At 44.9% G+C, this 70,970-nt stretch overlaps 1 protein-coding gene and 1 long non-coding RNA gene across 4 annotated transcripts; both read left to right on the top strand.

Annotated features, from left to right (window-relative positions):
• The first annotated feature begins 10,466 nt into the window (after positions 1–10,466).
• Positions 10,467–11,493, top strand: LOC139080607 (uncharacterized). The gene is made up of 3 exons (XR_011535228.1): positions 10,467–10,624; positions 10,953–11,054; positions 11,250–11,493. It is a non-coding gene; the product is annotated as an uncharacterized lncRNA (long non-coding RNA).
• Positions 11,494–16,756: 5,263 nt separating this feature from the next.
• On the top strand, positions 16,757–69,581 carry KIF14 (kinesin family member 14). 3 transcript variants are annotated; one of them, XM_070602019.1, is made up of 31 exons: positions 16,757–16,933; positions 17,215–17,271; positions 20,975–22,172; positions 23,471–23,725; positions 24,418–24,505; positions 28,995–29,093; positions 30,086–30,138; positions 30,976–31,006; positions 31,668–31,775; positions 32,818–32,934; positions 33,255–33,370; positions 34,800–34,972; positions 36,018–36,165; positions 36,399–36,462; positions 38,659–38,843; positions 42,300–42,402; positions 43,222–43,382; positions 45,171–45,318; positions 45,803–45,955; positions 47,350–47,476; positions 49,572–49,665; positions 50,191–50,323; positions 51,330–51,430; positions 56,706–56,800; positions 59,425–59,649; positions 59,838–60,022; positions 63,019–63,177; positions 63,770–63,892; positions 67,221–67,295; positions 68,082–68,220; positions 68,536–69,581. In XM_070602019.1, exons 3-31 carry the CDS (start codon positions 21,091–21,093, stop codon positions 68,892–68,894), a joined length of 4,899 nt encoding a protein of 1,632 aa, XP_070458120.1. In that variant the 5' UTR covers positions 16,757–16,933; positions 17,215–17,271; positions 20,975–21,090; the 3' UTR covers positions 68,895–69,581. The 3 variants fall into 3 exon arrangements, with proteins under 3 accessions (XP_070458120.1, XP_070458122.1, XP_070458121.1); XM_070602021.1 differs by lacking the exon at positions 67,221–67,295; XM_070602020.1 differs by lacking the exon at positions 16,757–16,933 and having other exon boundaries at positions 17,145–17,271.
• Positions 69,582–70,970: the final 1,389 nt, after the last annotated feature.

Here is a 70,970-nt window from a genome sequence, read left to right as displayed (position 1 = left end):
ACTTCCTTTAAAGAAATCTATAGGGGCCGGCCCGGTGGCGCAGCGGTTAAGTTTGCACGTTCTGCTTTGGCAGCCCGGGCTTCGCCAGTTCAGATCCCGGATGCAGACATGGCACCACTTGGCAAGCCATGCTGTGGTAGATGCCCCACATGTAAAGTAGAGGAAGATGGGCACGGATGTCAGCTCAGGGCCAGTCTTCCTCAGCAAAGAGAGGAGGATTGGGAGCAGATATTAGCTCAGGGCTAATCTTTCTCAAAAAAAAAAAATCTATAAAATGGGATTTCAGTTTCCTTTATGTGTAACTGAAGCTTCCATAGCTTTTCTTGATTCATTTTTGAGTGTGATTTCAATCTTCAATATGTGAGTATTCTCAAAGAACGAATTGTTGTTAATGTCCATTCAGTTTTGCAAAAATATTGCTTTTTCCATTTTCATTCAGTAACTAAAGGCCTAGACAACCTTTGTGAGATGAATGAACTCAATAGATTCATGTTTTTTAAAAAGTGCAAACAGAATCAGTTAGATAAATGCTTATGATAACCACTTTTTCCCATACCAAAAACGGACATGATCTTACCGAAGACTTTTTCCTTCTATAGAAATGCACCTATATGGTCGGTCTTGCACAGGTTTGAAATCAATCATATTAGTTATACGTTTATTTAATTACCAGAAATCCAGGCCATATCGCTGCTGCCCAGGACTTTACGCTGTGATGGTGACATCCTTTGCTATTCCAGACCTTATGATCCTCCGTGGCCAGGATTAACAGATGCAAAGTTCTTTTAAAAAAGCCAAGTTTCTTCAGAGATGCTAAAGCTTCAAACCAACAGCATTTTTGAAAGCAGAGCCACGTCCCTGAGGCTTGCCTGAGCTTTCTTTATCAGCTTTTCTAATCTGGAGAAAATGCTAGTACTTGGAGGGTTTTTAGTTAATTGCATTCACTTTTTTTTTTTTTTTTTTTTTGGTCTCTACAAAAGCCAGCCAGGATGAGAGGAAGTTCGTAGAGCTGCGGGGCAGCATAGTTACGTAAATAGAGCCCCCTTGAGCTGTGCGGCAAGGTGACAGCCAGTTTTAGGGTGTTTGTGAGAATCAGTGAGGTGGATGTTGTGGGGGCCGTTAACCCCTCACAACGTTTGGCATCTTTGGAAGCAATGTCCCGGAAGCTAGCGCAACTGTGATTCGGCCCCTCGCCTCCTGGTGGCCTCTCTGAGCTCCTTGGTTACGGGGCTGCACACGCTCACCATTCAGTATCCCGGTGTGTCCGGGTGCTGCCGGCATACGGAACACCAGTGACCGCCTGTGGGCGGTGATGGGCACGGGCATGCATGAGCAGAAAGGACTCTATTTGACGGTAACTAAGGAGAAAATGATTTCACGGGCATCAAGCTTTGACTGTGTGCTCATTATGTTTCTACTTTACGAGAAGGAGCAGAATCCTCGTAAGTAAATAGGAAGACAATGTTTTCTTTGGTTGAAAGAGCAATAAAGTAGCCACTTACTGTAAAATGTTCCACTGTCAGGGAGGAAGGCTATTTCATTACACTTTTGCCTTTAAAGTAAGCACGCTAAAAAAATAAAATGGTAATTATGAAAATGGATCTGTGAATTTCTTAAAACTGCTAATAATAACAAATAATCATCAATTAAGTATTTAGGCGACCAGTTTCTAAGTTTTTAATAATATGAAATGAAACCAATGCTATAATAATTTTTTTGAACACTGTAGTCACTGAAAGTAGAGGGTGTATAAAGAAATAATCAGCGATCAACAAATGGAAGACCATCTGGGGCGGGCCCCGTGGCTGAGTGGTTAAGTTCGTGCACTCTGCTTCAGTGGCCCGGGGTTTCGCCAGTTCGGATCCTGAGCACGAACATGGCATTGCTCATCAGGCCATACTGAGGCAGCGTCCCACACAGCACAACCAGAGGCACTCACAACTAGAATATACAACTATGTACTGGGGGTGCTTTGGGGAGAAAAAGAAGGGAAAAAAACAAAGATTGGCAAATTTGTTAGCTCAGGTGCCAATCTTTAAAAAAAAAATAAAGACAAAAAAACAAAAACAAATGGAAGACCATCAAGTGAGAAACAAACCAAAAGAGAATGATTGATATTCTTTTTGATTGGTTTTTCTTGCTTACACTAGGAGGGAAAAGCAAATATCCAAGGCCAGATGGAGCCGTAAATGCCCAACGGAGGTTGAGGATTGTCACTCTCATAAATAGACTCAGGTTATTACCCACAATTTAAAGCTACTGGAGATGCTAATGGTTAAATTACTTCTAAGGTAATAGAATTCCTTTCTTTTTTTTTTCTTTCTTTATTTTTTTTTTGAGGAAGATTAGCCCTGAGCTAACTGCTGCCAATCCTCCTCTTTTTGCTGAGGAAGCCTGGTCCTGAGCTAACATCCGTGCCCATCTTCCTCTGCTTTATATGTGGGACGCCTACCACAGCATGGCATGCCAAGTGGTGCCATGTCTGCACCCTGGATCCGAACTGGCGAACCCCGGGCTGCTGAAGCGGAACATGCGCACTTAACCGCTGTGCCACAGGGCTGACCCCTAGAATTCCTTTCTAATCAGATAACAGGCACTGTTTCTCTGAAAAATGAAAAGGAACTACTGTAGGTTAAAAATTATTTAGTGATTCTTTAAGGCACAAAATAACAGCACAAACTTTTTTTTTTTTGCTGAGGAAGATATGCCCTGAGCTAACATCTGTGCCAATCTTCCTCTATTTTGTATGTGGGTCACCACCACAGTATGGCTGCCAACGTGTGGTATAGGTCCATGTCCAGGAACAAAACCCAGGCTGCTGAAGCAGAACACACTGAACTTAACCACTAGGCCACGGGGCTGGCTCCCCAGCACAAACCTTCAAACTGTTTATCAGAGGCAATGAATAACTGCTTTAGCATTTCCTGGGGATCAGGCAGCGTTCTAACTGCTTTTGATGATTAACTCATTTAATCCTCACAAGTGCCTGATGAGGCGGGTACTATATTTACCATCATTTCACAGATGTTCAGAAGGGTTACCTAAGGTGCCCAAGGTAAGTGGTGGAGCCAGGAGTCAGCACAGACAGCCTGGCTCTGCCGTCTGTGTCCGGAACCACTGCCCTGTGCTGAGTTTTGGCACAGACGGGATGACGTACAAGTTCCTTCCTCTGTGCCGTGGGTATTCCCATTTCTTCTCAAAGCAGAGACCACATCCTCAGTTTAGAAACAAGACATTTGGAGCCGGAGAGACCACCTGGCTGACTGCTGCTTTTTTCCCTCTCAGCTCCCCCAGAGACAGAAAGCGTGAATGTCCACCGCCTGTTGGAGGGCCGGGACCAGAGCCCACGCCTCGGACTTCTCCATGACATCAGTCTGCTAGCTCTGAATGTTCCCAGAGCCCCGCAAACAGCTGTGCTGGACCCCCAGGGAGGCTTGGTCTTATCCAGTATATAATTTATAATAAAATAAAACATTATATAACATTTATATGTTATTAAAACTTGTAAAAAATAATGAATAATAGAAACACAATAAGTAACTCACAGTATTTCTACTCCTTTTTTAAAAATTATGGATTTATGGTCACTAAAAGGAATGCTGAATTCTGTAATGGTTGGCAATTTATAGAGAGCATCCATAAAACTGAATAATCGTCATGAGACAAATCAGATAGAAAAATAATCCCCTCGTATTCGTATTTTGCTTGGCAGTTTACAAAACTCTTGCTTATATATTTCTGCTTACAAACAGATTGAATTCTATTTTAATGCGTATTCTGAATTGATTTTTTTTTTCTCCTCAAATATGGGAACAAGCATAGTTCCGGAAACCTCATCTAGGTTCTCTAGTTCTCTTTACTTGTTGACATGCTATTCAGAAATTTATGAAAATTATATTCTCTGTTGTGGTAGAATAGATGGGTATTAAGCAAATAGTCACTTCCCTCCCCCTCCCCCTTGGGGATACACCTTCCTGCCACACTGGCTGTGAACTCAGCCCTGTGACTGACTTTGGCTGATGGAAGGAGAGCAGACTTGACAAGAGCAGAGGTTTGCAATGAGCTGGCATGGTTTGGCCTGCCTTCTTCTGATCCTGCCATTTGCCATGAGAGGGGCGTGCACCAGGTAGCCATTGTCCCCTCAACCCATTCCCAGAAAGAGAGACACAAGGAGTAGACCTGAGCCTCAGCAGCAGCCTGAGGTAGAGACGTCTCGGCCAACTTGCACACCTACGAGCAAGGGCATGGGTGGTTGTCGTAAGCCTCTGAAAATTGAGGGTTGCTTGTTACGCAGCATCATCACAGCAGAGAGCTGACCACTGTGGACATCGTTATGGTGGCAGAAAAAGGAAGTCACATTTACTAACAACCTACTATGTGCCACCTGTTTTATATTCATTAACCCATCTAATTCTGACAACAACCCTGCCTGGTGGGAACTCTCATCACCCCATTTTATACATGAGGAGAGGGAAGCACAGAGGGACTAAGTAACCTCTCCAAGATCACACAGCTCATATAGGGAAGCATGGATTTATGCCCAAGTATATATGATTATAAAACCTGTGCCCATTTGTCACTGTGCCACATATATTATTGTGTGGTTTTTAAAATCCTGGGGATAGACTGAGAATTTTAAAAATAAAAATATTAAAAATAATACACAGAACAGTATTATTATTCCAACAATAATAAAATGTTTTAAAAGGAAAACAACACCCAAGAGAAGATGGAACATTCGATTCTGTACATTTAGTATAAATAGTAAACATTAACTACAGCAACAGAGGCTCACGGCACACTGGGGACAAGCTGGAACTCAGACACCAGCAGCTATACCCACTGAGATAAAGTGTTTCTTAATGGACATTCTTCAAAACCAAATGAATCTGGAAGGACTGTTTCTGAGTTTCTAGGAGCATGGAGCTAGGGGTTTATTCTATTCTGTAATTATTGTGACAAACTGTACACACTTGTCTGGAGAGTTATTAATTCTTTCATTCATCCAAAGAGGCCTTGGGTCAGAGCCTGGTCCAGCAATGACTCTGCGGGATGCTGGGGTCAACAAAGTCCGTGACACACTGTTTCTGCCCTCAGTGACGTGCAAGTTCCCTGGGAGGCCCAGCAGTGGGCTGGGGCTTATCCTCAACCCGTTCCTATCTATTTGGGGGGAGGGGCGTGAAGTGGAAGGCAATTGGCCATCGCTATTGGAGATGCTGCCACATCGCTCCTCTACTTGCTTCTCCGTTGCTGATCTTTCTCTCTCTCCTGACACCCAGTGAGAGAAGTCTGGTAACGCTCCCCACTGCCCCATCCTACTGGGAGAGTAAAAGGAGGGGACAGAGGGCAGCAAGGCCCCTGGCTTCCAGGGGCTGGGACCATTTCTCCGCTCACCTCACTCCCCGGCTGGCGGGTGGGGAGCAGAGGTAACCTTGCACCCCTCCCTCTCCTCGCTCTGTGCCCCTCTCCCGTCACGCAGTGGCACCCTGTTCCCCCGTTGCCCAGCGAGGCTGCTGCTCTCCTGCTGTTGCCCCCTGCCCAGACCCCAAGCCCCTTCCTCCTGCCGGCTTCTGCTCATCAGCACCAGCGCCCCACACCCATCATCCCAGCTTCCTCACCATTGAAATTTGCTCCAGCTCGCATCAGAAGGACCCTGATGAGTCGATTCCTACTGTGATTTTGGGAAAATGCCTTACCTTATTTATTTTTTTTCTTCTGTTTACTTTTTTCCTCGAGGGACTGATGAAAGGTCCTATTTAGATGAATTGTAAATGGTAGGACTTCAGGGGCCAAGAAATATGAAATGATAACAGGTAAACGTATTGAATGCCATCTGCCAGGCAAATGTATGATCTCATTTAATTCTCCTAACAACCCAATATGGTAGGCACTATTATTATCTCCATTTTACAGATGAGAAAGCTGAGGTACAGAAAAGTTAGTTACGTTGCCCAAGTCCGCACAGCTAATAAGTGGCGAAGCTTAGACCTCATTCCTAGCATCTGCTGGGAAAGAGGCACGAGAGCTTCTACTGTGGGTGCTTTCCTAGGAGCTCGAAGAGCATTGCCTTTGAGATGACGCTCCCACCCCGGCGAAGATTGGCCAACGTCCTGAGAACCAAGCTTGAGGGACGGACACTGCTTAATGCCGTCTGCCTGTTGAGGGGCGTACAGACATACGGACACCCACTGAAGTCCAGGAGCCCTAGCTCTTGAAGGTTCCCTGAGAGATGACTTTGTTCAAGCCCCTCGGTTTACACACGAGGAGACAGAATCAAAGAGAGTTGACTGACTTTGCTACCACACTTCTTAATCTCAAGTTCTGGGCCTGTGCGATAGATAAAGCCATCACGGAGACGTCAGTGCTGGAAGGTGGGAAAGGCTTATTCTAACTGGCCAAAATGAGACGGTGAGAGGATCGGTTCTCTCAAATCTGCCTTAACAAAAGAAGAAACCCCGTTTCTTCTTACAGAACCAAGTCTCTTATAAAGCCTGTAAAGACTGTAGAGCTAAGAGGCTTGGCAGGAGGAGTTTCAGAGAAACAAAGGGGGAAATCTGTGTTTCTTTCACTCCAGATCAGCCCTTGGGTTTCTAACTTCCGGGCATCAAGGGCAGGTGGGGGCTGGTTACCTGGTGATCGTAACTTCCTTGAAGGCGTTCTTTCTCTTCTGCAAAGTAAGCTCATAAATCCTGCGATCCTTGAGTCAGTCCTCAGGTTAAACGAGAAAACAGCAAGTTGACAAGATCAACTTCTTTTTCATCTGCCTCTGTGTTGGGAACAAGGCTGAAGGGTAGCCATGTTCTTGAATGTCTACAGTAACCCTCAGGAGCCTGGCTTCAGTTTGGCTGGGTCTCCGGGCATCTCCTCACGACCCGTCCAGTGATCTTAAAGCGTCACCCATTCGCCCCCTCTTTCCCACCCCTCATCATATAATCGGTTACCAATTTATAGCGATCCTCAACCTCCACATGTCTGTCCCATTTATTGCCTGTTTCTGCCACTGGTGTCAACCAGGTTCCTCACGGCCTCACACTGGAACCAACACAAGGACCGTACCCGGCCCCCCTGCCTCAGTCTCCCCCTGCCCACTCTCTGTTTCTCACGAGCACACACAATTGTCTGCTGTTCTTCCTCAAACCCCAGTTTTTCATCTTGATCACAAATCTGGGGTCCAAAGGCCTGGATTTGAATTCTAGTTTTACCATTCTATCTCTAAACAGACTCAGCCATGTGGTTAAACCAAAAACAGGTGGGATGAGACCAGAGTGGGGTTACAGCTCAGCCCATGGCTGAGTGGGGCACAGCATGGAGCTGCAGCACTGGGCGCAGTGGGTGGCCGGGCTAAGGCAAGATCAGCACCGAGAGGGATGCAACTAGGGGCGGTTAAGAGCCAGCAGTTTTATGATGCTCTGAGCACAAGCAGGGATGGAGGCCGCGGAGGGAAGAACTGGGAGGCAGAGGCAGGGACGGTGAAGAGAAAGGGAACCCCAATCCACTGCCTATTGCATTTCTCAGTGAAACCTCTCCTCTCCCTAGAAATGGAAGCAGAAATGAAACTTTAGGAGAAGCTGAGGGTTACAGCCAGGCAGGAAGACTGGAACTGAGAGCGAGCCCTGTCTGTGAGTGTGAAAACCACGTCCCTCCTTACAACTCCAACATACAAGGCAGGGAGAGGAAGGGAGCACAGCTCAGGGTCCAGGACCAGGCGCCCACGTTCAGAGATATGTACTCCTGCCACCCTGGGGAAGCGGGACCCCAGCCGTGAGTGTGCCCTTCTAATGACCCCATGCTGGGTACTTTTAACACAAAGGGATCATTGAGTTCCTCGTGTCCTCAGGCAAGAAGGTACGTTTACAGATGGACCTGTGATGAAGGAGTATCAGTTCCTACGTTCCAGGAATGGGCCAGATTACTAAAGACTGAGACAGTTTAGGGAAACCGGGCTAATGGAATTCAGTCTCACAGAGCTGGAAGGTCAGGCGCTCAAGTAGAATCCGTAATACATTTCAACGGAGCCCTAAGGGGTGGAATTGCTGGAAATAATGAGGAAAGAGCCCTTGGGGTAGATAGTCGTGTCATCAGGAGGCCAGCTGCCAGCAGGGATTTCCTCATGGAGCGGAGGAAGCAGCGGTCCCCTCTGTGAATGAGTCTTTCTCATCTCCTTTAGATCCTGGGCGCCATCCTGGGCTTGGAGCTACTCAGAAGGGGAGCACTGTGCTAAGAGGGGGAGCAAGAGAAACAGAAGGAGAGGTTGATCGGGAGCTCAGGAATGGGCTGGAGAATCTTTTTAAGGCATTTTTCAGCCTCTTCCTGAGTTGAGTATAAGGAGAAGCTCCCATCTCTGGATCTGGGGTCATGAGTTTCAGATAAGGGTCCCCACATTTCTTTCCACGCTTTGTCCTCACTCTTTTGCTGACCTCTGTATTTTTGAGATAAGTTCTAAATTGATTAAGGAGAGAGCAGGGATCTGAGCTGAGAAAAAGGAAATGGAATAACCTGGAAGTTAGCATTAATTTGAGCAAAGTCAGGGACCTATGAGCTCAGAGTGGGCTACACCTTCCTGAAATGAGAAACAGCCTCAGAACACAGACCTGGCCCGTCAGCAGGGGCCAACAAGCCCAGAGAGATGAAGACAGAGGCCGTAGGTGTGTGGCCAGAGAGCGGGAGTGGGGAATTTCCTCCCTCTCTGTCCAGCTAGAAGGTAATTCTCTCATGATTGACTAAAGTTTGAACCCACATCCTAAAACCTTGCTCTCTCCTTCCCATGTGCCATGAGAGAGCGGAAGAGAGAGAGAGAAAGATCGCTTACACCTGCACTGGCCAATATGGTGGCTATTGGGGATTTAAAATGCCGCTGGTGCTGTATGTGTAAAATACACACAGGATCTGAGAAAAGAGTGTGAAATAGCTCATTAATAATTGTATGTTGAGTGTGTATTGAAACGATATTTCTGATATGTTAGATTAAATATGTTCTTTAAATGAATGACCCTTTTCTTTTCTTTTTTTTTTTTGAGGAAGATCAGCCCTGAGCTAACATCTGCTGCCAATCCTCCTCTTTTCTGCTGAGGAAGAGTGGCCCTGAGCTAACATCTGTGCCCATCTTCCTCTACTTTATATGTGGGACGCCTACCATAGCATGGCTTGCCCAGCGGTGCCATGTGCACACCCAGGATCTGAACTGGTGAACCCTGGGGTGCCAAAGCAGAACGTGCACAGTTAACCACTGCACCACCCAGCCAGCCCCTCTTTTTACTTTCTTAATATGGCTACTAGAAGTTTGAAAATTCACAGGTAGCTTCCATCCCAGTGGACCGCCCAGCTTTCTACTTTCAGATCACGGCCCAGATTTCCAGGGCAGCCGTCTGCATCCCTCTTGTTAAGTTTCAGGACAGGGGAACAAACTGATAAACCAGAAGTTTGTTTCATTTTCTCGTCTCAGGAATGTAAGCTCTTTAACTGCTCAGGCCCAGTTGTCAATTGGAGTGGATGTTTGGGGCCAATGAAAGCTTGTGGTACAGAAACTTAATTCCTAGTATTTAAGAAACGCAGCTGGGGGAAAGAAAGGACACAATGAACAAGATGAATTCTTCGATAGAATTTCATGTGAATTAAATTAAACCCATAAAGTCCATATAAACCTACACCATGGCTTGTGAAAACACTACTTATCACAGAAAAATGCCATCGTTTACTCATCTTTGTAAGCTAGGACAAACTGAGAAAATGTTCTTCCTAGGAGAACACTCAACTCTCTGTTGCGTCCCAGCCCGTTGCAGCTGAAAAAAAAAAAACAAACCAGAACCTTTTCTGATGGTGGATTTCTTTTTCTCCTGAGTGAGTCAGAGAACAGACTGTGGCCTCCACCAAGAAAAAAAGAAAAAACATTGAGCCTTACGCACACGGGTACGGACATGTGGATGGGCATGGAATTACTCATGAAGCTCCAAAGCTGGAGAAACGCTTCCTTATCTCCCGTCTCTGGAATGACTGAGAGATGCAGAGTCCTGGCAGCCCAGGTGCCTTCTCACTTGGCAGCTGCCCTTTTGAAAACCACAAATAGGAGAAGGAATGACCTGCAGGGCACAACGTTTTTTATATTGTTTTTTAAATGAGAAAACTGATTTCTCTAAACCCACAAACTAAAAAGTGATTGTAAAAATAACGAAATGCAGATCGTTCCAGACAATTCTAGCATTCTAGACACTACTAGTATTGAAATTTACCAGTAAAAGCAATGAGGTTATGAATTATTTGGGGGTTAAGACGGACAGCTGGGTAGTTTATACACATTCAACACCCTTACTGAGACCATCTAATGCCTCTGTTTAAACTTGTTGAAAGGTAGGTGACTCAAAACTTGCATTCACCACTTTGGGAAAACCGCTACAATTCTACATGAAAGAGCAACATTTTCACAGGATGTTGAGAATGACCTTGGGCTGTGCTGCCAAAGCACAGCAGGAAGGAGACGCCTGATTGAAGGTCAAACTCAGTCTTTTTTAAAAAACTGCTCTTCCTGAGTGAACCTAGAGGTTCCTTTAGGTCAAAATAGGCTAACCAGTAGGTTTTGGGGCTGAGAATGGTTTTTAAGTCTTACTAATCTTCTCTGGAATGAAACCAGGTGATTCAAAGAGAAAAGAGCGTCTGGAATATTTACTAATCCCTGAATTCTTTTCTTTTTCTTTTAAAAAAGGATTACTAGCTTGTGTAATTGCCTCGTTCTAAATTACTGGCAGTATTGCTAAACGTATTTCGATTATGTCGCTAAGGGATCAGCCCTGAATTGTAAAGATTTCGTCAACCCGCCCAAGAATTACCAGCGGATTATCGTCCTACTGCCAAGATGCTTGGTCTAACGTGTATTAGGATTCAGAAAGAAAATAGACAATATGACAGATTTCAAACTACCTTTAGGTTTGTTTAACTCTTGTGCTTATCATAATGTACAGAAATTTGGGAACCGGAAAGAACGTCTGTGAAAACAGCAGCACGGGGTCCAGGCAACGGCCCCCACTTTCCTGAGTTCTGAACCCGGCTCTGTGGCTTCTCAGGTGAGTAAGATCAGGCAAGTTATTTACCCTCCTGGACTCAGTTGCCCTCACCTGTGAAACAGTGAGCGTCACAGTAACAGTATCACCTCATGGGGTTATGGAGATTGAGTGAGGCCTGGTACGGATCTGCATAAAGAAGGGACACAACAATCGATGGCTGTCATAATTCCTTAATCTAGTCATTGTGCTTTCCAGGTGAGGAAACGCAGGAAAGAGACCTGCCTGTGGTCCCACCATCATGTCGCGACAGAGCCGCAGCTGGAATTCAGGTGTGGTCCTCTTCCCGCTTCTCCACAACTTCCACTTTGGACTTTAAACTTAATTCCCAGGATCCTAGGGCCCTTTTTTGTTATAGACCCCAAAGGCAACTGAATACAAACACCTATAAGGCCAGAAAATACCTCCCTCATTTTAATTATTAAAAACATTATGAAATTGACTAAATTGTGATAGATATGCATCCTAAGAGACCAGTAATTTGCACGAGTTCATCGTTTTTCTTTAAATCTTAACATGATCTGGAAGGCTTCAGAAGTGCCCTAATTCTGATCTTTCTCCGCGTTTTCTTTCGGTTTGTCTCCCTCTGGTGGATTTAAAAAAAAATACTTGTTTTTATTTTCAGAGTAACTATAGATTATTGGGGACAGGTTTTGCTCAAGGTCAGAGTTCATCTGTTGTCAGCCTGGTTCATGTTGTGGAACTCCTAGAAAACCATCTTTCCTGGGTGGGAGTCTTTGCAGAGGCTCGACTTCAGGGAGGGTAGAAACAGGCCCAGCACGTCTGCTCCTTCATACCTCCGTGAGCGCCAAGAAGCACATGCGCAGACACAAAGGTGCATTCAGAGAATAAGTGGTTTGAAATGATTCAGCATAAAGTGCAAGAGATTAGCGGTGAAAGGCTGTGGTAAGAGATGGAGTGGAAGGGTAAGCAGGGACCAAATCACAGGGCCTTTTAAGTTATGTTTGAATCTTATTTTGTAGGTAATGGGGATTGTATTAGTTAGGATTAGGCTGCAAAAACAGAAAACCTATATAAGTGGCTTTTAAAACAAAAAGTTTACTTCTGTCTGTGTAAAAGAAGTCAGGAAGTAGGCAGTCCAGGGTTTGATATGGAGCTCCCTGTCATCAGTGATCCAGGGTCCTTCCAGTCACGACTCCATCTCTAGAGTGTAGCCTTTGTCCTCATGGTCCAAAATAGCTGCCAGAGCTCCAGCCATCATATGCATTTATGCAATTGGATAGCTGCATTGGCAATTCAATCTCAATTTCCCAGAAAACAAACTGACTGATTTCTACTCTCAAACCAGCTCTTGCCTTTTGTTCTCTAGCTCCCCATTTTACTATAGGAAAGAGCAATGAAATGAGACTCAGGAAGTATGGGAGACTCTGGAGCTGAGGACAGAGAGTGAGTTCAGAAAACATACAAGAGAGATTTAAAAAGGAGTGGGGACCAGGCATGCTAAATGCTGCACAGAGGTCAAGCCACACAAGATCTGAAGGTCGGCGTTTACAGAGCTGGCAGTAAGGTTATCCGTGACCTTGGCAAGGGGGCGTCTACACTTTTTTTGTAGTGCAGAGCCCGATTCAATGTTGAAGCTCAGGGACGACAACTGCACCGTTCTTGCCTCTCACTGTCGTGTTGATGAGCGCCCTGTGCTTGTCCCAGCCGTGGCTGGGACTTACCACTTCCCTTGAGGTTAGCCTCCAGTGAGAAAGAGCTGAAGTCGTCGGAGCTGCGTTTGTGGAAAAAAGCCTGGGTTCTCTGACCCTGTTCGCACCTCAGTTCTGCTCCTCTAGCTCCACTCTGTGTTTCCTGGACAACTGCTTCTCTGGACCTTAATGGCCCCTGCTCCCTCCTTAGTTTTAACGGCCATCTTGACTTCTTAGCATCTTCTTTAGGACACAGTCTGGTGTTCTCCCGGCTTCTACCACTTACAGCTGCCCAGGCCCACAGCCCCGACGGATGCAGCCTCTACGACGTGAATCTGATGTACCTCACACCCTTCGACACCTGCTACCTCTCTCTCTAAGGGAGCCGGGAAATGAGGAAGGATGGAGAGAGAGAGCAGGAGCCAGAGGGCAAGGAGAGGGCTGGGGGCATCTTCTCGTTTTCAGATGAGAGAGATGCTGAAGAGAGAGTGAAGATGGGGATTTGATGTACAGAGGTCCCTGGGGAGGGGGAGAAGATGAATCCAGCACACAGGTGTGGGACTGGCCCTAAGTAGCAGGAGGGACCCCTATTTCTCTGACGCCAGAGCTAAACAAGAGCTTAAACGAAGGAGAGTTTGCAGCTACTGGTGAATGAGATCAAAACGAAGAAAAAAAACCATCAGTAGAGTTATCGTCAATGACTAGCGACAGTCGGTTCTGATTTAGCTCACGTACTTATGGAGTCCGTGTGTCCCAAGCGATGAGCTCGCAATTTTCATATACATTATCTTTTTAAATTCTCACAAATATTTGACAGTTCACTGTGTCTCGCCAAAACATATATCAATTTAAATTTGTATACACATGTCACATTTTTAAAATCGTTTCACATGTATTATTTAATTTGATTTTTCTAGCAATTGTTGACGTATTGTCTCCTCATTTTACAGGCAAGGAAGCCAGGGCTCAGAGATTTGAGTGATTTAAGTGTAAAGAGTAAAGAGTAAAGCGATTTGAGTGGCAAGCAGGTTTTATGACTTCAGATTCCCAAAGGAACTACTATCTTAGTGGGTCAAATTTGAAAACAAGTTTGAAACATAGGGCATTTTAGACGGCTGCTGTATCGGTGGTAACCAAGTGCTCCCTGTGCCTGAGCTGGCGAGCAGAGCCCGGATCCTGCCAGCTGCTCAGGGCTGTGGGGCGGGCGCCATCTCCCTAAGTCAGGCAGGATGCTGGCCGCTGACTGGGAGGAACTCAGGCTTCCAACGAAATGAGGTTCATTCAGCTTGCTCACCCTGTGAACGCTGTGCTGGCCCAATCTGCAATTTCTGCAATCCTTTTTCTTGTCTTCTTTTGAAAAGCATACAAGATTTGAAGTTCTAAAAAAAATGTATTCAAATTGTAGCAAAATGGAGATTAATTTTGCTCCCCCTTAGAGAGAGCTTTTCATTGCCCTCTCCTGATTTTTAATCGAGTACAGGGAGTCCATTACAAAAGGACTCACGGTTTCATCTGGCGGTTGTTTCTAGGGATTAAATCAGAATCCTCATCCTTCATAGAACAAGCTGTGTCATTATCATGAGAACAGAGAGCCCGTACAATGCATGGTGCCAGTTCCTCAGTCCTGGCCTTGAATGAGGCCTGTCAGTGTTCTGGAGAATCCTAACAGGCTATGCAATTTAGTATCTTAACAATTAGCAGCTTAATCCCACGCCAGGCTCCATGCTAAGCACTCGGCCCACATTATCTAATTTAATCCTCATGACAAGTCTGGAAGGCTGGTAGCATTAGCATCTGCAGTTTCCAGGTGAGGACTCGGAGGCACCAGAAGTGACTTTCTCTGCTGGCTGGCTGTGGACCTTTGAAGAGAGGAGCATGAAGAGAGAAACACCATCTCAATAATGTAATAAATAAAAACCCAAAATTTCTCTGTGTAACATGGAGATGCTCACAGGCGGCCCTTTATTCCATGGAGTATTATTCCTGTGGTTGGAACTAAATTGGGAGCTTCCAACAGAGAAAGAACAACAAGGGGGAAGTGTGGCTAGGGTTATAATAAGGTCCCCTGCCAGGTCCTGGGGAGACAGAATGAGACAGACACGTTCCTGCTCCGTCTTGGGCTCAGAGTCTAGGAGGCAGATTATGGTTTGGTCTATAGGCCATGCATTGCCTCGTCCTATTTAATTCATAATTATAACTTTAATGGGCACAATAGTTGTAATAGAATTTATTATTTTTTTCCCCATTTTTGACCATTTAAAGCATTCTCTCGTGGCTGTGCATTGAGACTTTTTCCAGTTTGGCGCCACTATGGATAGACTATTTTTCCTGCATACTTTTTGGTTTCTACTGAAATATTTTCTTAGAAGATATTTTTGTAGTGTAGTTATTGGGTCAAAGAGTACAAATATCTTTACGGTTCTTCTAATACGTTATTATATTGCTTTCTAGAAGGGTTTGTTATTTACCTAACAAATATTTATTAAGCATCTACATGTATCAGGCCTTATACTAATCATGAGGGATACACTGAAGCATACCAATTTACGTCTCTAGAAAGGTATACTTTTAATTTCATGTAAAATCATCACCACTAAAATTTAAAAAAATTCTTTTACTTATATCTAATTTTTTCTTAAAAAGCTTTCCATCTGTTCTTCTTCTTTTTTTTTTTCTGGAAGATTGGCCCTCATCTAACATCTGTTGCCAATCTTCCTCATTTTTTTGTTTTTTCTTTTCTCCCCAAAGCCCCAGTACACAGTTGCAGGTCATCCTAGTTCTTCTGTGTGGGACGCTGCCACAGCAAGGCCTGATGAGCAGTGTACAGGTCTGTACCCAGGATCCGAAGCGGTGAACCCTGGGCCACCAAAGTGGAGCATGGGAACTTAACCACTCAGCCACGGGGCCAGCCCCTCCTAATTTTTCTTAATGCTCGAATTTAATGGTTGGGTGTTTACCTTCTATTTTTATATGAATTATTGGGGTGTGTGTGTGACTTCTTTTTTGTGTGAAATTCCTTTGCCCATTTTTATATTCTCTTTATTTTATTTATAAACTTATTTTCCTTAGAAAATTGAAAGAGTTCTTTACATCTGCTGTCACAAAGTATTTTTTTAGTTAGCTTACATTTTATTATTTTGAATTAGACATAAGCTTAACATTTTTATGTATTTGAATTTGTGAGCGTTTTCCTTGGCCATATCTTCTTTTGCGTCTTAACTGAATGTCATTTTCCCATAGATCTGATAAGTATCTTATTGTTTTTTTCTGATGGTTTCTCTATCACTTAATGTTAACTACATTTTAGAATGATTTTTAGAGTGAGTTTTAGAATGACTACTTTATCATCCATTCAATTTTTCTATATAGTTGGAGCCATTTCTGCTTTCCCTTTCTATCCCATTGAATACACTTCCATTATCTGCACGTTTTGCCCTTTGAAATACATTGTTGCTTTATAACATGTTTGACTAGAGTCCCTCTCACTAATCTATTTCTCAGAATGTATTTTTGTTATTTTTTTCATGTTTCAAAATCTTACTGGAATATTTGTTGAAACTGAGTTAAATACTATGACACTGGCTTCGAAATTCTAGTTACACCACTTTACTAATTCTCCGTTTATTACTTCACAAGTTTATTAATTCTAAACCTTAGTTCTTTGTCTGTGAAGTGGGGATAATACTAATTACTTCGTAGGATTTCAGGATTAAATAAAAAAAACTCCACGTAAGGCATTTAGTACATTTCCTATCTCACGCTTTGGGCAGGAAAAACGAGAAAAGTGTATTATTATGATTAACTCGGGGGCAAAGAACCGGTTTTGACATCTTCGACGTCAGGCGGACAGACTCTGCCTCTTTCTCCCGGAGGATCGACAAGAGCATCGTGCCACTTTTCTCGCTTAAACTCCTTTTAACCGGCCCGCCTCCCGCGGCCAGAACCCGCCCCTTCCTCGCGAAAGATGCTAAGGTACCCGAGCTCCACGTGGTAGCGGAGCCTGGGGGCGGGGCCTGTTGCCTAGGAGATGGGGGCGGGGCGGGGCTACGGCCCAAACACAGGCGCTTCCGGGGGGCGGGCGGAAGCGAGGGCGCGGCGCCTGACGCGACGCCAGGCAGCCAATCAGAAGGCGAGGCGCGCATTCAAATGGCAGCGGCCGCGGGCGCCGGCTGAGAGTGGCGCGGGGCCGGCCCGGGAGGTGTCCGCGGGGACAGTCGGCGGAGGAGCGAGGTCTCAGTGCTGGGGGCGGGCGAGTGGACCCGGCTCGGTCCCCCGCAAGCCCCGGGTCCGGGTGGGGGCGGTGGGGACCCCGAAGGAGGGGCGCGGGGCGGCGCCTCCGCGGAACCGGTTCTCCGGGCCCCCAGGCCTCTCGGCCGCAGCCTCCCCGCGGGGCCCGGCCCGGTCGGTTGGCCTCTAGGGGAACACTGGCTGTCACAGTAGTGACCAGTGGGGACGCGTCCCCGGGGATGTCGGGGTTCGGGCTGTGACCTCCCTTCTCCCTTTCCTGGCAGTCTTCCTCAGAGTCCGCGGCGAGGCTTCCCGGACGAGCCACACGCCGGTCCGCCTGGGTAGGTAGCCGATCATTTTCAGCTGCGCCTGGTGGCCCCGCTCTTCCCTGCCTTTACATTCGCTTCCATAGACGGGAAGACCGTGCCCTTGGATAAAGGGTTGACGGGAGATGCTTGCATCCTGGCGGATCCTTGGTACCCATCGTTATTTATTTAGGACTTTAAAAGACTTCCTTAAAAATCGACTTCCGTTCTTTCACTCTGTGATAGCAGTGATCTGTGGAGCAGCGGGAGCAGGTGTCATTTTACAGGTTAGAGCCAGGCCTGCAACTCTAAAGACTTGTTATCGGTATAACCAGTTTGATGCCTAGTGGACCAGAAGCGTGACTTCTTAGCTGTCGCTCAGGTTCTCTTTCATTTGATGAGAATAACAAGAATCATACGAAGTTCTCACATATTGAGCTATATGGTTTCAATCTGATTTGGCCTAAAAACTTGTTTTTCCCAGAGCAGTCCTCAGCTCAATAGATATCACTCTGTCTTTCTTTCTTTCTTTTTTTTGGTGAGGAAGACTAGCTGTCAGCTAACATCTGTTGCCAATCTTCCTCTCTTTGCTTGAGGAAGACTGGCCCTGAGCTAACATCTGTGCCATTCTTCCTCTACTTTGTATGTGGGTCGCAGCCACAGCATGGCTTGGTGGGCAGTGTGTAGGTCCACACCTGGGATCGGAACCCACAAACCCCGGGCCGCCATAGTGGAGGGCACAAACTTAGCCACTATGCTACCTGTCTGGACTCTCTCTCTCTTTCTTTTTTTTAGGTAACATTGGTTTATAAGATATAAATTTTGGGTGTAGATTACATCATGTTCACCACCCAAAGATTCATTACCATCCGTCACCATATATATGTGTCTGATCACCCCTTTGGTTCTCCTCCCACCCCTCTTCCCCTTGTAACCACCAAGCCAGTCTCTGTTTCTATGTGTTTATTTGTTATTTTTATCTTCTACTTATGAGTGAGATCATATGGTGTTTGACTTTCTCCCTCTGACTTATTTCGCTCAGCATAGTATCCTCAAGGTCCATCCATGTTGTCACAAATGGCCAGGTTTCATCGTTTCTTATGGCTGAGTAGTATTCCATTGTGCATATACACCACATCTTCTTTATCCATTTGGCTCTTTTTTTTTTTGAAGATTGGCACCTGAGCTAACATCTGTTGCCAATCTTCTTCTTTTTTTCTTTCTTCTTCTTCTTCTCCCCAAATCTCCCCAGTACATAGTTGTAGGTCCTTCTGGTTGTGCTGTGTGGGGCACGCCACCTCAGCCTGGCTTGATGAGCAGTGCTAGGTCTGCGCCCAGGATCGGAACCAGTGAAACCCTGGGCCGCTGAAGCAGAGCGTGCAAACTTAACCACTTGGCCATGTGCTGGCCCCTATCCATCCGTCCCTTCATGGGCATCTAGGTTGCTTCCAAGTCTTGGCCATTGTGAATAATGCTGCAGTGAACATGGGGGTTCATGTATCTTTATGCATTTGTGTTTTCTTGTTCTCTTGATAAATACCCAGCAGTGGAATAGCTGGATTGTATGGTAGTTCTATTCTTAATTTCTTGAGGAATCTGCATACTGTTTTCCATAGTGGCTGCACCAGTTTGCACTCCCACCAGCAGTGTATGAGGGTTCCCTTTTCCCCACATCCTCTCCAACACTTGTTTCCTGTCTTGTTAATTATAGCCATTCTGATGGGCGTGAGGTGATGTCTCGTAGTTTTGGTTTGCATTTCCCTGATAATGATGTTGAACATCTTTTCCTGCTCCTGTTGGCCATCCGCATATCTTCTTTGGAAAAGTCTGTTCAGATCTTTTGCCCATTTTTTCACTGGGTTGTTGGCTTCTTTGCTGTTGAGATGTGTGAGTTCTGTCCTTCTTTTCTGTAGATTGGTTGCTGATTATTTGTGTGGACACTTTGGAGCATGAATGCTGGATAGATGTTGTGGACATATTTACATGCACACCCGTCTACCGTGTTGTCTAACTGCTGGAGAACAGGCTCTCTACTTTTCTGGTCTTGTAATTTTTATCAACCTAGCAATTAATTTATAGTACTTATATTTGTTGTCTGATACCTTTTTGGGAATAATCTGCCTTGTGACACCTCTCAAACTAATCTCCATGAGGCATTCCTACAATGTTGTATATACATTCAACAAGTATTAGAAAATGCTTTACTCTAGCCTTTGACTTAGTAGCTACTTAGTAGCTAGAGTTTCCATTAATCCCTCTCCCTACTCCTCAAGCTGGGGGTACCCCCAAAAAATCTTTCCCGACATGCACCTTTTATTCGTGTGTGTTATAATACATATAACATTTACCATCTTAACCATTTTTAAGTGTAACTTTTTTTTGGTGAGGAAGATTGGCTGTGAGCTAACATCTGTTGCCAATCTTCCTCTTTTTTGCTTGAGGAAAATTGGCCCTGAGCTAACATCTGTGCCATTCTTCCTCTACTTTGTATGTGGGATGCCGGCACGGCATGGCTTGATGAGCAGTATGTAGGTCTGTGCCCAGGATCTGAACCTGCAAACCCTGGGCTGCTGAAGTGGAGAGTGTGAACTTAACCACTATGCCACCGGGCTGGCCCCAGGTGTAACATTTTTTTAGTGTACATCCTTACAAACATTCTCATTGTTGTGCAGCCATCAACACTGTCCATCCCCATAACTCTTGTCATCTTGTAAATCTGAAACTCTGTACCCATTAAATAACAACTCTGCCTTCTATCCTCCCCCAGCCCCTGGCAGCCACCATTATACTTTCTGTCTTTGTGACTTTAACTTCTCTAAGTGCCTCATATCAGTGGAATCATACGGTATTTGTTTTTTCGTGACTGGATTATTTCACTTAGCATAATGTTCTCAAGGTTCATCTATGTTGTAGCATATTGCAGAGTTTCTTTCCTTTTTAAGGCCGAATAATATTTCATTATATGAATATGCCACATTTTGGTACACCATTCGTTGGTCAATGGACACTGGGCTGCTTCCATGTTTTAGCTGTTGTGAATAATGCTGCTATGAACATGGGTGTACAGCTATCTCTTGGGGACCTTACTTTCAATTCTCTTGGGTCTATACCCAGAAGTGGAATTGCTGGGTCATATGGTAATTTTATTTTTAATTTTTTAAGGAACTGCAATACTGCTTTCCACAGTGGCTATACCATTCTAGACTCCCACCCGTGGTGCACAAGGGTCCCACTTTCTCCACATCCTCACCAACACTTGCTGTTTTCTGTTTTTTTGATCGTATCCATCCTAATGGGTGTCATGTAGTAGCTCATTATAGTTTTGATTTGCATATCCTTAGTGATTAGTGATGTTGAGCATCTTTTTATGTGTTTATTGGCTAGTCGTATATCTTTGTTGGCGTGTGCTTTTTACATCTTTTAAGTCACTTGGCACAATTGGCCTGATATAAAGGCTGTGGATTCCTTCTAGACAGAGGTCTTGTCTTTGAAATCCATACTATCGGTCAGAGGGCCTGGCACATAATGGGGACTTGGTGAATATTCGTTGAATAATGATCGCAAGCTCTTTGAGGGCAAAGATTTCTCTGAAGCTGCTTGGGACCAATATCTGAGCTGGAGAGCGTGATTTATTCTAATGTGTTCCTCCGGGAAGTTGCTTTCACAATGGAGCGTTGTCATACTTCTAAAGCCTGTTTGTAGTCTGTGCAATCTAAGGTTTTTTTTTTTTTTTTTGTAGTTTACCTGATAATTTTGGAAACTGATACCTAGGAAATGGCTGGACGTCACATGACCATCCAAAGAAGAGCGTAGGTTCTACAGGGACGCTCTGTTTTGAAATAACTCGCCGCCACAATGTCGGCGTTCCCTGCGTGTGGTAGGAACGACAGCGATGTCCTTGGCAGTCCTCCCCTCCCAAGGAGTTCCACGCCGAGGGGCCCCGCCCAGAGCAGCCGACTACAGCCGCATCTGAAGTCGGATGTGTCAGAATGTGAAAATGATGATTCATTATTGAGATCTGCGAGTAAAATCAGAGACATCAATAGTACTTACGTTATCTCTGCCTGTAAGAAAACAGGAGATAGGCCCCTTAGCCCTAAGCCTGCAGGGAGATTGACACTTCAGAGAAGAGTCACAAGGAACAAAGAAGCATCTTCGCTTTGTAGTGAGTTGGGAGACTCCACTGAGAAAACAGCAGAAACGCGTCTTACATTACAACGTCGCGCTAAAGCAGAGTCTGTGGGAAAGTGGAAAACAACACAGAACGTGGGGGGTGAAACAGGAAATAATTGTGCTCCACGGGAACCTTGTACAAATGTAAAGATTGTAAATAATTATAAGATCTCCTCTGTTGCATCTTCTGTACCTTTAGCTGAAGATCCAAAAGATGTTGAAATGACAGCTGATGAAAAATGCAAAGAAACGTTTTCTACCCTCAGTGGGGCAAGTGAAAATGCTGCGCTTAAGTACTTAAGTAACAGAGCACCCACGGGTTCCCAGAGTCAGGTTGTCGTTAGATCTGGACACTCAGCTGCCAGACCTCTTCAGAGCAAGTCGGACAGCAAAGTGTCAGGAACGGGAAACTTACACCATAGGAGTACTGGGAAGTATGTTGCAAAAACTCCAAATAAATTTGAAAGCTTAGAAAAAAGAACACCTACGAAATGTATTACAGAACACAGATTGACACCGAAGGGCGGCGTGTTTCAGCTCAAGAGCCCAGCCGAGTCCATGCTGAAACATCGGATGCCGAGCCTTCAAGTTAAACACAAGCCGAAAAATTCTCTTCTTGCAAACAAAAAGGAGGGGTCCCAAGAAAATACACTCCCTCCTGAAGGAGAAACTGCAGTTCAGAATGCCGCTCCAGAGACAGACCCCTTGAAAGTAGAGAACAGTCAAGTGACAGTGGCGGTCCGTGTCAGGCCCTTCAGCCAGAGGTATGGTGCACCTTTTAAATGTACAGCCAAGCTCGCGATGTGTAACGTGTCTGATTCCTCTCTGCCTTTGGAAAGTCGTAAGATCTCTCTCCAAAGGGGTTGTGGGTGAGACAGTCACAGATTACAGGTAGGCTTGACAAAGATGGCCGTGACAGTGTGAATGTGGAATCTAATTATTTTAAAATACTTTAAAGGATGACTGAAAAACCTCACAGAGTCAGTAGGTTTCAACTTTGTTGTGTGTCTCAGCGAATTAGAAGAGGACGAGGTGACCACTGCAGTGGGGAAGGAACCTCTAGTTTGAACCTAAAGGGTCAGTTGTTAAAGGCAAGTTGTACAGCGCTGTAAAGCCTTTTAGCCACAGTGTGGGGTTGGTGGTAAGGGGAGAGAGCTGAGGGTGAGCCGATGGGAGAGAGTGGGGACATCTAACAGAAAAGCCCCAAGAACCGTGATGGGAAGAGAGGCAACAGCAGGAACAGAGCCTGGGGAACAGAATCCGAGATGGATGACTGCCCTGAAGAGAACTGAGTGTGGGACCCTGTGCCTGATTCCAGACTCCTCAGACCAGCCCCGTCAGCAGGGCTGGCGTGGAGGGGCACTTGTTGGATGGACGAGGCACGTGGTTTCCAGGATGAGTTCTGATGTAAAGCAGAGTTGGGGGAAAAAGGGATATCTGGGACCAGACAAGGACAGATAATGTTTTTCTGCAAATGTGGAGTAGGTGCAAGATTCCCACTGAAGTCTGAGTTAGAAGGAGGATGTGCATGAAGGCCCGTGATTTTAAGGGAGATAGTCTAAAGGAGGGAGGGATCTTTGCATTAACGGGAGCAGTAGCTAATAGCCAGAAGAAAGTTATGATCCAAACTTACATTTAACTGTGTTTGTTGGAATGATATTTGTATTTCATACCACCTTTATGTAGAATCGTACCTCCCAAATTTCTTTATATTAAAAATGAGTTTTCAGATTTGAACTGAGTATCGGTAGATTGGAGTAGGTGGGGTGGGAAAAGATGGGTAACTGTAAACGTAGGGTAGGCTTTCTGAGCAAGAAATGCGGAACTCCGCTTTCGCTTTGAGTAGTGGCGTTGGAGCCACAGGAAATACATTTTGGAAACCCACTATAATCATGCTTGCTGGTCCACGTTTTCCACATGAACTAAAGAATTATCTTGCCCTTGAGGAATGTTATATTTAACTAGTTTTGAGGTCCTCATTATATTCTGTGGGAATAATACTCAAAATAATTGCAGTAACTTGATATTTTTCTTTTCTGCTTCTTTGTGCTGCTTTTTAAAGAGAGAAGATGGACAAAGCATCCCAGGTGGTCTTCTTGAATGGGGATGAGATAGCCGTGGAACATCCCGACATGAAACAAGTGTACACTTTTAGTTATGATGTTTCGTTCTGGTCTTTTGACGACCGTCATCCTGACTACGCCAGCCAGACGGCCGTCTATGAGGCCCTGGCCGCCCCGCTCCTGCAGCGGGCCCTGCAAGGCTACAATACATGTCTCTTCGCCTACGGTCAGACCGGCTCTGGGAAGTCCTACACGTACGTTCTGTTGCAGATACACTTATCCAGAAGTGTTTACATCTTCTTGTCTGAGAAGCAGCAGGGTTTGATAGAAAGAATGTAGTTTTGAGACCACACGCATCTGGGCTCAAATCTCATCTGTTTTACATGCTAGTTCTGCAAACTTGGGCTTCAGTTTATGCAGGAGTTACTGTTTACCTCGTAAGCATCCTTGGCCCCATGTTCCTGTAAATCATGCTTCCCGTGTAAACCAAAGCCCAGAGAGGTTATCTTGTAAGTATTGTCGTGAGAACTAAACGTAACTCATCTCCCAGGTGGTGTGGTGATGACCCGTCCAGGAGGGGAATGCTCGGTTTCGTCGTAGCTGACGTTTCCTGAGCTCTTACCACACTGCAGGCGCTGTGCCGAAGGCTCTGCTTGTCCTCGCTCACAGCAGCCCTCTGAATTAGGTAGTTCTGTTTATTCCCACTTCACAGAAGAGGAAATGGAGGTTTACTGAAGTTAAGTATCTTCTCCAAGGTCACAGAGCCAATAAGTGGTGAAATCAAGATTTGAACTCGGGCAGATTTGGCTCCAGGGCCCAGGCTCTTAGTTATTAACGACGAGGTTTAATTAGCTTGCTCCCCACGTCCTCCCCAACCCATTTCCCCAAAAAGAGTAAAAAAGTAACTAATTAGCTTCATTCTCCCTATTCATAACGTATTTTCCAGGATGATGGGACTTAGTGAAGAACCGGGAATAATTCCAAGATTTTGCGAAGATCTTTTTGCTCAAGTAACCAAAAAGCAAACCCAAGAGGTATGTTCTCATGGTCTCTGCAAGCCTTCCCATTGGACTAGAGAGCAATCAGATCAGGTTAGGATCCGAGTCACGGCCACTAGGGAAATGCTCAGCGGACGTGGTTCTAGTTTCTGGATGCCTCTCCTTTAGAACAGAGGGGTGGAGAGAGGGCGGGCATTCTGGGTTCAGCATTAGCTTCTCCTGGCGGACGGTGACAGAGGGGTCATCTCTTCTGTCTTTCTAGCTTTCTCTGCTTTGTTCCTCTTGTGTGTTTGTGCTGACTCGCAGCGTGGCAGTTACGTTCCATTGTGCGTCTCTACGGAGGCAGCTGCGCAGACTTAACTAAGGGCGGCAGGCTTAAACTTCAGACGCCGCCCCGCAGAAAGAGGGTCAGAGGCTGGAGTTTGAACCCAGGTTCGACTTCAACGGTCGTGCTCTTCCCCCTGCACTGCACCTGAAGGGCCGCCACTGGCCTCCCTTTTCACCCGTTCGTTCATTCACTCGGCAAGCATTGCTGAGCCTCGGCTGTTTGCCAGCCAGTCTGTTAGACCAGTTTTTTTCCAAATTTGCTTGATCACAAGAATCAGCAGTGATGTGGCAGGGGTGTGTGTGTGTGGTGTGTGTGTGTATGCACGTGCGTGTGCACATTTGCTAAAATTCTCTTCTGGAGATTCTGATTCAGTTGGTCTGAGGGGAGCCTGGGAATTTTTAATTTTCATATTTTTCCCCTAGTAATTCTTATGATAGGAAAGTTGGGACAGTACTGTACTAGATGTGGGAGTATGGAATTAAAAGACCCAGGCCCTGTAGTTAAGAGAGTGTAATGATGGGGCTGGCCCCGTGGCCGAGTGGTTAAGTTCGTGCACTCCGCTTTGGCGGCCCAGGGGTTTGCTGGTTCGAATCCTGGGTGCGGACATGGCACCACTCATCGGGCCATGTTGAGGTGGCATCCCACATGTCACACCTAGGAGGACCCACAACTAGAATATACAAATAGGTACTGGGGGGCTTTGGGGAGAAGAAGAAAACTTGAAAGATTGGCAACAGATGTTAGCTCAGGTGCCAATCTAAAAAAAAGAAAAAAGGAAAAAAAGTGTAATGGGAGATATGGGCCAGTAAACAGCCAAGTACAACCAATTGAACACTAAATAAATGAAATACTGTGATAGAGTGAGAACAGGGCCCTGCGAGGATATGTGCACTTGGAAGGAGACAGAACTTTTCTTAGAGGAGGGGACAACTGAGCTTATTTTTGAAGGAAACATAATAGTTATGAGCTGGGTGAAGAGGGGAAGCACATTCCATGCAGAGGGAACAGCACATGCAAGATTTGCAAGCAAGAGAGTAGGGAGCCTGGGGGAAGCCATGGACAGTTGTTTGCTTTGCTTGAAGCATGGAATTTGAGGGTGGAGAGTGACAAGATGGAACTAGAGTGGCAGGCAGAACTCGGCTTGTCAAGGGCTTCGTGAACCGTGCTTCCAGGAATCTAGAAGGCTGTGGAAGGATTTTAAACAAGGAAGCAGTATGATCATATTTGCTCCTTAAAGAACATAGCCCTGGCTGCAATGTGGAGAATGGATTGAAGGGAGCTGGGACTGGCTGCACAGGACCAGCTGTGGGACCAGTAAGCTATGTAAGGCATGCCAAGGAGCTGTCTCACATAATGACAGTGGGGGTGAACGAGGGCACACACTGGAGACATCTTAGCGAGTAGAACCGATGAGACTTAGCAACTGTTGGAAATGGGGCATGAGGAGAAAGCAATCAATGTTTCTGGTTGGAGAAGCAGCGTGGATATTGATGGCGTTCTTGAGAACGTGAGAGGAAGAGCAGAGTGGAGTGGATGACGACTTCCATCTCTCACTGTGGATACACTGCCCGTCTTCTACCTTCTTTCCCTCCCTTCACCCTCTTGCCCCAAGTAATTGAGTTGAAAATCAGAGGAGAGGGACCAATAGAAACATGGTGGTCTGGAGACTACAGGATGGGACATGACCCGGCTCCAAGGTCGGTGGGAATAGGGGGTCAGAAAGCTGTGGGCTGTGGTCAGACTCCTCTGTTGGCTGTTGAATAGTTTGGGGGTAGAGTAGTTTGAAGGTACTGGAAGCCCGAGCGAGGGGTCTTGGGGATGATTTCACACATGTGGGAGGCTCAGATTTTGCGTGGTGTGACTCTGTCACTGGGAGGAATGTGGTGTAACAGTTGAGAGCATCGACTGTGGAGACGGAGTTTGAATCCGAGCTCCGTCACTTTACCAGGAGTGTGACTGAACAATTTACTTCTCTCTCTGCTTCAGCACAGAAAATGAAATGATGAGGAGGATGATGATGACAATACCTTTCTCACGGGTTTGTTGTGAAGGTTAAATGGGTTGAACTGTCTAAAAGGTTTTGAATAGTGCCTGGCACGCAGTGAGCCCAGCTAAGTGACTGGTTAGATCAACTTTGGGATTATTCAGGATGGCAAAGGGTGGTAATATGTGGATGGGGATAGTAGAAAGTGGCATAGCCAGCAGGTGGCAGGGGACCCTAAGGGGAAGAGAGTATGCTCCCCTGCAATGTCAACCTCATACCTTTCCCGGCTCACCTCCCACTACATTTTCATCTCCAAGGCTCCCTGAAACTCAACACACTGCACTATTTTGTATTTAATAGGCGTTAGTACATGTTTGTTGATGCTGAGCCCCCGTGCCTGCGTCAGCAGCATTTGTGAGTGACCTTATAGTCACATGGTGTCCCCATGCTCCTGGTCCTTTATCTGGAAGTGCTCTTTCCCTCTGCCAGGAGCTAAGCACAGCCGTCTGCTGTGTGTTGCTCGTATACTATGGTGCGCCTCCCGTGAGGTGGTGCGGTCTTTGAGGATGACTGTCTCCAGTTGTCTCACATCCTCCCCCGGCCCCTAGAAGAGTGCTGTGTACTAGGGGCCCAATAAATACTTGGTGAGTTGAACCCAAATCACTTGGAAGCTCCCAGTTCTGTTCGTATCGGGTGCTTCCTGACTCCCTTTGGGCCAGTGGCTGGGACTTATCTCCCTAGTAAGAAGCCACGCCCTAACGCTCCAAAAAGCCACGCGGAAGCAACTTTCCCCCTTTTTGACCTTCATTCCCTGTCTTTCTGAATCAAAAGTCCTGCTTAGTCTGAGGATTGCTTTCTGCCCAACCAGGAAGAAGGCCTGATTAAGCTCAAATGTCCACGCTTGGGGTCCGGTGCGCTCCATGCCGCATGCCTCACGGCCTTTCTCTCTTTCTCCAGCCTTTCGGGCCACCTCATTTCCCCCTTTCTGGTTAGTCGTTTTGTTTGTAGTCACGAGCTCTCATTTTGGTTCTCGCTTTTCTATTGCTCTGTCTTGTCCATCGGAGGGCACGTTGTGTTTCTCTGAGATGGAACCTCGTGGGCAAGAATCTTGTCTTAGGCCTCTCTGTATCCTTCTGACTGCAGCCCAGAGCCATGCACATAGTAGGTAGGTACTTAGTGGATTGAATTGAGCCCTGCCTAGAAGTTAAGAAGAAGAAATGAAGGACTTTTGTTGTTCAAATTAAAAATTTTTTTGAGATAAAATTCGCATAACATAAAATTAACCATTTTGAGGTATAAAATTCAGTGGCATTTAGTACAGTCATAATGTTGTATAACTACCACCTCTCTCGGGTTCCAAAACATTTTCATCATCCTCAAAGGAGACCTCGTGCTCATTAAGTGCTTACAACCCATTCCCCTCCCACCAACCCTGACACCCACTGACCTGCTTTCTGTCTCCCTGGATTCACCTATTCTGGATATTTCATACCAATGGAATGTCGTGCAATGTGTGAGCTTTTGTGTCTGGCTTCTTTCGTTTCGCAAATGTGTTGGGGGTTCGTCAGTGTTGTAGAATGTAACAGTACTTCATCCCTTTTTATGGCCGAACAATGTTGCAAAATTAGTAAGTTTTGTTTATCCATTCATCGGTTGATGGACAGTGGGTTGTTTCCATCTTTTGGCTACTGTGAATAGTGCTGCTATGAACGTTGGTGTACAAATTTTTGTTTGAATACCTATTTTCAGTTCTTTTGGGTTGAAATTATTGGGTCACAGGGTAACTCTATGTTTAACCTTTTGAGGAACGGCTGTTTTCTGTAGTGGCCGCACCATTTTACATTCCTACCAGCAATGTGGGAGGGTTCTGATTCTTCCATATCCTCATCAGTATTTGCTGTGTCCCATTTTTTTTATTATAGTTATCTAGTAGGTGTGAAGTGATTTCTGAACGTGGTTTTGATTTGTATTTCCTTACTGACTAATGATGTTGAGCTCTGTTTCATGTGCGTCTGGGCTGTTTGTGTATCTTCTTTGGACAAATGTCTGTTGAAGTCTTTTGCCTCATTTTTTAATGGGGTTGTTTGTCTTTTTGTTGTTGAATCGTAAGAATTCTTTGTATATTCTGGATACTAGACCCTTATCAGATACATGATTTGCAAAAAGTGCAAGGACTTTTGAAATAAATTGCATGCTGTTTCTGTTCCCACTAGATCAGCTATCACCTGGAGATGAGCTTCTTTGAAGTATATAATGAAAAAATTCATGACCTGCTGGTTTGTAAAGGTGAAAATGGGCAGAGAAAGCAACCAGTAAGACTAAAACAATTTATTATTTGTTTTTAATTTCTGTTTTTATAAATGCATATAATTGTGAGTTCTCAAAATGATATAACAGCTTAAATTTTTAATAAAATGCTATTGTATGATAGCAGGTGCTTGTGATCTGGAACTACGTTATTTAGTAAATAAGCTGAACATTATTGTTAGTGGAAATTGTTACTACGTTTAACCTCTTTTTATAATTTAATCCAGTATCGTGTGAAAGCTAAAGATAAAATACCCGTTCTAAGATTTAGGTAAACCACTTGAGGCCAGCACCAATCCCTAAAAGTCTGTAAAGCCAAACAGCAGTAAAAGTTGTAAGAATTGTGTTGTTATTATAGAACATGTATTTCACTGGGCTGTTTACAAAGTGCTGCCTTATAGACAATATTTTCTAGGAAACAAAGTTTCACAAATACATAAGCTTGTAGAAAACCTGCTACTAGAATTTAAAAGTTTTAATTTTGGAAAGGGCCTTGGAGCGCAAGAAGCTGGAATCTAAAGAGGTCGCTTGACTTGCCCAGGGCCGTGCAGTCTCCTGTTGGCGATGTCAAAAACCTAAACAAAACCTGACGTTTTCTCCTGTGATCTCTGTGCCTTTTAAAATTTCTGGTGACAAAGTTTAAAACGAATAACATGAGACCGAAGAAGAATTTAAATGTGTGAAATTTATTGAACATGTTTTAGAAAGATATTTAAAAGCGTGTAAGTGATAGTGGAGGAATTAAGAGTATAAACTATTGAGATAATTGATGCTACGGTGTATCGCCACACGTTCCGCAAAGGGAAACAATCTGTGATATTGAAGCAGTTTCTTAATCCTTACAGATTTGTTTCTGTGAGAACCTTGATATTTATTTCTGGGTAAAGGCAAATCTCTTTACCTTAAACTCAAAATAGAGAAAAAATGGTCATTTAAAATTACGTTTTATATGAACTGTTTGTCGCACTCTTCACGATGCTAATCTTTGCTTCACCAGCTGAGAGTGAGGGAGCATCCTGTCTCTGGACCGTACGTCGAGGCCCTGTCGCTGTAAGTGCTGGCTCAGCAGGACGAGGAGGGGACAGCAAGTGGCAAGAGTGGATGTCGCTCTGCTTTGCCTCCCCAGCTTAGAAGCCCTGGCTGGCTGTTTAGTCTTCTACCCTTAATATTAAATTTTCCTTCTCTTTCCATGTAGAGTGTTAGCTGCTTGTTTCTAAATTTGTTTGTATCTTTCACAGCACCTGTGAAGTGCCTGGCGTAGAGTATTAATTATACTAAGTAGGAAATAAATATCTGATTTTTCTCCCTTTCACCTCCTCCTTTCCCCATGAAGCCTTCCCTCTCCAGCTGCTTTTATATCTATTATTTGAAGCTGCTGACGGGAGAAGGTGCTAAGATGAGTTCACGTTAAGAGTTTGAGACACACTAAGAGTCATTTCCTTTGTCTTTCAACACTCCAAATGCTTTTCTGAAAGAAAAGGAAAAGCGATGAGGTGTGGATTCAGCTCCATTTAAAAAATCCGAGGCCCATACTCGCCAACATACATACACTCACGTATGCATATACCCATACATGTGCATTTGTCTTAAAGGGTGTCTCTGCTCTCGTGATGGGGACTGGAATATCGTAGTGTTAAGATGCTAAGGTGCTTCACTGTATTAAGCAAAATCATACTTTTTGGTAAAATTAAAACATTGTTTTATTTCCTACCCTTTAAGAATGGAGAAAATGAAAGATTGTGTGAGAATCAGTCTAATTATATCTATGCCTTACTCCACTGTGATATTCAGAGAGTGATTACACAATTGAAAGGTTATTGTTATTTTGTGAGAATGAGGGATAATTATCAGTAATACTGATTTTGTTTTTTTACTTTTTAAAAACAGGAATGTTGTCAGTTCTTACTCTGATATCCAGGTAAGGTTGATTGTGTTTTGTCTTCTTTTCACTGGAGAGAAAGATTGTAATCATAAATATTTATAAGACTATTTCTCCTGGGGCTGTCCCCATGGCTGAGTGGTGGAGTTCACGCACTCTGCTTCAGCGGCCCAGGGTTTCGCTGGTTCTGATCTTGGGCGCGCACATAGCACCGCTCATCAGGCCATGCTGAGGGGCGTCCCACATGCCACAACTAGAAGGACCCACAACTAAAAATATACAGCTATGTACCAGGGGGCTTTGGGGAGAAAAAAGGAAAAATAAAATCTTTATAAAGAATTTTTCTCCTTAATTGCTGTTTGCATAAAAGGTTAATCTTATTAATTTATCATAAACTGATTTTGTTTGTTAAACTTGAATCAGAAGAATTACTCTTCTGGATTAAAAATAAAAATTGGCCATGTTAGCTTAGAGTTACAGAAATAGCCTTTAAAGGTATTGCTTCCCAATTCATATTTCTGTGACAGAAAAAAAATAGACAATGAGAATACAGATTATTTAAACGGTAAACATTTCTTAACCATTTCAATTTATAAGCTAATTATAAGTGTGCTCATGTCACCGAATGTGCTGACTTAACCTTGTTGCTCCAGTGAACTGCAGCCTGCAGGCCTGACCTCCCTGCCTCCTTTCTCGGTAGAGTTGGCTGGAGTTGGGGTGCAAACAGAGGGCCAGCGCCGCCACTGGCATGAACGACAAAAGCTCCCGCTCCCACTCGGTGTTGACCCTGCTGATGACCCGGACCAAGGTATTTTTGTTGTTGCCTCTCTTCTTAGGTAAGATAGCAAATATGTTCAAGTTTTCTTGTTTTTCTTATTTAAATCAAAGGTGAAAAGTACGGTCACATAAATATATAAACATAATTAGATTTTAGGAGATACAATAACTCTGACTTTCAGTATGTATGGCAGTAGGTTATTTCTCATTGTTTTAAAAATCAATAATATATGGTTCTTAACATCATGATATTATTGATATTATCATATCGGTATATGATAATTAATGACATAATTATAGAGTGGGAAAACATCAGAAAGTAAAAGATCTTTAAAAATTCAGCCACGGGTTCCACTACTTAAATAAAACCCCTCTAAACATTTTGATGTATAATCTTTCACTTAATATCACTTATAATCACACTTAAATTTACAAAATCTGTAACGGTTTATGCTATTAAAATTCTTTTTGGGGGCCCAGCCTGGTGGTGTAGTGGTTAAGTTCACGCACTCTGCTTTGGCAGCCTAGGGTTCATGGGTTTGGATTCCTGGTGTGGACCTACACTGCTCATCCAGCCATGCTTTGGCAGTGTCCCGCATACAAAAAGTAAAGGACGATTGGCATGGATGTTCGCTCAGGGACAGTCTTTCTCACACACAAACAGATTCTGTGCAAAAATACCATTTTCATAGCTATATAATATTCCACTGACGATTATAGTTCCTCAAGTTTTTCTCTACTGTTGGACATTTATGGTGCTTTTAAATATTTTGCTATTTCAATGTTGGGATAAATAACACCTTTGTACATTAAGTTTTTCTCCATTTATGGTTGTTTCCTTAATGTAATTGAGGAGTGGTGGGTTTTTATCCCTTTAAAGTCATTTCTTTTGGCACAAGCCAAGCCCTGCTCACTGTGTTCTCGAATATTTATTCATCGTGAATTCTCACAAATTCAGGAAGGGGGAGTTTCAGACCGAAGTGAGCAGTTGGTAATCTTGTGTAACTCCCTTTGGAAGGCTTGATGACAAGTCATAAAGGAACCTAAACTATTGCGATATTGTTTGGCTGCAGACGGAATCTGTGGAAGGGGAGGAGCACGACCACAGGATCACGAGCCGCATGAACCTCGTAGACCTGGCCGGCAGCGAGCGCTGCGCCGCGGCTCACACTTGTGGAGAGCGACTGAAGGTAGACGCCGTGCTTGCTCGTTCTGGTGAAACTTGCTCCTCAGCATTGTTTTTAGGGGATTACAAAGTACATAGACTTAGCCAAAAAGAAAATCGGATCTGTGGTTTATACTGCATTGCTGTGGTTTCAAGAGAGATCCATACTTTTTGGTGATGATTACTTTTCAAAGAAAATTAGCAACTTTTGAGTCATAAGAAAGTTGGTTGTTTATGAAAGCAAACGTTTACTCAGTAACTGTATGAGGGGAGACATATATTTTGTGGAATAAACTTCCCGTCGAGCAGTTGTTTTAAATGGCAAACACTCTCTGTCTTCCCCAGGAAGGCGTGAGCATTAACAAGTCCTTGCTGACTTTGGGAAAGGTTATTTCTGCCCTCTCTGAACAAGCAGGCCGGAAGAGCGTCTTTGTTCCTTACCGTGACTCTGTGCTTACCTGGCAAGTATCTTTTGAAGTAAGGAATTGTCTAAAATATAGGGACTCCTGTCGAGGAGAGAACAGCAGACTGCGTTCGTAGCTCAGGGAGAGAGAAGGAGCCGTCCGCAGTACCGATTCAGAGCTGGCCTGCCTGGCTTCAGACCTCAGCTCTGCATCCCGTGAGCTTTGTGACTCTGGGCAAGTCCCGCCTGTTCCCTCATCCTCAACATGGGGAGAGGATGAGTACCTACCTTCTAGCGTTATAGTGAGGATTAAATGGTTGATATGAAATGCAGTGCATCGTATTTGCTATGAGTGTGTGCGATTATTATCATACTTATCTGTTGTCAGTGCCCTGTGTCGGAGCATATGTGGTATTGCTGCGGTAACCAACATACGTGTAAAGTGACACTGAGTCATTTTGTTTGCTTAGCACACGCTGGCCAGCACGTAGGTGTTCCATAAGTGTTTTCATTAATGGATGTGTATTTAAGTTCAGATACATTACGTTCAAATTACATCTGTATAGATTTAACTTCCAATTTTGATAAGCATTTTTTATTTTTGAGGAAGATTAGCCCTGAGCTAACATCTGCTGCCAATCCTCCTCTTTTTGCTGAGGAAGACTGGCCCTGAGCTAACATCCGTGCCCATCTTCCTCTACTTTATATGTGGGATGCCTACCACAGCATGGCTTGATAAGCGTGGCATAGGTCCATGCCTGGGATCCAAACTGGTGAATCCCCAGCTGCCAAAGCGGATTGCCATGAACTTGACCACTGCACCGCTGGCTGGCCCCTCTGACGAGCAGTAATATGCAGTTCTGTTAAGGACTGCATCTCTACTTGACAGCCATGTGTCTTTGTAATCAGTTTATTACAGGTTTCGAAGTGGCAATTACACTATAAGGGAAAATCTGGGTTTTTTTATGCCTTTGGAAAGTTAAGAATAGTGAAATTCCTTCTGCATTAATAAAGTCAGCCTTCTTAGCCTCAAACTCTCATATTGTCTTTCTTCCTCTAAAATAAGGCTTTTGCAGGTAGTAGAAAAAAATGTTTATGTGCCCATTCATCATTTTCAGCATTTATTGAGCACCTGCACAAAGGGTCATGGTAGTGCTGGAAACGCAAAGCTGACCCCGGCACATGGTCCTTCCCTAAAGGGCTCCTAGGCTAGTGTGGGGAGAGGCATCTTACTAAATATTTGATGGTTAACCATATTTTCAAATCTCTGCACAGATTACTGCTTCATGGAACAATAGAAAAAGTGTAGGAGAAAATAAAGTGTTTGTGGGATCCAAAAATAGCTACAAAACAGCGTTAAATGGTGTTCGAGTGAAGAGTATAATACTATGTCATATACCCTATTAGTTTGTTTGGTGCTTTCTAGATAATTATTGTTATTAGGTTGTTGCGGAAGCAGAATCTCATTATGGCTTTTCCCCTTGGAGGCTGTTGAAAGAAAGTCTGGGTGGAAACTCAAAGACCACAATGATCGCCACCGTCAGTCCCGCTGCCAGCAACATTGAGGAAACGCTGAGCACACTGCGGTACGCCAGCAAAGCCCGCATGATCATCAACGTCGCCAGAGTGAACGAAGATGTGAATGCTAGGTTAATCAGAGGTGAGTGTTTGCCTCAAGGCTGAATTATTTTGCCACAGTTTAGTCTCACATATCAATTTCAGTCATGAAAATATGCAATTTAAGACAAGTAAAGATTTTTCTTCCATACCTGTTTACAATCGATTCTAGTCATCCTTCTGTGTGATGGAGGAAGGTATGTGGGGAAGAGATTAGTAGAAGGGGAGCCGGTCAGAGAGCGCACTGAACACTGAGTGTGGGGACGGGGAAATCGCAGGCATAGAGACTAACTTCACAGGGTGCGTGGCAGGGCGTGCAGCCAAATAACAGGATGGTTAGTCACTTGACCTCTTGTCACCATTCCTCCCCTGCCTATTTATCAGCTCTACTCTTGCTTAATTTGTTGATCCAACGGGTGTTGGATCTTGAGTTTCTAGCATAGGCCTAACTTCGTCTGTGCTAAACGCTACATTCCACTTCTCTCTTGGTAATCACCTGCTTAGGATAGACTTGAGTGCCTGCATGGAATCTTGCTTGTACAGTTTTCTCTTTGCTTACGTGTAACTACCATCTTTTCCCACCCCCTTGTCCTCTGGCCTTTTAGCAGCAGCAGGTGGACAGACACTTCAGGGGGTGGGCCAGGACGAGTGAGTTTGCTGTATTGTGGTTTTTCTTCCCCTTGAGGATCTCTCTCTTTTGCATATGGGGCCATTTTCATGAAAAATACATAACCTGAATTCCAGCTTGAAAAACCTTTGATCTTTATCCCGCTTGTCTTTATAGTAAGGTTTGTGTCTGTCGTCCCAGTGTAAGTAAGAGTATCCCCTTTCCTTCTCAGTGTCCCACTTCAGACAGTGCATTATGTGGCCATCCTGCTTAAGAGGGGGAAATTCATTAATATGGGAGCGCTTTTTCAGGTGAAGTGTAGGTAGAGATTTATAGATAACGTGACTAAAATAAAATTGATTTCTGCAAATACTCTATTTTATTTAGTAATATTTAAAACTTAAAATAGGAGATTGGAGGGTTATGCCTACTGTGGACATATTAAATGTTACTAATCATGCATCTTTTCACAACTATTTAGAGTTGAAAGCAGAAATTGAAAAGCTAAAAGCTGCTCAAAGGAACAGTCGGACTATTGACCCTGAACAATATAGGCTCTGTCGGCAAGAAATAACATCCTTAAGAATGAAACTGTATCAACAGGAGAGAGACATGGCAGAAATGCAAAGGTGGAATATGTTTTAGGTGTTAAGTGGGTTGCCTGGTGGGGAGTGGAGAGCGAGGGGCCTGGGAGAGCTCCGATCTTTCTCCCCATCTTCTTAAGAACAGAGCAGCCCACCTCAGTCTATCATATTTCAAATATTGCTAAGTGGCTTCCTAATCTTTATTGATTGTCTCTTGATTCCCAATCTTACATATCAGGATATTTTTAACTCTTATTATTTTGTTTGTTTTTGGGAAGAATGTGGAGGGAGAAATTGAAACAAGCTGAAAAAAGAAAACTTCAAGAAACAGAGGAGCTACAGGTATCATGTCAACTTTCAAACTGATTTGGAAGTTAAAGAAATATGCCAATAAGTATGTAAATTTAATTTCACAAATACACATTGGATACTGACCCTGCACAAAGCAATACCATAAAGAGAATTAGTGTAAAGAAATGTTAAGATCAGCTTGTGATTGCTTAGAGCCCATAAGCCAGTTGGAAAGTTAAAATATAAGGAAACTATCTAGTTCTGTTCACTTTGGTTCAACAAATGGTAACTGTTTATGCTGCGCCAGGCATGGGGGAGGCCAACATAAATAAGACGCAGACTTGGCCCTCAGAGAGCGCGTCATCTAGAGGAAGGTTTACAAAATAGGTGACTGAGATGCAGTGTGACTTGACGAGGCCGAACCATATGAAACTGCCATTTTGGTTAAAAAAAAAAAGGTTGAATATTGGCAGTTTCGTCTAGTTCAACCTAGTGCAATGAAAGGGTCTAAAGGGTGGAGAAGCCTGAGAGACGAGGGACTAACCTTGGTGAGGGTGGGTAATAAGAAGGACTTGGAAGCGAGAGAGACTGCTAAGCGAATCTTCGTACAGTGAAGAGGAACTTGCTAGGCTAACAAGTCCAAGTTTCTAAGCAGGGGAAGACCGTGCTCAGAGCATGGGGGCGCAGCACAGCGTGGGCGTCCAGAGGATCAAGACGCTCCAGGTCGGTGCTGGTGACAGGCTAGACTGGAGAGAGCTGGGGTCAGATCGCGACGTGGGGGAACCTGTATTGGGAGGAAGGGGAGCAACGTGAGCAGACTTGTGTTCTAAGTAGATCCCTCTGCTAATAGTGTGAAAGACGGATTTGAAGGAGGAAAGACTGATGGCAGGGAGAGTTCCTCCTTTAGGAGGCTGTTGCTCTGCTTAAGGTGAGAGATGAGAGCTTGGAGTAAGCCAGTGGCCACGGGAATGGCTAGTGGAGGCATGGGATGCAAGAGGTAGAAAGGAGGCAACATTGAGAGCATCCAGAGGGCTTTTCATGTTGGATATCGGGGCTGAGAGAAGTGGGGAGTCAGGAACGATGCCTGGGTTTCTGAAGTGCACATGGCATCGTGAAACTATGAGGTCTTTGTGCTGGAGAAAGAAGAGGCCAGATGATGCGGGTTGAGGAATGACTGAGAGACGAGGAAACAGCTGCACATGCAGACTCTGAAAACCTCAGTGAGAAGTGTAGGAGCTGGGGATGGGGCTGTGAGGCTGAGTCGGGAAGCTTTGTTGTTTTTGTTTCTTTAAAGGATAGAGGAGACTTGAACATTTTTACAGGACTCAGAGCCCATTGATGAAGAGGTTCTAAAGGAGAATGGAGAGGTTGGGTTAGGGGCAAAGGCATTGGCGGTAAAGGAAATATTTCAGCTGATTGATAGATGAGTCCTGTAAGAATTCAGAGGAAGAGGAAATTCCTTGGGAGTGGCTAGTCCAGCTTCATAGAAGAGGTGAGATTTGAGTTGGGCTCTGAAGCGCAGGTAAGATTTTGAGAGGCAGAGAAAAAGAAGAGTGCATTGTAGGAAGGGAAAGTTGTGTGAGAGTAAAGGTGGGAAAGTTTAAGGGGTGCTCAGAAGAGGGCACGTAGATCAGTGTTGCCGGAGTGAGCAGTTGGTATGAAGTGGTAAGGAGATAAAATTGGAGGGGTGCGTTATGGTTAGTTTGTTACGGGCTTGATTTCCATGGCAAGGGATGTGAGTCTTATCCTGTAGGAAGTGGGAAGTCATTGAAAGTGTTTGACCAGGAATTGACATTTTGAGATTCCCGTTTCAGGAGAATTAAGGTGGTATAGGATGTAAAAATGGACTGAAAACAAGAGGAAATTGTTGACGGGGCAATCAGACTGCGGTAGTTCAGGCGTGAGTTGATAAGGGTCTGAACTAAGGTGATGGCAAGGAAGATGCAACGAAAGGAATCGATCTTGTCTAAAGACAACAGGTTGATAAGAATCGGCACAGTTTGGTGATGATGGATCGATGCGTGAGTGGGCTGAGGATGCTGAAGGACCAAGAAGGGGCAACATAACTCTGAGAGTCTGTCTGATGTGACAGTTACGGGGAAGACGTGGAGGAGAGATTCTAAGAAACTAGCTTATCGAGACTTCCCACAGAGTGATTTTAGTGTTTAATATAGACCATTCATCTTAAGTGAATTTAACAATGTCTTGTTTGTGGTTAAGGTTAATTTTTTTTCTGACTTCTACTAGAAAGCAGGAATCACATTTCAAATGGACAACCATTTGCCAAACCTTGTCAATCTGAACGAGGATCCTCAGCTATCGGAGATGCTGTTATATATGATAAAAGAAGGCACAACTACAGTTGGGAAGCATAAGCCGAACTCCAGCCACGATATTCAGTTGTCTGGGGTGCTGATTGCTGACGATCATTGGTATGTTATTCGAGAAAAATAAAAGGCACCTGTTCATTTTTCAGGAGGCTTCCATGTCTTCTGGATAACGTGAGGTTTCTTCCACATGAGGCATTCATTTATGCTGATTCTTTGGGATAATTCCTTAATGCATCTTTTAGCCAGGAAAACAGACATTCTGAGTGTCTTGTAGGGACGGTTGGTCAGTTACTCTCCTTAGGGGGTACGACGTAATAGTGCTCTCTGTTTTTGTTTTGGTGTACGTGATCTGTTGGCTGAGGGATAATATCTTGGAATTATAATCATAGGCATGAAACTAAACTTCTGTCTTATATGGCAGGATCTTTGGTTGGATTGACAAATTTAAATGTTTGTTTGATGTGAATTTCATTAATATGAATTGAATGATACTGTACGCATTGTTGGCATGATAGTGTCTGTAAAGTTTTTTGTCTCCACATTGTGTTTTCAAGATTTATCCATATTGATGCTCTTTCATTTTCATTGCTGTATTCCATTGTATGAATTTATCTATCTTTCATGTTATTACAGTCTATTTTGTTGATAGACATTTGGGTTGTTTCTGATTTTTTGCTACCACGATATTTCTGAGTATTCTTGTATGTGCAAATGTGCACAGTTTCTCTGGGTCAGTTTCCCAGATGATAAACTGAGATGTGAGTCCTCAGGGCAGCTGGAGGGACCTTTGGAGGCCTGACCTGCCAGATAGTCATGTCTGGTTGTGAGCAGCCTTTCTCTTTACCCTGTGTGCTGTATAAATGTTATGATTTTCTAATTATGCTGCAGTAATAATAACCTTAAAAGTTTGGGAAGCACTCTTAAATTGTATGTCAAAGAGTACTTGAAATATTAGGTTGTAGGATATGTGCCTATTCAACTTTACTTGGTGATTTCAAATTGTTTTCCAAAATGATTATCAGTTTCTACTGCCGCTGGCACTGAGGGTACCTGTTACTGCGCATCCTTGTCAACACTTAGTACCAACAGATTTTAATTTATGCCACTCAGGTCGACATGAAATGGTATCTCATTGTGGCTTCATTTTGCATTTCTTTGACTAATCATCTTTTCATTTATTCATTGGCCATTTTAGTTTTCACTTCTGTGACTTGCCTGTTAATGTCTTCTGTCCATTTTTCAGCTGGCTTGTTTGTTTTGTCTTAGTAGTTTGTAGGTGATCCTGGGTACTCTGGTTGCGAGCCTCTGTGAGTTTTGCCTGTTGCAGATGTCTTTTTTCCAGCGTGTGGCTCATCTTTTCACTCTCTCATGGTGCCTTTTGATGGATTGAAGTTCTGGGTTTTATTCTGGTACACAGCATCAGTCTTTTCCTTTAGGTTGTCAGTGTTTGTGTCTTGTTTAAGAAATCCTTTCTACATTGCGGTCATAGAGACGTTCTAAATGTTCTTCTGCGTGTTTTTAAGTTTTGCTTTCACATTTAAGTCCTTAAGTCGCCTGGAGTTTTTTGTTTGGTGTGAAGTAGGGATGTAAATTCATTTATTTTCTATGTGAATAACCACTTCTACCAGTACCATATATTAAATAGTGGATTGTTTCTTTTGTGATCTGCAGTGTTCATATAAAAACGTTGCAAAAATATGGGAGTGTTTCTTCCCACTGATACCCACTTAATTACTTGAGGTTTCTGATAAGTCTTTCTATTGCCTATGTTTTTCAGCTCCTTTGGCTCTTCATTATTAATTGTTTTCTTTCTTTTTTTTCTTTCAACATTTTATTTATTTATTTATTTTTATTTAGTTATTTTGTTTTTGAGGAAGATTAGCCCTGAGCTAACTGCTGCCAGTCCTCCTCTTTTTGCTGAGGAAGACTGGCCCTGAGCTAACATCCATGCCCATCTTCCTCTACTTTATATGTGGGATGCCTGCCACAGCATGGCTTGACACGTGGTGCCATGTCCGCACCTGGGATCCGAACCGGCGAACCCTGGGCTGGCGAAGCGGAATGTGAGAACTTAACCGCTGCACCACGGGCTGGCCCCTCAGTTGTTTTCCATAACGAATAAATCCAATATGATTTACACTAGGGCAGTGATACAGAATGTGCTCCCAAATTGTTGAGAGTCCAGCAGGGCACGAGGAAGCCCCCATTGCCTGGTGCTCGGCGTTTCTCCCTTTAGTCACTCCTCAGTGTTTGTCTTCTTCACTAGACCGTGAACTTTGTGGGAGCTGGTTTCCTGTCTGTCCTCACTGCCGAGACAGAACCGGCCCTTGGGGCTCAGTGAATGAAAGGGCTTCAGGACCTGTCAGTGTGTATTAATGTTCGATGGGTCTCACAGACTTGGTGCTTGCGAGTAGCAAGAAGGAAGAGTTCACGTCTAGCTGGAGCCCTAAAGAAAAGCTTAGGGAACTCTGGCGTTTCACTTGGGGCTGGGAGGGTGATGGAGATGAGGGAGAGGACGTCCTGTGCTGAAGGGGTGACTCAGACAAAGGAGGAAGGCCCATGCTAAGACAAGTTCAGGTGGGTGCTTATGGGGAAATCGTGCTGGATAAGGGAGGCGGCGGTTGAAGCCAGATTGCGGGGCCAGAATGCCAGGCCGAGGAATTGGATGGCAGAGCGGATAGGACTGGGAGAGGGAAGGGACCAGAGCCAGTAGACGTGGTTTAGACGCGAGACTGGGGCAGGGACGCGTTGCCCAAGGGTGAGCTCCTCTTCCCAGGTGCTCTTCTCGGGGTGCTGTCAGTGAGCTGTCACTCTTTCGTGGTGGATCCGGAGCCCAGTCAGCAGCCGGTGGTTTTGGTTAGGACTCAGCTTTTGCTGTGGTTTTCTTTCTTTCTACCCAGTTAATCCAAACGTGAATTGGACTTTGGGGTTTCTTCCTATTCTCTGAATAAAAAGACTCAAAGGAATATGTAGCATTTTGAGCTGATTTTCCACAGTATCATCCTCTCGTCATCAGGGTCAGTTAATTCGATGACTAAAGGGGGTACACTGTGATCCACAGGCTCTTCTTTCTTCTGAGTTTCTCTACTTTTCACCAGAGGAAAATGTTTGTTGTTTGTTCCATTATTAAAACTCATGTGCAAACCAGAAAGTTAGAAAAGTAAAAAATAAAAACACCTAAAATTGTTCCATTTATAAGGAAACTGTTGTCAATATTTTAATATGTTTTTTTCCTTGAATTTTTCCTATTTTTTAAAAAAATCTTTGGGGAGAAGGGTTAGCTTTTTACAAAGTAGTTTAATCAAAATACATACAGTGACAATTCTTCCCCCCACTGCTGGATAGAATTGCTAGGGAGGCTAGGCTTTTTCACCAAACTTCAAACTCTAGTTGGAGGAAAATAAGAGAATTTTAAATTATTGTTGTCGCAAATTGATATGAACCTTGACAGCAGAGGAATAACCCGTGCAGGATGATCTCATACTGCCTTTTTCTCACTTTTTAGTCTGTGCTTTGCATTGTCCTGTCATTGTGATAATGTGCTTCCTGTCTTGACAGTACTATCAAGAGTTTCGATGGGACGGTGACTATCGTCCCAGTCGGGGAAGCGAAGACGTATGTAAATGGAAAGCGTATTTTGGAGCCCACAGTATTACATCATGTAAGTTGGCTGGTGCTAAAATGTCAGAAACTGTTTGACTTTGAGCAAGGCATTAATGATTAATGTTTTGAGTCCTGGTTTTCTCCTCTGTAAAACAAGGTCGTGAACTAGATTAAGGACTTTTTCCACTCCTAAAGTCCTCTTTCCTGTTCATTCATTCATTGCCTTCCTTTGTGCAAAGACAAAAGGTCTGTCACCGTGAGCCAGAACCTGAGGAGCTGACCACTGACGGCGTCGGATGTGTCCAGTGAAGAGCTGGGCTCTGGATCAGGCCAGACAGGATTGAAGCCCTGACCCTGCCATTTGCAGCATGACCTTTGCAAAGTTAATTAACCAGGGCGGTTGTACAGCACCCATGTCAGGGCACTTTGATGATTGCGTTAGGAGAGCCGGCGTAAAGCCGTCTGTGGCAGGCAAAGACCTGTGGTCACTTCATGTATGTCCTGCCTCTCAGGGGTGAGGAAGGATTCAAGGAAGTAATTCGTGTGCAGTTCTTAAGAATGTCTGCAAATCAGGAGCTCGGTGAATGCTTCTGATTGCCCTTGTTAAGCTCCGTGCTCTTTAGTTTCCTCCTTCCTGACAGCGGGTTAGTAATATGTATCTCGTTGAGCTGTGAGACAGGAACGAGATGGTGTGTGTGTCACGTGTTTGCCACAGTTCTTGGCAGGTGGAAAGTATGTAATAAGTGTTAGTTGCTGTGATGTTTATGGTTATCATTAGTGATACTAAACTATATCGAATTATTGAATGTGGTGGTTGGTCCCATGCAATTGTTTGGTCCACACTCGTCTCAAGTGGCAACTTTTGTGTGTGCCATAGGGTGATCGGGTGATCCTTGGCGGAGACCATTATTTTAGGTTGAACCATCCGGTGGAAGTCCAGAAAGGACCAAGACCATCCGGCAGAGATGCTCTTACGAGCGAGGGTCCAAAAGACTTTGAATTTGCAAAAAATGAGCTGCTCCTGGCGCAGAGAGCACAGTAAGTATCCTCGCTGTGTGAGACAGACAGCATGTGGGGTCTAGACCTGCAGAGCTAATCCCACTGCACCAGGCTCCAGTGGTCCACCCTCCGTGCTGGCCTCTAGTGACGTAATCTTTTCTCTTAGTGCATTCATTCATTCAACAAACATTGGGTAGATACTGGGCATCTGTCAGTGTACTAGGTGCTGGGAATAGAGAGTAATTGAAACTTAGCTCCTACACTGGAGGAATTCATCATCTCCTGGGACTGACAGATAGACAGTTGTGACAGTGTCAATCAGAGTCCCACACTGTGAAGCTTATGGAGTGACTCCTGGCCCCGACCCCAGATCTGCAAAGGTTTCCAGAGGATGAGAAGACGTCCCCTGGAACGGAGTCCCCAGAGATATCAGAAGTTAGCCGGGAAGGCTGGAGGTGTACCTTGGTTTTTCTTTTCTTCTTTTGCTCGGTTTTAGCTCACGTGATATTTTAGAATTTCTGATTTAAGCAGTATCCTTGTGAACTAAATGGTAAAGTATGCATAAATAAAATGCTAGAGAGTGTGGACTCAAAGGACATGGAATCGAAGAATTCGAAGCAGCCGTGAGAGAGACGTTAGCAGAGTCTCAGTGTTAGCGAGCCCACCGGGAGCCAGGTCTGGAGGGCGGACTGGGGGAGCAGGGCTGCAGCTGCAGACGGCTCAGAGACGCCTGCCGTCGGGAGGGTGCCGGGGCCCAGGGGAGAGAAGCGCCGAGGAGAGGGAGTCCACAGGCCTGGTGGCCGGAGAGGAAGCAGGAGGAGGCGTTCAGTGACTGCTGTGGGCTGGACTCATCTTGCTTTGTCACCTTCAAAAAGTTGAACTTGCTTTTGCTCTCTTTTTTTAAGTTGTGGTGCAGTCTACATAGCATAAAATTCAGCATTTTAACAATTTGTAAGTGTATAGTTCAGTGATGTTCCGTACATTCACGTTGTTGTGCGGACATCACCACCGTCCATCTCAGAACTTGTTCGTCATCCCAAACTGCAGACCTCTGTCCCCATAAAACACCAACCCCCCTCCCTTCTCCCAGACCCTGGTGACCACTGGCCCTCTTTCTTTTGACATTATCTTTTCAGTAAAATTGGGAGTGGAAATTTCTATACAGTGCAATTGCTAAAGCATTGATTTTATTAAGGAGAAAGAAGCTTCTAGTTTTCTATAATTATTGATGCTTTTCCTCCTGTATAATGAAAGGTAACAAAGCTCATTTAATGTTTTGACCTATCAAAATGCCAAATTATTATAAATGGTTGAAAACATAGGGTGCAATCTCTGCTTTATCAGCTCTTGTATCACGTGCTTCTAGAGTCATTTCAGTAGGTTCCTAATCTATGACCTAGACATGAATTGAAAGATATGGATATGTGAAATACAGTTTTTGCTCTAACCATTGTTAGTTTAACATAAAATACCGTTATTTTGTGTTTACTATGGTGTTAATGATAATATTTACCACAATGCTCACTATGACATCATATTTTTATAACTTATGTCCCTTAAGCATTAGAAAACCATATTTACTTAATATCAGACACCTGCAATAGTAACCAAGTCAGAAATAAGCAAATTGTCATCCTTTTATATTTTCTTTGTGTAAACAATTCTACAGCTAATAAATATTTAAGAACACTATCGACAGAATGTCAGAAATTAAGTTTTAAGACTTAAATTCTTGTTTAATGGAAAACATTGAATATGACTGAGAACCGTTGTGGTAACTGAAGAATTTGTGACGACGTGCCCTGGAAATATTTTGCTGCTTTGTAGACTCGAGGCAGAAATAAAAGACGCACGGTTGAAAGCCAAGGAAGAAATGATGCAAGGAATCCAGATCGCGAAAGAAATGGCTCAGCAAGAGCTTTCTTCTCAAAAAGCCACATATGAAGGCAAAATAAGAGCGCTGGAGGCAGAATTGGTAACGGGCAGAATTGGTTATCCTTCCTCTGCGGGTGCCCCCTGCGTGACGTGCTGGCTGCGGGATGGGTCAGGGGACGGGGAGGGTCACGGTAGAGCGGAAGCCCCAGCGCGTCTCGGCCGCTTGATTTTTGCCTTGGAAAGCCAGTTGTAGAAGATGCGTGGCTGCTGGAAGAGGAACGAGGCGATTCTGTCCTCCAGCCACGCGGGCCGGGCTCTCTCCAGGGTTCCCGGGCCATCTTGCATCCCCAGACACCCCTCTTAGGGGAGACTGCCCTCAGAGCTTGGCTGGCGACAGTCATTTTCAGTTAGATCGTCAACCTGAGTGAGGCGGGGAGACCAGGGGGCGGCTTTCTATTATTAGAGGGTCAATTTCTTGTGCACTGATTAAAGAAAGGGACTTTTGTACTTTTCTTGGTATCATTTTTGAAAAAAAAATCCTTTACATTTTTGCCCTAATTATTTTATATTATTGTTCTTTAAAGAAAGAAGAGTCTGAAAGGAAGAAAATGCAGGAAATAACTAACCAAAAGGCTCATCACAAAATTGAGGAGTTAGAAAAGGCAAAGCAGCTGCTGGAGCAGGAGATATGTGTCAACAGGAAGCGGTTAGAGATGGAGACTCTGGCTACGAAACAGGTAAGTCATATTAGAGCTAGTTGGAGCTATTTTGAGGAAAAGCTAGCTTTTTTTTTTTTTTTTTTAACAATTTATAGGCTCTTGATAGGAGATGGCCAAACCCAGATGTGCAGACGAGAAGGGCTCTTCCTGCCTGGGAGCGTCCATCCTGGAGCTGCTCACAGATCTGCTCACACAGCAGCACACAGGGTTTGAAAGGGACAGAGCTGTTATTTCCAGCTAGTTCCATTCCAGTTTTCTCTCTTTATTCATCCACGACTGTCCTGTGATCAGTCGTGCCAGATGATGTAGAGTGAAACCGTGCTGGGGCGTGCTATATAGAGGGCGGAAAGGCCGAGCTCTTCCCCTGCTTACCCTTGAGAGCAGAGAGGAGGCAGGCGCTGGCCGGAGAGGCTGTGGAGGACTCCCGGGGGGCATTTGTTCCCTGACTTACGAGCTCGGGCACTGGCTTTTGTCATCTCGCTGAGGTGGAGGCATCTTTCAAGGGCCAACTCACATTAACCAAGTTCACAAGACTGAAGCATAACACCGGAATGTCAGTATGTAGTACCTCCAGTCACCTTCCTGTCGGCCATTCTTTCTCTTCAGATTGCTGATTTTCAAAGTGTGGTCCTGAGACCGTCAGCATCGCCTGTCGGAAAGCAGGTTCTTAGGCCCCACTCCAGAGCTCCCGAGTGAGAGTCCCCCGGGCGGGGCCCGAATCTGTTGTAACAGGCCCTGCGGGGCTTCTGGCGAACACCAAAGTTTGAGCCGCTGTGTAATTTCTGCTTTCTTTCTTTATATCTGCCAGTTTGGCTCTCAAATGGCAATTTTTTTTTTTCGAAGTTTGTGATGGGGTGGAAGAAAATACTCCTAGTAACCCCAGAGTACTGATACTGTAACGTGGTGGTAATGCCTGTGTTAGCCAGCTGTAGGACAGAAGGGCTTGTGCACTGGCTCGGAGTTTTAGGAGAAAAACGTGGAACTGCTTAAATCTTACACTCTGATTATTAGTGGGCTATTTTAGGCTTATTTGTGTCAAATGAGGTTTTTTTGTGTCTTTTAAATTTAGCTTTTTTCTTTAGTCAACAAATGTTCTTGAGTGTGGGCTTGTTGGAGTAGTTTTCTTTCTTTTTTGTTAAGGTTTTTATATTTCCTTTCAATTGGAAGAAAAAGATTAATCTATGTCATCAAAAACTCCTAATGATTTTGTTGTGGGAGGAAAAATCATTTTAGAAAGATGTTTTATAATTCATTTTTTAAAAGCCTTTCCTGCTCAATAAAACGTGTTAAACGTGTATGCTTAATAAAATGTGTAAAATGAGACTGAATGGCAGGGTGTTACATTATCAGTCTGATTTATAACTTCTTTCTTCGCATTTTCTCATGTATGGATCTGTGTGAATATTAATTAGGCCTTAGAAGACCACAGCATCCGCCATGCAAGAATTCTGGAAGCTTTAGAAACGGAGAAGCAAAAAATTGCTAAAGAAGTACAGATTCTACAACAAAGTCAGACTAATAGGGATAAAACTTTTACAAGTGAGTAGATAATGATTTTAGCATCATTTTCTGAAGTTGTGTGTGTTATTTCATGTAATTACTAAAATGTTAGAGTTAGTTGCCTTTGTGTATTCAAAATGTTTTATTCTAGATGTTGCTGCCTTTTCTGGATCCGAATAAATTTGTATGAATGATTGTTTTTAGAATATTCAGTTTTTAGAATATTTGGTTATAAAAGCAAATAGTTAAAATTCCAACTATTATTTTAATATGTAACATGTTTTTAAAAATACGATATCTTATTCTGATCCTTAATTCTTTTTTTTTTTTTTAAGATTTTATTTTTCCTTTTCCTCCCCAAAGCCCCGGTACATAGTTGCATATTTTTAGTTGTGGGTCCTTCTGGTTGTGCTCTGTGGGTCACCACCTCAGCGTGGCTTCATAAGCAGTGCCATATCTGTGCCCAGGATCCGAACCTGTGAAACCCTGGGCTGCCAAAGCAGAGCGCTCGAACTTAACCACTTGGCCACGGGGCTGGCCCCTGATCCTTAATTCTTATTTTATAAGAATTATTGTCCAGATTGTGCTTAATCAATGAGTACTTCATTTTCTTTCTCACTTGGACCTTATTTTTTTTGTACATATCTATACTTCTTTGTATAACACAGCATGTTTTCAATGTAAACGTTTTTTTCATTATGGACAATTTCAAACAAGCTATAAAAGTGGACAGGTTACTACAGTAACCCCTCATGTACTTATCATCCAACTTCAACAATTACCAACGCCTCTCCAGTTTTGTGTCAGCTATCCCCAACGGCCCGTCTCCCTGAACCATTTGGAGCAAATCCCAGACATCCTGCCATTTAATCAGTGGATACGTCGCGGTGTGTCTCTAACTAGAGAGAGACTCTTTTCTCTCTTCCCCTGTCGCTCTTTTAAGCATGACTACGACATTATCATCACACTTAAAAGTATTAGTAATGATTTCTTACATTCATCAACTATCTGGTCCCTATTCAAATTTCCTGGATTGTTTCATAAATTTTTTATATTTGTTTTGTTTGAATCAGGATACAAGCATGATCCACACGTTGTGTCGGTAGATACGCCTTTTAAGTCCCTTCATCTGTAAATTGGCTCTTCTCTTCTCTCTCTTTTTCCTCGTGTAGTTTTGTTGAAGAATTCAGTTATTTATCCTGTACAGTTCCCCAGATCTGGTTTTGCTGATGGCATCTCTGTGGTGTTGCTTACTAGGGTCCCCTGCCCCTATATCCTCTGTACAGGGCTAGGTATTTCTAGAGTCCTATCGTTCAGGTTCAAATTTTTAGCAAGAATACCTGGTAGTTGTATACTTTGTATGACTTCTATTTTTAAGTGACTTTAGAATTAATACTTTTTGTATCTCTTGCAGGAGAGAAATAAATACATTGTATTAATACATCTTTTTATTCCTCTTAGGGCCTAAAACAGTGCCTTGCAATGAATACTTGATTTTTTTAATCTGTATTAATAAGGAATTTTGTTCTTCCAAAAACGTGTTTTTAGTGGAATACTGATTATGAGTTTGACTGAATAATATAGAAAATATTTATGATAAAATCTTAAATTTAAATTAGGAACATGGAATTGTGGACTAAATTGTTTTCCTTTTTTGTTCTCATGTCCTGATATATCTCTGTCTCTGTCTCGATATCTATCTATATTTTTTAAAATTTTTGGGCAAAGTAGAAAACGATTGCGGTTCTATATAAGTAAGGCTGTAGTGTACTTTACCTAATACTGTAAATAAGTTAGAAATTAGGAAAACAAGAAGTTAGAAAAAAAATCTTTAAAGGTATTAGAAGGAAAAGCATTGTCTTTGGCTTTTCCTCTCTTAGAAAATCCTGCCCCCCGCCCCCGATCTCAGCTTCAGTTTCCCCCACGGGGGAAAGGCCTCATTTCACATGAAGGATATTTTTATTTCACCACTGAGAGTTGAAGACAAGTTACTCAAATACCCCCTTCACCTTCTATAATATGTAGTTCAATTGGTCATATAAAATCAGTATTTTTTTTTAGGAAGTGTTCTGCCTAGTGATTTGCGTTAGGCTCGCATGTGTATTTTGAATCTTCTCGGTGTGCTTTCTGTTAGTTCAGCTGAACTGGCGCTCCATGAAACTCTCGATGCTGATTCAGGAGGCCAACGCCATCAGCAGCAAGCTGAACAAGTGTTATGTGTTTGCCAGGTGAGTAATTAGTTAAATGACCTAATTGTAAAGGAGTTCTTTGTTTTAAACTAGTTGGCCTTCATGTCTTTCTTTTTTCTTTTTCTGGAGACACGCCATTCCACAGTGCCCGTCTAAGAGCACACGGGCGTCAGGGCCCCAGGGCCCTCTCAGACCCCTCCGAGAGCTCCCCCTGCTGTGGAAAGGCTTTCAGCAGTTAACAGCCTGGTGTGCTTTATAAGCAGAATAATTTTAGATGTTTTAGGAATTTACCGATTTTCTTTTGAGTTGAAAATTTATCAGTGTCCTACATTTTAAAAGGAATGTATCATATTAGAATTTTTTTATTTTTAACATTTTTATGTAAGGAGTTATTTTAACACAGTATGTACTAACATGACTGCTGTAGTAAAAGTGCCTAACTTTGGAAAGATTAGTCTCTCAGGGGGCTGAGTTTTTATGGAAGGTACTCTAATGCAGAGAACTCCGAGTATAGATGGGTGTGTGTGTTTTAGGATAAGCGTTTTCCTTTCATGCCTCTTTCAGACATGATATAGCAGATAACGGAAGTGGTCCTGACACTTCTGTTCGGGTTCGTAACCTGCGACTGGGCATCTCCACTTTCTGGAGCCTGGAGAAGTTTGAATCTAAGCTTGCGGCAATGAAAGAACTTTACGAGGTTTGGCATATTGTTAAAATTTCTATAAACTTTTTGAAATAAAAAATGCAAAAGTGACATGTTCCCAGTAAAGAAAATTTGGCAAATAAAAGAAAAGGTAGGGGCTGGCCCAGTGGCCGAGTGGTTAAGTTTGCGCAGGTTCGGATCCTGGGCACGGACCCAGCAAAAATCGAACACAAAGTTGTATTGAAAGAATGCCTATTCCGTGATCAGGGAGGGTCAGTTCCAGGCAGGCCAGGTGTGTTCATAACAGAAAACCCAGAAGACGGAGAGGAGTCCTTCCTCACTGGCAGTGTTTCTCTCTAGAGGGTGCTTTGAGAGTGGTTTAAAGTTTTTTCTTTGTGTTTATATGTATTGATAGTTTCCAAATTTTCTACAATAAATGTGGATCGATTGTGTAATTAGAACCCCCCCAAAACACTGTACTGAGGTCTTCTGATCATTCTTGCCTTGACACACACATTAAAATCTGGTACATGAGTTACCTCATTACCCTGCTTCCTACTTTCAGCTGTTTGTTGCAATCTTCTTTACTTATTTTTCCCATGTAATTAGGCTATTTCTGAATCAAGCTCTATATAGTATTTTGCTAGAACTTTAATTGATATTGCTTTATTTAAATTAAAATATAGATTATTATCATCAATATGTTCAGCCAGGAACTGATTGAATCTTAATGCTGTCAGGTTATTCTTTTATTTCTCTTCTGAGGATTTTTGTCTTTTTTGTTTTTACTTTGTTTTCTAAATCCCAAGTTAATTATTTCTGAAATATTTAATGATTCTGTTGCTTTTATTAGTAGATCTCTTTCAATATAATTCCTAGCATCATGTGATTTTTAAAAAATTTTATCAGGAATGTGATTTTTTTCAGACTTTTATCAGATAACCTGTGATTTTGCTCATTTTATGTTGTAAATCCAACAAAGTGTTTAAACCTTTTTTCTTAATTGCTAGGCATTTTTAAACCCATAATTATTAGAAACTATATATTTTATTTTCCTTAGAGTAATCCTGGTAACAAGAGTGAAGATGTCTTTTGTGATCCTGAAGATGAATGGGAGCCTGACATTACAGATGCGCCAGTTTCTTCATTTTCTAGAAGGAGGTAAAGACATTTTTGTTACTGGTTTTCTTGTTCTGGGTATACATATATATCATTTCCTTATTTTAAAAGAGCTATTTATTTTTGCGGTGCATATGTCTGTAAAGAGAACCCTGTAATGTAAGAGAAATAATATGTTACTGATCAAATTACAGCACTTAGGACTTTAAATTGTTTATCAGTTAGAAAAGGAATGAAAATATCCAGTATTTCACCATGTAAGTGTTAAAAGCAACTTAGAATAGCATTAATCTAATTTCCTATAAAAATGAACAATGTTTATTACTTTTAAATTACCCTTTCTTGAGAACTTGGCATATTCTGTGATGCTTTATTGTAAGTTATAGAGTTTTAAATGCAGTCTTGTTAGTATGAGCACCATGGAAGAATAAATCATGGGGATAGAGCACTTCTATATGTGACAAATGCTGCTTGTTAACTAAAGACATGAAAGACTTCCACAGTGAACAGATGCTTTTCAAGGAAACGTTAGTTCTGCTTAGACTCCAGATGCTCAGACTGTGGAGAGGCAAAGGACATAATAGAAAGGCTTTCATCTTAGAATTCAGTTAGTCCATTAGTTTGGTTGTTAAACAAATAGTTCTTTTTAAATGAATGCTTCTCAGTTTGGTTTTTAAACAAGACTGCTGTCTACCGTGTCCTGAGGATACAAAGATGAATAAAGAATGCTCCCTGTCCTCAAGGACCAGGGATGGAGGAAACTAGAGGCAGGAGCAGCTGATAAAGATGTGAACTAAGGCCGAGCAGAAGGACTGGATGGGAGAATCAGGTTTATGTGTATTCGGGAGGCAGAATCAATGGGACTTGGTGGCTGGTTGGGGGTTGAGAGCGATGAAGGGCTCAAGGATGAATCCTGGTTTAACTTGGGTGACTGACTGGAGGAAAATGGTGTTCCCTGAGGTGGAGGGTAAGATGAGTTTGTTTTTGAACACGGTGAGTTTGAAGTTGCCAGGGGACATCCATGTGTATATTTGGGTCTAAAACTTGGAAGGAGGGACTTGGGAATTTTCAGGGTGTAAAGGTCAGTGGCATTCATCCAACAGAAGCACCATCACTCCCAAGAACATATATTAAATGCATGCTGAGCATTATCTCATTTAGTACTTACCACAAAACTAAGAAGTTGGTGCTGCCATCACCACCGTTTTACAGCAGAAGTAACTGAGGATTTAAAGAGGTTAGTAACTTGTCCAAAGTCCCAGAGCTGACAGGAGGAAGAGCTGGTGCTCAAATTGGTGCTGAACCTCTTAGTCTCAAGTTCTGTGCCCAATGCACAATAAGCTCGTCACTGAGACATGGTGCTTGGAGACGGAGAAAGGTTTATTCGTATTGGCCAGAACAGAAGGCAGGAGGATAGGCGCTCTCAAACCTGCCTTGAGAAAGAAGAAAGCAGGGGGTCTTTACAGAGTGAAGGGGCTTGCAGGAGGAGCTTCAGAGAAACCAAAGGGGAATCCTTGTTTCTTTCATTCCAGATAAGCCCTTGGGCAATCTGACTTCTGGGCGTCAAGGGCAGGTGGGGGCTGGTTGTCTGGTGATGTAACTTCCTTGAAGGCATTCTTTTTCTTCTGCAAAAGAAGCTCATAAATGCTTGTGACCCTTGAGTCACCCCTCATGTTAAACAAGAAAACAGCAAATTAACAAGGTTAACTTCTTTTGATCTGTATCTGTGCTGGGAACAAGGTCAAAGGGTAATCCTGTTCTTGTTGAATATTGACAGTGACCCTCAGGTACCCACTTCAAAATCCAGGTTTGAGTGACTCCAAAGATCCCGGTTTTCTTGCCTGCTCTGCCCTATTGCCTCTCTGTTATATATGAAAGGGCAGCATCCTTCTGGTTAAGTAAGTTTTTGCACTTCATTGCCTTCAGCTCAGGTCCGAGTCCGTTGGGGTTTCCAACCTTCTTAGGCCTTTCTTGTGGTGGGTCACACTTATTTTAAAGTCATTTATAAAATCTCCTCAAGGAGATGGTCTACTTCATAGTGACCCTTCCCCTGGTGGCTTTTGCTTTATTGACTACCTTCTAACTGCTGTGCTACCGTGTGAACTAGCTGAAACGTCACAGGCTCTACACGACAGCTGCGGATTTCAAGCTGGGAGAGATACAAAGCATGTCCTTTACATGGACGCTGAGCTCCTTGAGTGTAGGGACACCATCTCTATCCCCTGCAGTGATGTCGAGTAAAAAGTCACAGAGCCGATTAGAGTCTGAGCTCTGCTCTGTGCTCAGGGTGCCTGTGGGCAAATGCCCTTGTGTCTTTAGGCTTTAGTTTTCTCATTTATAGAATGGAGACCTAAGAGGTCCTGTATAAAACGCGGCTGCTTCTCCTACTCCTTCTACTGTGGCCGCTGAACTGTAACGTGGGACTGATGACGATGATGACGTTGCAGAGTTAGGAGGAGTAGAGACGATTGTGTAAAGTCCTACTCTGGTGGGTGGGTGTTCAGCAGGTGCAGCTCTTGTACTGAGTGCTCAGTGTGTATCGAAGAGGATTGAATCTTGGCCCACAGAGAGTATGTGATTTCTGATCCGACACCAATAAACAAACATGTGTCTTCAGGGATTTACCTCGAGGCCTTCGAAGGAGAGCTGGGCTCTGGCACCAGAATGAGCTCAGCAGTCCTGGGGTGGACCTGGGCGCCATGGGGTGGAACAGGATGGGGTGGACCTGGGCGCTATGGGGTGGAACTGGGCGCCATGGGTGGAAGGGGATGGGGTGGACCTGGGCGCCATGGGGTGGAACTGGGCAGGATGGGGTGGAACTCGGCGCCATGGGGTGGAACTGGGTGCCGTGGGGTGGAACTGGGCGCCATGGGGTGGAACAGGATGGGGTGGAACTTGGCGGGATGAGGTGGAACTGAGCGGGATGGAATGGAACTGGGTGCCATGAGGTGGAACAGGATGGGGTGGACCTGGGTGCCATGGGGTGGAACTGGGCGCCATGAGGTGGGATGGTGTGGGGTGGACCTGGGTGCCATGGGGTGGAACGGGATGGGGTGGACCTGGGCGCCATGGGGTGGAACTGGGCAGGATGGGATGGACCTGGGCGCCATGGGGTGGAACGGGAGGGGGTTGACCTGGGCGCCATGGGGTGGACCTGGGCACCATGGGGTGGAACTGGGCACCATGGGGTGGGACGGGATGGGGTGGAACTGGGCACCATGGGGTGGGACGGGATGGGGTGGAACTGGGAACCGTGGAGTGGGATGGGGTTGAATTCCGTGGATGGGGCTTGGGATGCTTAGCCAATAGAGTGACATAAGCCTCCCAGAAATTCAAACCAGACCCACAAATCCATCAGCGGATGATTTATAAATTCCTGTAGATTTTAGAATTATTGGTTTTTATTTTTTTTATCATAAGCAGATACAAACTTTGTGTATGTAGAATTGTGGATCACAATATGAGCGTTAGTGACTAATGAACATTAAAATGTTAGCCTATTGAAAGTTGGTGATTTATATCTTATTTCCTGCTGACTTTAGGTCAATAATTAGGGACCCAATAGAAGTTTAAAGTGTTACTGAAAGATAATATTTTCTAAGATTTTGAAATTAGGTGTTTTCATTTGGCAGAGACGTTTTTGAGAACTTCTATAATTTAAAAGTATCATTTTAAAAAAAATGAATTGCTCTTGGTCAGAGACCTTGTATGTGAAGTTTCAGCCTTGTAAGAATGTTTATGACAGAATTGCAAACTCTGAGAGTGCTCGCAGGTAATGGAAACGCTGACAGATTCTTCATTACGGACCTGCCCCTGGGCAATGAGATGCCACAGTTGTTCTGCCATAAAATAGACTGGTTTGGCTGCCTGTAAATTTTGACATGTACTGTCAACAGCTGAAAGTAAAATTTCGCCTGATGTTAAGTAAGAATTCTTTGAAGGGCATGTGACAAGCATTTTCTTTATTTGACTGTAAGCATTGTTTAATATGAGAGTGCTGAGGGAGAAAGTTTTCCTGGTTGAGACTTAGTGTAGCATAAGGCACCCTTTCGTTCCAGTCCTAAGTACGAAACAGTGTCAGCGTTGAGAGTGGATGTTTCCTCTCCCTGTTATTAGTCACATTTCTTTGTTCCTCTTATAGGAATTCAAGGGGAAAATTTGCATTTGAAACCTTTAGGCTCCTCCAGATGGAATGCTTTTGTTTCACAATCTTTGCAGCAAACAGTATCTTCCTTTGAGTGGCCGACAGCAGTGCAGAGTTCTGTTCAGAGAAGACTTCGAAGGGTCCAGTAGCTTTGGACCTGGGTCACAGCCCGAGTGGCTTCATTGACATCCACAGGGCTAGAGCTGGAGTTTAGACAATGGATAGAGGAATGGCAAAATGGAAGGAGACTGCTTTTTCCAGAAGCAATTAGAAAGAGTAACAGCTAGACAGCCAGTCACACTCAAGGGAGAGATTGGAGGGTTTCTGTGGGCTGAGGGAGCAAAGAGAGCGGTGGACACGGAATCATTTCCTCCCCTGTTCTGGCTACACTTCACAGGTGCTATGCCTTTCACACAGTGTAGCAAATATTTACCTGAATGTTTATTTACCTAGATCGTTTAAAATCCTTCCCAGGATAGTTCGCTCAGGATAGATCCAAGCTTCCTTAAGTGGCACATAAAGTCAGCCTCCAGCCGGCCCTGCGCGCCGCCCAGCCCCATTCCTGGCACGCTCTCCCGCCCAGACTGCGTCCCTCTGAGCCCCCTCCGGTTCTCCCAGTCGAGTACTTTCTCTTATCGCCGGGTCTCCCCACATGCTGTGCCTATGTCTGAAACACACTGTTCCCTGCTTCCCAAGCCTGCTCCCCATTGGCTGACTCCTACTCACCCCTCAGTGTCCCTGCTCCAGGAGGCCCTGCCGAGTCCTCGGGCCGGTCGGGATCTTCTCCAGAGTCTGCCTCAGCACTCTGGGCTCTCATCACACTCACCACTCTACTGTAGTTGTTTGCCTGGTTTCTCCTGTTTCCCGTGGACCTTGAGCTCAGTGAGCCCAGGAACCATGTTTGCTGTGTTTCCCACAGTGCCCAGAGCCTGTAAATAGCGGTACTCTATAAATAATTATTCTAATCAATTAGCTCTGTGCTTCTTAGAACAATACCTGTAAATAGTAAAATTCTTGCTCAGTGAACCAAATTAATTTAATCCTTGATGAAAATGTTGCCACGGAGGACACACACATGCATGTCCATTTTCTTTAGAGAATTAGAAATAAATATTCTTAATAATTATTCCATGTAGTATATAACTACTAATCTTATGGTTTATCTTCTTCCAGGAGCAGGAGTTTGATGAAGAACAGAAGAATTTCTGGCTGTTTACAAGACGTACAAGCCCACTCAATGCAGAACATGCATTCTTCACATTCATCAGGTGCTTGTTTCATCACATTTTCTTGTATAACGAGAAAGCCTCAAGTCCTGGCTCCACCACTGCCTTGTTTCATGTTCTTGTGTAAATCATTTTGTCTCTGGAAGCTTCCGTTTCTGCTGTACAATGCGGAGAGTGCTGGACGGCCCCTTCCCCTCCTAAAATCCCGTGATTTATGTCACAGCCTTTCAGTAGAATGGCTAATTCAAATGTGGAAGACGTGTTCAGAAGTGTGTAGGAATATTACTTTCTTAGAAGTGAAAAATGCGAAGTGTAGAAGATTGTGTGTTATAGACTCTCATTTGTGCGAGGAGAAAACAGACGTGTACGCGTGTGCTTGCACACGGGTAAGATCCCTGGAGGGCTGCGTGGGGGCCGGCAAGCGCTGGTCGGCGGAAGGACTTTGTCCACGGCAGCCCCTTTGGTGCCCTCGGAATTTTGTCCAATACGCCTGTATCATCTATTACAAAGTTACTGTAATTGAGAAAGTGTTTAAAAGAAACGTTATAGGAATGATTCCACTGAATGATTATTTTATACCAATATTGATTATAATGTTAATTTTCCTACAGAAGCGGGGATACACTGTAGATTTGTATGTGTAGCTACTTGTAATAATTAAGATTACTCCCTGGTGAAATGGACTATTACACGACAATAAAAAGGAAGCTCTGAGTCATACAGCAACCTGGGTGAATCCCAAAAACATGTTGAGTGAAAGAAACCACATAGTAGAGAGTACCTCCTGTATGATTCTGTTTATATGGAGTTCAAGAGCAGGCACAACCCCTCCATGGCGAGGGGCACCAGGGGCAGAGCAGGATAGTGGGCACGGGGAGTCCTGGGGTGGGTGACGGCAGCATTGTGCACAACTCCTCCATGGCGAGGGGCACCAGGGGCAGAGTGGCATAGTGGGCATGGGGAGCCCTGGGGTGGGTGACGGCGGCGTTGTGCACCTGCTGTGAGTGGGGTGACACTGGTGTGTGTACAGACGTGTGAAAACAAGAAGCTGTACGCTTAAGATGTGCACACTTCACAGAAGATCAATTACAACTTTGTAAACAAAAAGTTTTAAAATTACTGTGTAATGTCATAATCTATTGATTAAGGTGTTAGTGGACTGTGAGTAGCCATGAAAGGTCTCATCTTGACTTTAAAATAAAGACATTATGGTTTCTTTTTTTTAAGTTATAAAATTATCTTTTGGGAAGATAATTATCTTACTCCTTGTTTAATCTAAGGTAGAACAAAATATGCTAGAGGCTTTTTATTTACCAGCAAAATGAAAGCCTATATATCTGTGGTAGCAGCTGATTCATTCAGTGTTACTGGGGAGTAAGATGTCTTAGAAAAGTACTTTTTCCAGATAACTAAACTTTCTCTTTTTGGGCCATTTTTTAAGAGCCCTTCTTAAAAATGAAAACATTAAGGGGAAGTCAGAAATATGAGAGGTCCTTGCTTTTCGCAGTTCCGGAGAGGGAAATGGGAGCCCAGCTGTGTGTTTGGCGGGGCCCTGCCTGGGCGGCTGTGAGGCCCCGGGAGGAACGCGGGCCTGCTGGGCGCGGAGGGCGCTCGCCAGCTGCGGGAGGGCCAGCAGGGGTCTCAGCGTCTCACCTGAAGGTCACACTTTTAACCCAGATTTTTGCCGTCTCCTACAGTGCTGGTGCTGGGGTCACGAGTGCACTGGGACAGTTACCTTCTTAAGCGGAGGATGTCCAGTTAACTGTTCATCATGTTAGAATGTGGCCACCAGCCTCGTCACTGTATTGACTCGTTATTACCCTGTGGTGATACAGCTCTGGGTTTTGCAGCTTTTCTTTTTTCTCTTCCCAAATCAAGCTCTTGTCTTTGTTCTAGGCGCTTGATAGTCCCCTCCTTGTGCCTTTGTCTCATCTTCCCTTTCAGTTCGCTGTTCCTAGTTGCCTCTGGCCCGGACCAGGAAGCTCAGCTTGTGTATTAAATGAGAATCATTTACCCATGTGTCGCATTCCAGGACAAAGTTATTTCCAGAGGCTCCGAATGAGCTCTTTCCAGCCTTTCTGTTTCCTTCTGGTTTGCTCGGTGCTTAGACAGTCAGGCTGAGAGCCTGCGTCCCGGCCCGTGTGCACTGGCTGTCGTCGTCCGCTGGCCGCAGCCTGTCGTGGTGACACCGTGCTGGAGAAGGAGCGATTTTAAAGTAGTGTTACAGACACGTTCCTTTTACCGTAGTTTGCCCTAGAATTGCCTGCTTTTCCAGCTTATGAATTAATCACATTTATTTCTTTGGATTATGTTTATATTATTTTATTTTACGTAGCTGCCATTGTCTTCACCAGGTCAGTGTTCCTTGGGTGTTACCAAAAAGTAAAGGAGATTAAACCGGTGGTTACGTGGACGCTGGATTCTCTGTTACCAGTCTTGTGTTTGAGGAGCTGGTAGCCTCTGGGTCGAGGCAGCTGAGAGGCTAGTGGATCGCTCTGTGGGACCGTGCTCTCACTCTGGCGTACAGAAGTGAGGACGTGTTGAAAGAAGAGTAACCTGCTTTGCGTTCATCGACCGCTGGTTCTGTAATTGCTTTCATTAATGCACTGGTTTGAAAGTATTGTCCTGAAGACTAGGCTTAAGATGGCTCTTTTCTGCCGATATAGGTTTGCTGGAGAAATCAAGCACCATTTACTCGAATTCAGCAGAATCGTTTCTTCCTGGAATCTGCAAAGAATTGATCGGTTCATCATTAGATTTTCTTGGACAGAGTTATAATGAAGAACAAACGATGGCAGACAGCCTGATTAATAATTTTCTTAAAATTGACGACGGGCTACTTGCCATTTCCAAAGCTCACGAAGAACAAGATGAAGACAGTCCGTGCAACCGTAAGCAACCCTCTGCCGTGCTGGCTCGCACGCGTGGCTCTTTTCTGCACATTACACTTTGTTCTGAATGGCTGTTCCTCACATCTGGCTTGTGCTTTCTGACGACGGTAAAATGTTTTAATGGCGATCATATGATCATCTTTTATTTGGAGAGGATTTCTTCTAATAATTTTTCTTCTCCTTTCAAGTGTTCTCTTCAGATCGAGCAACCCAGTCCTTCACGATCCAGGTGGCAGGTGCCTTCGAGCAGCTGGTGGTGCTGACCACACACTGGCTGAGTGACTCTGTGTCTTGCACCAGCACAGCCAGCCTTGGGGATGAATTGAGACAAGAAGTTAAAAATCTCGGAGGCTACTTGCAGTTATTTTTGCAGGTAAGTTGATCTCCTGATCACTTGAAGAATTTGGTTGTTCTGTAAGGATTTCTTGACTTCCCACTGTCCGCATCTTCCCCAAAATTAGATCTGCGGGTTTCAGAGGGCTACTGGTTTGAACTCCTGGGACTGTGGATGCCTATGATTGATTTATTGACCCAAGATTTCACATGGCTGTCTGTGTGCCGGGCACTAGGAGGGCCAAGTGACTTACGAATACTGACTCCTGTAATCCTCACATCCACCCCAGGAGGGGCTGCGGTGATTTCACCATTTCATAACCGAGGGAGTAGGGGCGCTGGGAGGGTGAGTGGCCTGTCTAGGTCACGTAACTGGTAAGTGATGGCTTTGAACCCAGGCAGTCTTGGGCCCAGAGTTGTGCCCCCTCCCCTCACACCATGCGGGCCCCCATGCGGGCTGTTGGGGAGGGAGGCAGAGTCTTGCTCTGGTTATGGGTTGGGTTTCAGCTGGTGGTGAGCTAGTCGCAAGCCTGCTGATACAGAGGCCAGGAAAGTAATTTTGTTTTCTTGCTTACCTGCATCAGATAAGGTGAGGTTGGGCTGTAAGGAAGAAGTAGGATGAAAGCTTACTTTCCCTCACATAAAATCCGGAGGTAGGCATGGCGGCTGTGCTCCAGAGTCCTGGGGATCCTGGCTCCTCCCCGTGCACCCTCCGTGCCTAACGCATGGCCCTTGATATCAGGGTCCACCAGGGCGGTGGAGTTCAATGCACAAGGGGAAGGACTGACAAAGGAAGGGCCAAGTGGGCCTCCTTTTAAGGGAAGTTTCTGGAAGTTGCCATATGACATTTGTATTTGTGTATCTTTGGCTAGAGCTTTGTCACATGCCCTCATCCAGCTGCAAGTGTCACTGGGGATGTGTTGTTGTTGTTGTTGAGGAAGACCCGCCCTGAGCTAACGTCCGTGCCCGTCTTCCTCCACTTTGTATGTGGGGTGCCGCCACCGCGTGGCTGAGGAGGGGAGCAGGTCCATGCCTGGGATCCGAACCTGTGACCTGGGCCGCTGAAGCAGAGTGCGCGGAACTGTAACCACTCAGCCACGGGGCTGGCCCTAGTGTTTCTCATTCTGGATGGCTCTGTGCCGACCACATAATCAGGGTTTGGTTCTGTGGAAGGCCTGGGGATCGACCTTGGAGAATACCCAGTCATCGCCCCATCAGAGCACTCCTGCCTGAGAATTCCTTGAATATGCCAGGAGAGCAGGCGTGGAGATACCAAAAGGGATAGGTGTCGCTTGTTAAAGTGGATAATTCGGCCTCAGGACAGCATGTTCTAGAATATCTGGACAAATCTGATGCTACGGTGCCCGCCAGATGGCTCTCCACCGTGCTTGTTGCAGTGGAAGTTTGGTTGTGTCAGCCTCCTGAGTGGGCTGTTTACTTGCTCGAGTTTGGAAACCGTTCTTTGACAGTCTGGCCTAACTGCTCAAACCGAAATCAGACGTTTAGTTTGAACGGCCCGTTGCTCTCCCCTGGAGGTGTTTCCGGGTCTCCCCAAGGCTTGGTGAGGCATTTCTCGTACTGCCTCTCCGATGACCGTGTGCTTCACCCGCTGTGCCCTTTAATAGGCCATATTATTTCAAGCCTCCGCACCTCAGCGGACAGTGAGCTCTTGGCAGGTAGAGGGACGTGGGTGTCTTTTCCCACAAGGACTCACTGTGTGGTGGATGCCAAGTTGGGCACCGTGGCCGAGTTAACTGTAATTCACCTCGGATGAAGGGTCACTTTGGACAGAGGAAGCAGGGAAATGGAATGACTCAGACAGGGGGCACCGCAAAGCAAGGGCGCGGGAGTCCCGGATGGAGGGGCGCTCTGACAGCGCAGGGCCGCCAGGATGGAGGGACGGCTGGCCGGAGAGCCACACCCCGAGGGTGAGCCCGCGCTCGCGCCTGGAGACAGAAGCTGGTGAAGGGCGGTCTGTGGTGGAAGCGAGGGCGAGAGGCTCTTAGTGGACTCGCAGATTTTAGAGGCAGCACAGGAATCAAGCACAAACCAAAACCTGCCATTGGCACCTGGAAATCCAGGGTTTGATCCCGTGCTCGGTTAGTTGTCTGTCCTCGGGCGAACTGCTAACGTCTGAGTCCCCCGGTTCCGCCCCCGGAAGGTAAGAATCGCAGTGCCTGCCCGGCAGGGGCGCTGAGGGGTCAGCTGGATTGAGGTTGGAAGAGGGTGCCGCCGGGGTGCCTGGTATGCAGTTTCTTTCCTTCTCTTCATTCTCGAGGAAGAATACTTTGAACTTAACTCGGGGGTTGTGGCCTGTAGTCCTGTGAGAGACATTTCTTGTAAGGAACCGAGGACAGAGAGGGCAGGTGACATGGAGGAAGGTCAGGCTGAGCTCAGGAGGGAGGCTGTGAAGCCGCAAAGCTGGATTTAGTGACTGCACTTTCTACGTAAGCATAGTTTGAGCATCCTTCCGAGGTAGGGGGGCAATTAGCACATTCCAGAAAGCAGCCCAAGGGCAGTGTTTGAAGAGGCCCTACAGAGACAGCGCAGGGCCAGCCGTTCCTCTCGGTGTGCTCTGCTGTGCACACGGGGCCTTTTGTGTGAAGGGGGGTTTGTTTTTTCCCTTTTCCCTTCTCTTCCCGCTCCCTCTCCTTTTCCTTGTCCCTTGATAAAAGAAAATATCTTTATTAACCATCTGTCAGGTGATTATAGGGACAGGAAAAGTTCAAGGTAAAGAGCCACTGTTCTGTTCTGTTCTTTCAGCGTTTAGGTATCAGTTCTGTCTTGTCTGGTGAATCGTGCACTTGCCTCGTGTCTCCTGCTGGTGTGTGAGGCCTCGGGGGGGGGATGATGTTCCCGTCACTCTGTCACCGTTAGTAGCTTAGGGTCGTGCTGTCCGGTTCCAATGGAGGCTTTGATGAAGCAGAGTCACTCGAGCAGTGAGTGCAGGGTGTGTTTTCTTCAGACTGGTCTTCCCGTCTTTCCCTCCCTTGCAATCTCACGTATCTGATGCACTCGGCCCTTTTTATCTCACAGGGCTGCTGTTCCGACATTTCCTCAATGGTGAAAGAGGCTCGGAAGGAAGTAACCCAGATTGTACAAGGAGCTGTAAAGTCTGTGGGACAGCTGGCGGCTCTGAAGGGGAGCCAGCTCCGCTTTCTGGAAGGCAGTCTCAGTAAGGCTGCCGGCGTCCGGGTGAGTTAGCATGGTTAGCGTGGAGACGTCACCGCAGGCCACAGTAGAGACTTCTGATGACAGTGTCACCAAACATGATACGTTTTTATTTTTCAAAATGGCACATGCTTTAATAGTTTAGCAATATGATTTGAAACTGTTTCCGTCTAGGTTGGTTAAATGTCCTGGTGCTTTTAGAACCCTCGCCATACCTTTTGGAGCTGTGGTTGGGTGACAGCCATGTGCTCTGGAGGGTTCGCTCTGCCAGTCAACACAGGAAGAGCTCTGTGATTCTGGAAAATTCGTATTTGCTTGCTGTAATTATTCGTGCTGCTGAAGACGTAGGATTCTGTTAGGATGTTGCCGTGTTCTGGCCGCACGTGCCCTGCCTGAGATGACACACATCCTCACATGTGCACGGGTGCTGAATTGCAGAGCTGCTCATTTTCTTTCCTTACAGACTGTTTGTTCCTAGTCCGGCTTTAGTTGAACTTAATAAACTCGGAATGTATTACAGTCTTAAAATAAGCAGAAAATATAACTTAATTATTGGACCACTGAAAATATATATAAAGCTTGAATTTGCCAGTTAATGCTCACAAACGTTTTCTAGGAGGAGTTCGTGGATGCTGTTTGCGAGGGTGTGGGCATGGGAGTGAAGACTCTCCTGGATTCTGGACTAGAAAAGGCAAGGGAGCTGCGGCAGGAAGTCTTGATGCAGTGCGCCCAAGATGAGGTACGCGAATAAAAGGATGTTCTGTATTGCACCAGTAGTTGACAAAGCTGACTTTGTAAAATAGTTTAACTCAGTGAATTAGATTTTTGTGAATTTACATATTTTAGTTTGTGTTGAACTATTTTTTACTGAAAAGGCTCACAGTGTCGTACGTCACCATGATGTTTCCCGAGTTACTCTTGCATCACTGCCACCTCTGTTTGTATTTTGCCGGGTCCCGTCGTGGCTTTTGTCAGTGGGAATCTGGTCTGTGGACAGACTCCCGAGCGGAATGGAGCGTGGCGGCGACATCTAGTGTCCACTTTCTGCTTGTCCTCTGCCGTGTCTTGGTTCAGGTCTCTGCTTTTCCACTTAAGAATGGAAACCACCATTTATTGATCCCATCTCTTGAAGTAAATATTTTGCCAGGGGCGTTCACATCAGTTATTTCATGTGAAGATATAGAACCAACGGAGATTCGAGTGACTTCCTAAAACGCGCCTCTCCCCGCCTCATCAGCCGACTGGCATTCAAGCATGAAACCCATGCCATCTGAGGGGTGGCCCGTGGGCAAGGGCCGGGTTCTGACCTTGGCACACCTGCGTTCAGACCTGGCTCTGTCGTTTCCAGCAGTTGTTCATCGGGTCACTCGGTGCTCTGACCTTGTTTCTACACCCGTCGTGTACTAATGTCACAGGTCTGAGCTGTTTACTTATTGAATTGCCTCCTGGTGACAGTCACTGGACCAGGTCTTTACATGTAATAACAGTGAACCTCATGCCTGGCGAGGCAGGAGCCCATCGCTCCCTGAGTGGCACTGGGTGGGGCACCTCGCCCAGCCTCCCTGAGACGGGTTTGCGTCCCACCTGCTCGACTCCGTAACGCAGCATGCCACGTAAATCAGTTTTGTAAGTTGTGGTTTGTGCACAACTTGTGATTTTCTTTACCTGCAGTTACTACTGGTGAGGGGGGATTGGGAAGATGAAAGTTCAGGTCTAACGGCTGTGAATTTCAGAGACTTGTCTCTTCTGGAATCAGACTTGTCTCTTCTGGAATCTTGTTGTAACGACTTGTTAAAACCACCCCGCCTGTTCCCTTTGTCCTGCTGGAGCCAGTCGGTGGGACGGAGCTTTGTGGGGACGTTTGGGTTCTGAGACCGTCCCGCGGGGATGAAGACTCCTTTAGTGCATGTTGGTTATCTGGGCCGCAGGCACGCGGAGGCCCGTCAGCTTCCACCCTCTGGGTAGTGGTTTCCAGGAAGGCCTGGAGTAAGTTGGATTCTTTTCTTTTGGGAAAACCTTTGCAGTCATGTCCTTGCGGCTCCCTTGGCTGAGGGGAACTCCACGGAAGCCAGAGGGGCTCCAGCCCTTCCCCGGACCACGGGGCTGTGTCGACCTGTCTGCTCAGACAACTCCGCCTCTGGAGAGAAGCAGAGCCTTATGCTCTCCCCTCCCTCCTGTGCAGCCCTGAGCCTCTCCCCCGAGCCTCACGTGCTCCCTTTGAAGAGTGAGGATGACCATGCATACTTTATAAGATTGTTCTGAGGGGTGTGGCTTAAGAACAATGTACAGGAAAACACCAAACCTGGTGCCTGGCAAGCCTGAGGCCCCTCGCTGGCTCCTGTCCTCCTCTGCATACGTCTGCCTCTCTCACTTTGTGGTTTTGTTTTGTTTTTAAAATAAAAGCGCATTCAAGAGGAGTTCATTCAAAAGGAGTATTGCCACTAAGTCACGATCTGTGGGTCTAATCAAGTTCCAGCAGCCACGAGGCTGCTGTAGGTTCTTGGTGCCGCTTTGAGGAAAGGGCTGCTGGAGCTCATCGGCCCTCTGCTGACATCTGGGGCCTGGTTTTGCCCAGCAGCAGCGCCCTTTATCCCTAAAACATGTCATCGCTGTTTGCAAAGTAGGATTTCTGCTGGCAGTAAGTGCAGAAGGGTCTAGAATAAGTTAATGAAGACTGGAGATGAAGCCAGGAATGCGAGTGTGCTCAGGAGGCAGAAGGCAGGGTGTGGGTGGCGGCTTTGGGGTCGTTCCGAGGGTCAGGCCGTCCGGATGGAGGGTCTGCTCCCTGCACTCTGTGCGGCCCTCCGCCCTCCCTCCCGCCCTTTCTCCCCACAGGCTGCCGGCGCCGCACTCTTATTCAGGGGGGTTGACTTGTGTTCTTGTTACGGGAAAACTCATAAGGCCCCACAGAAGGAAAACAGAATATCCGAAGAAACAGAGATAGGCTCAAAATAAGGCGCTGGAGCTTTAATTTTAAAGCTGGAGTCAGGGGAGGAAGAGGAATTGGATGTTCTTTTTTATTTTTTTACTGTGTCGAGGAAACTGGAGTTCGGGAGTTCGGCCTAGGAAGAGCCCTGTGGGTGAAGCCGGGTCAGTCTAAGCAGGAAGCCCTGGCAGACATGAAGAGAATGCCCGTCAGGGTCAGCCCTGAGCAGCACGAAAGCAAAGGCGTAGGATTTAGATCCGGAGTCTGAGGGGCTGGATCCGCCTCCTTGTTTGTAAAGGAAGACAATGCACACGCAGCCTGGGGCTGTAACTGGGGATTGAATCATAAAGCATATGTGTGCGAAGTACGTCAGGCTGAGAAGCACGATATCGTGTGGGCTCACTTAGGTGGGATCTGAAAACACGGAACTCCTAGAAACAGAACAGATTGGTGGTGGCCAGAGGTGGGGGGTGGGGGCAGGGGAAATGGTGAAACAGGGGTCAGGAGGTACAAACTTGCGGCTATAAGATAAATGTGTCCTGGGATGCACTGTGCAGCATGGTGACTATAGTTAACAGTACTGTATTACGTATTGAGAGTTGCTAAGAGAGTCGATCTTAAAAGTCCTCATCACAAGAAAAAAAAATTTGTCACTCTGAGATAATGGATGTTAACTAAACTTATTGTGATCATTTCACAGTAAATCAGGTCATTATGTTGTAAACTTTAGACTAATACAATTTATACGTCAGTTGTATCTCAGTAAAACTGGGAGAAATGCATCTATAGAGTTCTTAGAGCTCAATATTTGCTTGATACGTTAGTTACCTCACCCCCTCCAAGGAAGTTTTGGAAATTTCATTCCTGTAAATATTTAAATATAAGACAAATGCTATTATTATAACAAATATCAGAGATTATCCATATCTAATGTAGAAATCAACGTGCATGTTACTTTGAAAGAAATTCCACTTATGCGCTGTAGGTTCTCTGGCTGTTTAGCTGCGGGCCCAGTACTGGAACTCCAGTCTTCTGATATCTAGATTAGAGCTCTCCTCCCTGTCTGCTCCCACAGAGTTGTAGGATCCTTATACTTCTCAGTAATTATCTGTATAACAAAATATTTGAACACTCCCTGTAGGCCACGGAGCAGCTGAGCGCCCGTGCCGTGCGGCTGATTGGGTCTCTTGAAAACATCTTTGCTGAATGGAGAACAGTAAGAGACACTGGCTTGTTTCTCTGTTTAATTTTGTTGAGTGCGTTTACCGTTTCATTGGCCTCCCGTGCAGGTCTCTCTGTCTCAGTCTTTCTCCTGAGCCGGCTAACTCCTGTGTGCGTTGGGTCGAGTGTGTACCGTGGCTCTCTCGCTGCTTCCTCTCGGGTGTCATCGCTTATTAATTTTAGCGATGGATAAGATATTGATAAAAGATTAATATTAAGGTATTTTATCTATTTCTTGCTGCTCCTGGTTTAGTAACTGTCAGCTTTTGCTTGGATAGTCATTATAGGCTAAAAAATTGTTTCATAATCAATAAGCTCAAAGATTTTAAAACAAGTGAATTAGATTATTTTATTCTCATGTCACAGGTAAATAGAAAAATATACACTAAGTATATAATCAGTGTGTTAAAAAGGAGAGAAATTTCGATGGCTTGAAAATTTTTATTTAAATAAATGAGAGCTATAATGTTAAACTCTTAAAAATTTAATAAATTTATCTTTTATGATATTGGATAATAAATGATACTGTTATTTTGTTCTCGTGTAATAGGATGATTGGACTTTGACTTAAAATTAATTAAAAATTCATATTTCTTTTGACAATAGCAGTTGTTAATATTGAATCTTGGTCCTGCTTGTAAAGAAGTTAAGCTCTGGTGAGGAAATGAAACTCTTTCTCTTTCTTTGAAGATAAGGTTCTGGCAATTAAAATCATCTTGACTGAGGCTTACTGCCATGTAGCCTAGTATGTATGTTAAAAATATTGACCTTACTTACACAGAAAAGCTTCAGAACTCACGTACAAGAAGAAAGTTCCGGATACCAAGATTTGAAGGAGATGCTTGATCTTGCCCCGGAATTCCTGAAGTTAAAGCAGTGCTTGGAGCAAACTGTTGAGATGGTCATTTCTGCGCTGAGAGGTGTGTGTTCCCAGCGGGCTTTGTCGCTGGAGCCTCAGGCGTCTGGGTTTCTGGTCTGATCTCTTGCTAAAGCCTCTTGATGCCTGCATTGCCATACAGGGGCTCGTGATGGGGTGCCCTTCATAGGTCACTCCTCTGCCTCCATAGTCAGACCCCGGCCACCACGAGCCTCCGCAGCAGATGAGCTGAGCGGCCTGCGGTCGCGTGGGGTTGTTGTGACAGGGTCCCTTTGGGGTACAAGGCATCTGGAGTCTGGGCAGGTGGTAAGTCCCTGTGGACAAGGACGGGGTCTGAGCTGTCCTCCTCTGTGCACAGGATGCCGCGGTGACGTCGGTCTCCTCAGGAGGCGCCTGGAGAGCCTCTGCAGCCTGGCCAGGGGCCTTCGTGACGACTCCCGTCTGTGCGCCGCTTCTGCCGCCGGCCCTGAGAGCAGCGACCCTCAGGCCGACCCCCGGGAACTGGAGTCGCTAGCCAGCTCACTCCTCTTCTCTTTCGAAGCTGGAGAAAGGCCTGACTTGCTGAGACCCTGGGAAGTTTGTCATCAGCAAACCAGAGCAGGAGGAGCAGGCCCATCTGAGGGCCCCAGGCCCGCCTCGGGCGGGAGCAAAGGCGTGCCGACGCGCGTCTCCGAGCTGCAGGGCGCGGCCCCGGCCCGGAGGGTGCAGTGGGTGTGAGTGCTGCGTGCGGGCCCTGTGAGCGCGCGTGTGGCGTGCACGCACTGGGGGATTCTGCCTGGGCGACGTGGGGCAGACGCTGGAGGAGGTGTCCTGTAGGACCCGCCCCTGCCCTTTGCCTCTGCGCCCGCAGACAGCGCTTGCACGCCCGGCGCCCTGAGTGAGCGCGCGTTCCCCGGGAGGCAGGGATGCTGGACCAAGGCGGTCGCTGCAGGGCGCCGCTGCCAATGCGCCGGGTGCCTTCCAGGAGCTTCACCGCGGGCCGCGCTCCAGCTGGCTTGCGTTTCCTGTGGCACTGGACCCGGGGTGCTCGCTCAGGTTCCCTGTGTGTTTCTGATCGTCCGCGCCCCGCCGAGTGGAACTTCCGCCGTCGAGTTCTAGAGGTGGAGAGGGTCGTGGGAGGACGCTTCCCGAAGCTCGCACCTCCTCGCAGGGCTTCCTGAGGCTGCAGTGTGAGACTTCTGCTACTGTTCCGTGTTCAGTCTTTTCTTTCTGCTTCCAAACTCATGGCTTCGTTGGTCAGAAACCTTTTCGTGTCTTTGTAAAGTTTTGTATACATATATTTATATTCTTAAGTAAATTGTCATGCAGTATTTGAATGGTGAAAACGTATTATTAAAATTATGTGCAGTAATAAACGTTATAAAGAGAATACCTTTAATAAAGCTTGTCAGCGTCAGAATCGTCCCTTAATCTAAGGTTGTTTTTTTAATTGATTTTCTTCATTTACTTTGTTCCTGACTCAGAATTGCTGTAATAGCTCTGCCTGGGTGATAGCTATCCTAGGGTTGCAAGTCCACAAGTAATTAGGAAGCACTAAGCAGATGTTAATATTATGACTACTACTTAGATTATTTTTAAACGTTGTTCTGCCTCTTTCTAGTCGGTTTATCTGGGATGGATTTATCCCCATGTCCTACAGCGAAAGAGCTTGCACTCTAAAGTTGGACACGTTCTTCACACACTCGGGGCCTGAGTCCCAACGAGGCCACGTAGTAATGCTTGTTGTTTATCGAGGGAACATTGGCTTATAACATTATATAAATTTGAGGTGTACATCAGTATATTTTGATTTGTGTGTCAATTACATCATGTTCACCACCCAAAGACTAGCATCCATCGTCACTCACACGTGCAAATCACCCCTTTCACCTCCACCCTCTCCCCTCCCCTCTGGGAACCACCAGTCCAATCTCTGTGTCTGTGTGTTTGTCATTGTTTTTATCTTCTATCTATGAGTGAGATCATACGGTATTTGACTTTCTCCGTCTGACTTATTTTACTTAGTGTAATAGCCCCAAGATCCACCCATGTTGACACAAATGGCATGGTTTCATCTTTTCTATGGCTGAGTAGTATTCCACTGTGTTTACGTACCACCTCTTCTTTATCCATTTGTCCTTTGATGGGCACTTAGGTTGTTTCCAAGTCTTGGCTATCATGAATAATGCTGCAACAAACGTAGGTGTGCAAATATCTTTATGCATTTGTGTTTTCATGTTCTTTGGATAAATACCCCAGCAGTATATTATTAATTTTCTGAGGAATCTCCATACTGCTTTCCATAGTGGCCGCACCAGTTTGCACTCCCACCAGCAGCGTATGAGGGTTCCCTTCTCTCCACATCCTCTCCAACACTTGTTGTTTCCTGTCTTGTTATTATGGCCATTCTGACAGGAGTGAGGTGATATCTTATTGTAGTTTTGATTTGCGTTTCCCTAACAATTAGTGATGTTGAGCATCTTTTCATGCTCCTGTTGGCCATCTGTATATCTTCTTTGACTTTAGACGAGTTTCCTGCTGTCTTCACACCCATTTTCTCATCTGCAGAAAGAAAAGTCACAGCCACCTCATGGACCATGTGAGCGTTAAATGAGAAGAACGTAGGAATCACTCCTGGCAAGGAGCAGTAGGTTGTCAGTGAGTCCTTTCCCATCACTAGCTACAGACCCGTCTTTACGCGTCCGTGACCACACTCAGTGCGCGTGTATGCCCTTTAAAACAGTCTACCAATGTACCAGGTTACACTGCGATCCTTTAAACATGGCATGTTTGAAAATACATCTGCACCATTAG

This window comes from Equus przewalskii, chromosome 31 (genome assembly GCF_037783145.1).
Source record: "Equus przewalskii isolate Varuska chromosome 31, EquPr2, whole genome shotgun sequence".
NCBI lineage: Eukaryota > Metazoa > Chordata > Mammalia > Perissodactyla > Equidae > Equus > Equus przewalskii.
The sequence above is the reverse complement of the archived record's forward strand: the minus strand, read 5'-3'. Positions and strand labels throughout refer to the sequence as shown.

Excerpts from the sequence above, each read along its gene's own strand:
- KIF14 (XM_070602019.1), top strand. The coding sequence starts at position 21,091 with ATGTCGGCGTTCCCTGCGTGTGGTAGGAACGACAGCGATGTCCTTGGC. Across the intron at positions 34,973-36,017 it reads GAATGCTAGGTTAATCAGAG|AGTTGAAAGCAGAAATTGAA; the intron begins GTGAGTGTTTGC and ends ACAACTATTTAG. Across the intron at positions 38,844-42,299 it reads CTGATTGCTGACGATCATTG|TACTATCAAGAGTTTCGATG; the intron begins GTATGTTATTCG and ends CTGTCTTGACAG.